At 38.1% G+C, this 66,752-nt stretch overlaps 1 protein-coding gene across 10 annotated transcripts; it reads left to right on the top strand.

The window, feature by feature from the left end:
* Positions 1-14,112: 14,112 nt before the first annotated feature.
* Positions 14,113-64,801, top strand: ADNP (activity dependent neuroprotector homeobox). Of its 10 annotated transcripts, none has more exons than XM_088128418.1 (5): positions 14,113-14,530; positions 43,930-44,031; positions 56,968-57,080; positions 59,279-59,371; positions 61,053-64,801. In XM_088128418.1, the coding sequence occupies exons 2-5, from the start codon at positions 43,962-43,964 to the stop codon at positions 64,185-64,187; spliced, it is 3,411 nt and encodes a 1,136-aa protein (XP_087984544.1). In that variant the 5' UTR covers positions 14,113-14,530; positions 43,930-43,961; the 3' UTR covers positions 64,188-64,801. The 10 variants fall into 10 exon arrangements, with proteins under 10 accessions (XP_087984544.1, XP_087984543.1, XP_087984549.1 ...); XM_088128417.1 differs by having other exon boundaries at positions 56,965-57,080; XM_088128423.1 differs by lacking the exon at positions 43,930-44,031 and adding an exon at positions 50,711-50,820 and having other exon boundaries at positions 14,117-14,530.
* Positions 64,802-66,752: the final 1,951 nt, after the last annotated feature.

The following is a 66,752-nucleotide window of genomic DNA, read 5'->3' as shown; positions in this document are numbered from 1 at the left end:
CGAGATGCCCACATGACTGCTTCGCTCAACGATTGCAATCCAGGCATTCCTGGTTGCAGTCGTTAAGCGATCTCCTGGGCAGGCAGCTTTTTGAGAGCGAAAGAGCTCCCTGCCAGACAGTTTCAGCTCTGCGTAGAGCTGAAATCCTCCTGGCAGGCAGCCCTTCTACTCTCAAATGTTCTTAAAGCCCACTGAAGGGTTTATCCTTCCTGGAGCTGGAGGAACAGAGCTCAGATCTTCAGGATTTGATCTCCATTCCTTCATACCGCTGAAACCTCTCAGTGGCAGGCAGTTACGGAGCTCAAATTGTGAAGATTTGATCTCCGTTCCTACCCACTATTGAGAAGAGAGGGGAAACCCTTTGGTGGTGTGAAGGAACGGAGATCAGATTTTCAGGATTTGAGCTCTGTAGCTGCCCACTGCTGAGAGGTTTCAGCAGTGTGAATCTTCAGGATTTGAGCTCAGTTCCTTCACACTGCCAAGAGGTTTCCCTCCCCTCTCAGCGATGTGAAGGAACTGAGCTCAAATCCTGAAGATTCACACTGCTGAAACCTCTCAGCAGTGGGCAGCTACAGAGCTCAAATCCTGAAAATCTGATCTCCGTTCCTTCACACCACCAAAGGGTTTCCCCTCCCCTCTCAATAGTGGGTAGGAATGGAGATCAAATCTTCACAATTTTGGCTTCAGGATTTGAGCTCCATTCCTGCACACTGTCTTGTCCCCTCCACTTGCAACCTTCCCTGCCACAGAGAAGATTGCAAATGGTGACCACATGATTGTGGGGTGCTTGGCAACCAGTTGTAAATGCGAGCCGGTTGGCAAGTGCCCAAAATGCGGCCACGTGGGGGGTGGGGTGGCGTGACATTTTATAACGGCCAGAAGTGCTTTATGGACTGTAAAGCACCCTTTTCAAGGCCATCGTAACTTCGAACCGTCATTAAACAAATGGTTGTTAAGCAAGGACTACCTATACAGGTAATTGTCTGAAAATATATATGCAGATTTCTGAAAGCTCTTTGATATGGATACATTTACATTACAGAATGGATGGATCTATACATAAGGGTTTGCCACTAAATGATAGAGCAGTAACATTGCAGGTGATGAAGTGACTAATATGATTAATACAATGATACCTTCCTGACTGTATACACTTGTACATTTAAAAAAATGGCTGATATTGATAGGTACCAACTGTGGACTGTTCAGAGAAAAAAATCAAAATGTACATTCTAATCTCTTGTTGTGATTACTGTGGAATATAGTTTTGGGCTTCAGGCATTGGGTTATTTACAATTCATGGTAAATATAAAAGGAATATGAAAATTCTAGAGTTCAGCTTTAGTTGAATCAAAAATTACCTATGAATAGTTTAGCTCTTTTTTTAAAAAATAGACACACATAAACACACTGTAAAGACACACGTGTATTGAGAAATGTTCTTCCTGCATGAAGAAGGAACAAGCCATATTCTAATCTTCATGCTTGCATATGCATAAGTATAAATATCATTAATGTGTCATATAAATCCTATTATCAATGTCAATTTCTTGGGGTGTTCAGTCATTTGTTTTGATATTTTTTTAATATTCTACTAAATCTCCAAAAATTGACTGGGTGGGAAAAATTCAAGTAAAAGGAATACCAAAATGATCAAAGGTAGCACATCTTTCGTATGTGAAAAAGATAGAATGATGGGATTTTTTATTTTATAAAAATGAAATGGACAATTAAGAAAGGACATCATCAAAGTTTATAAAATTATGCATAGTACAAAGAAGGAAATAACTCTCGCCTATTTTAATAGATTAGAATTTAGGATCATCAGTGAAATTAGATGACATGTCAGGACAAACAAAATTTGCTTCTTAAATCACATAATGGTAAAATTTATTAATGTAATGTGATCTTTAAAATTTTTCAAATTCATGGAGATGTATCTACTGATAATTATAAAATATGTAATCTAATTGGAGCCTTCAGATATTGAGGCAATATCTTTCTAAATGTTGGGGAACTACAGTTGATGTCCATATATGTGCAGAAAATCTATTGCAGTGTTTCTTAACCTTAGCAACTTTAAGATGGGCAGACTTCAGTTCCCAAAATTCCCCAGCCAGCATCTTAAAGTTGCTAAGGTTGAGAAACACGGATCTATTGCTTTCATACTGATTAAAATTGTCCAGGTAGTTACTATGATAAACTGGATTGTCTCATTCAGAAGAGCTGAACTTTAAACAATAACATTCTCATAGAAACAAATGATGTTCCTCAAATCTCTGCTTTTATCTCAGGTTGAACTCTCTCCCTTTTCCATTTATTCCTGGTTGTCTTTATGTTCCCAAATTACCTTGTACTGATTATATCCTCACATATCACAGTTGTTTTTCTTTTTTTAACTACAGGTAATTTATTGGGTGATATTAATTCTAAATAAATTAATTATGAAAGACAGTCTTTTGTCTCTTTTATCTTTATATGATAAAACATTGTGGCTAATATAGGTGTCAAGACCAAATTCATGCACAGCAACAATAGTATCAGCAGATGGCAGCATTCTGCTGACATCTGAGCTCAGAAGCTAAGCAAGGCCAGATCTGGTTAATAGTTGGATGGGAATCCACCATGGAACACTAAAGGTAGGGGTGTAGAAGAATATCTTGAAAAAACACTTCTGTATTAGCAAGAAAATTATGGTTGTATCTACAGAATCACAAGGAGTCAAACTCGAGGCCAGCTTTTACCTTTACAAAGAGATAACTGTAATAGAAATCATTCATTGTCCATCATAAGTCATCAGCAACATAGTGATCTCATCTATTTTATCATTTTGTCTACAGTTGTCAGTGAGTTGCACGAAACCATTTTAGCCTTTTCTGTTGAAACTTCTATTAGGCTAGGTAGCTAAAAAAAAACTCCAAAAAAACCCCTCAAAAACATTAGTATCAAGGGTCTCAAATATGGACATTGTGTGGCCCTTATCAAGCCTGTTAAGAGAGAATCCTTTAATAGCCTGTCAGTATTCTGTACAGGTAGTCCTCATTTAGTGACCACAATTGGGACTGAAAACTCAATCATTAAGCAAAGTGGTCACTAAGTGAAACCAACTGTGCTTATAGACCTGCAAAGGTTGTAAATATGAGGATTGGTTGTAAAATTACTTTTTCATCAACCTCATAATTATGGACAGTCACTAAATGAGGCAGTTGCTAAATGAGGACTACCTGTAATGGAATACTGGTGACAAAATGTACAGGAGGCAAACTTTATTTCAGAGACATTTATCTATCACTACTTATCCTTGTGAAAGGACTTAATAGATAAGCAATAAACCTTTCATGTCTTTTGAGCAATGCATAAACTGCTTTTAGTGGTGGGCATCTGATTTTATTGGAGGCTGCATTTTATTTTTTAACAAAGAAACAAAAACCTCAGAAGAGGTAGAACTGAAATGGTTGACTCTTACTTGACTGTGCAGGAAGGTTTTTAAAAATACTTTTAAAAAAAAGTCATGCTTTTTGCTCTTGCCTACTTTTTTTTTTTTAAAAGTGCTGCTAAAAATACATGATTTTTGCCACTAATATTTAGTGGTAGGGCTTTAGAGAGAGTATACAGTGGGGCAAAAAAGTATTTAGTCAGCCACCAATTGTGCAAGTTCTCCCACTTAAAAAGACGAGAGAGGCCTGTAATTTTCATCATAGGTATACCTCAACTATGAGAGACAAAATGGGGGGGGGAATCCAGAAAATCACATTGTCTGATTTTTAAAGAATTTATTTGCAAATCATGGTGGAAAATAAGTATTTGGTCAATATCAAAAGTTCATCTCAATACTTTGTTACATATCCTTTGTTGGCAATGACAGAGGTCAAACGTTTTCTGTAAGTCTTCACAAGGTTTTCACACACTGTTGCTGGTATTCTGGCCCATTCCTCCATGCAGATCTCCTCTAGAGCAGTGATGTTTTGGGGCTGTCACTGGGCAACACGGACTTTCAACTCCCTCCAAAGGTTTTCCATGGGGTTGAGATCTGGAGACTGGCTAGGCCACTCCAGGACCTTGAAATACTTCTTACGAAGCCACTCCTTCGTTGCCCGGGTGGTGTGTTTGGGATCATTGTCATGCTGAAAGACCCAGCCACGTTTCATCTTCAATGCCCTTGCTGATGGAAGGAGGTGTTCACTCAAAATCTCACAATACATGGCCCCATTCATTCTTTACACAGATCAGTCATCCTGGTCCCTTTGCAGAAAAACAGCCTCAAAGTATGATGTTTCCACCCCCATGCTTCATAGTAGGTATGGTGTTCTTTGGATGCAACTCAGCATTCTCTCTCCTCCAAACACAACAACTTGAGTTTAGACCAAAACATTCTACTTTGGTTTCATCTGACCATGACATTCTCCCAATCCTCTTCTGGATCATCCAAATGCTCTCTAGCAAACTTCAGACGGGCCCAGACATGTACTGGCTTAAGCAGGGGAACACGTCTGGCACTGCAGGATTTGAGTCCCTGGTGGCATAGTGTGTTACTGATGGTAGCCTTTGTTACTTTGGTCCCACTCTCTGCAGGTCATTCACTAGGTCCCCCCATCTGGTTCTGGGATTTTTGCTCACCATTTTTCTGATCATTTTGACCCCACAGGGTGAGATCTTGCATGGAGCCCCAGATCGAGGAAGATTATCAGTGGTCTTGTATGTCTTCCATTTTCTAATTATTGCTCCCACAGTTGATTTCTTCACACCAAGCTGCTTGCCTATTGCAGATTCAGTCTTCCCAGCCTGGTGCAGGTCTACAATTCTGTTTCTGGTGAACTTCGACAGCTCTTTGGTCTTGGCCATAGTGGAGTTTGGAGTGTGACTGTTTGAGGTTGTGGACAGGTGTCTTTTATACTGATAACAAGGTCAAACAGGTGCCATTACTACAGGTAACGAGTGGAGGACAGAGGAGCCTCTTAAAGAAGTAGTTACAGGTCTGTGAGAGCCAGACATCTTGCTTGTTTGTAGGTGACCAAATACTTATTTTCCACCATGATTTGCAAATAAATTCTTTAAAAATCAGACAATGTGATTTTCTGGATTTTTTCCCCCATTTTGTCTCTCATAGTTGAGGTATACCTATGATGAAAATTACAGGCCTCTCTCATCTTTTTAAGTGGGAGAACTTGCACAATTGGTGGCTGACTAAATACTTTTTTGCCCCACTGTAGATGCAGCTGGAGGGAGAGCAGACACCTGCAGTTCACCTTCCCCTGGTCTCTTCCATTCTTTCCAAGAATTAAGATAATTCATAGTAATGTGATCCTTTTCAAAAATGAATATGGCATCTTTTGCAGAATTCAATTATTTGAATATTAATGAAGTGGCATGGGATTCAGCCATTGATAAAACAGTTTCAGCTCTAATCTGATTCATGCTTAGCGGTAATATTGTTTGTTTGGAGTTGACTTTGCATGCTGTGTGAACTCACTGACTGCACCTGTTCGAAGTAAACACAGTGAAATAACTCTTCTGAGAATTCCCTGATTGCTGCTGCTGTTATGTGTGGAAGCTATCGCTTGTTATGGTGTTGTACAAAATTAACTGATTCCACTGGATGTAGTCACAATAGTATTTTATAATTGATACTAGTTTGTATATGTTTTTATTGTTTAAATAATGTAAGAAATACTGCTGTTTAATAGTAAGATTTGATTGTCCCCTATATTTCCCATAATTATGGGCCAGTAGAGTCAACAGATCTGGAACATAAAAAGTTGGGAAAGCTGCACTAGAGTTTTCCATTTTGTGATGTCATTCCATTTGTATGATTAGTGGAAGCCTCTTAGTGCATGACTAATTCTGAGCCCTACATATTAATTAAAATAAAATTACATGAGGAAGACTTTGGAGGAGCAGGGCACATTTTAGTGGGTACACAGAAATGATATGGACAAGTGTTAAAATGTGATAGGATCACAATTACTCAGCCTTTTTTGATTTGAGAGATTGGTTAGTTTATGACAGGAGGATGGGGATGATCTTAACCTGGATTTCTCTGTCAGCCTTCAGCCAGTCACCTTCCAGATGTGTGGGACCTCAACTCTCAGAATTCCTGATTCAGGGCAGTGGGTTAGGGAAAAACTGCTGTACGTATTCACGTGCCACTTTTGAGTAATGCATTACTCCAAAAGACATCTGAGATAACCAAACATAATACAATGACTGGTGTGGGTCTTCCGGGCTGTGTGGCCGTGTTCTGGAAGTTTTGTTTCCTAACGTTTCGCCAGCACCTGTGACCGGCATCTTCAGAGTGCAGGAGCACAGACAGGAGCAGTTCTCTCTGTGCCCAGGGTGATGTGACCCTTTTGTGGGTATTTATAATCATCGTATGCCGGCCGTGAAAGCCTTCGACAACAAACATGATACAATTTGTAATAGTTACATACTTAAATTATATAGGACTTATTTTAGCTATATTATGATGTGTTGTTATGAGTTACAACACTAAAATACATAGGGTTTTTGTTTTTGTTTTACATTAACACATGGACAATTCCATCAAAAGTAAGAGGAAAAATCTAGTTAGAAGTGATGGTAACCATGAAATCCACAAATTGAAAAAGAAAATATTCAGCATGCTAAGGGGCAGCAGACAAATAGGCTTAATTACTGCAGAAATTTGTTTCTGCAAAGGGCAACCAGAGAGCTAGGGGAAGCCTACAAGATGGACTGGATTGTAACAGGATCGTTCCTGTTTGTATATATTAGCAATAGATACAGTTGTGTGAAAAAGAAAGTACACCCTCTTTGAGTTCTATGGTTTTATGTACTAGGACATAAAAATCATCTGGTCCTTAGCAGTTCTCAAAAGTAGGCAAATACAACCTCAGATGAACAACAACACATGACATATTACACCATGTCATCATTTATTTTACAAAAATAAACATGTATACTATCTAATAATAAAAACATTAAAAATTCAGAGGGCTTAATATAGGCAATCTGAAGTACCTTCTAAAAGCAGAGGGAAAGGGTGCCCATCATAGTAAAAGAAATATGTTTCACAGAGAACAAAATGAGGTGTCCTTCAAAAAGCCAACTTCTGCAAGCTGGGTCACTTTTACAAAAATTTCTGGCAGATCTTAACATCTTGAAGGTTCAAAACAACACTCAACCTGTCTAATAAGGAGTTACATTTTTTGCACTTAAATGTTATATTTCTTTACACTGAACCCCTTTTGTAATTGTAATGCAAAACACTTCAGTCTGGATAGATCCTGCAATGTTCCACTTGTATTTGAATAAACCTAAATAAGTTTGTGCTGTCAATAAATATGGCATTCCCATTGTCCACACCTAACTTAAGATATCTTGTAAAAAAAATACTAATTCCATCCTTGCAAGTTTATCTCAGAGTGCATCTGCATCTGTCCATTTATTCTACTCTTAATTGGCCTTAATTTATTGGATCCTCTGCTGAAATTTGTTTTACAAATTATAATATTAATTACTCTGAGTCCTCATTACAGGGTCTGACCTTAAGGACGTATTTTTGTTGTTGAAAGGTCAGATATTTCAAGTTCATATGAACTTTGGGTGGATTAGGATGTTTGTTTTCAATTTGACAATAAAATGCAGAGTTTAATTTCTTCTCACCACTGTTGCATGTTCTTCAGGTTCCCATCTCTGAAGCTGAAAATAAGGGTTCTACCTTACATCTTTTGCACTAAAGATAGAAGATATTCATGTAGCTTCCACTGTAATTTGCTGGTTCAGTCATCTCCTTTTATTACTGGTTTACAGGAATGTAAAAGAACTTTGCCACAAATTTTACTGGAGTGAATTTTAATATTCCTGTCCCATTGGACTATTTATTTATTAAATTTATATACCTTCCAGTTCCCAACAAATCTGGGTGGTTCACAAGTAAAAAACAAAACAAAAAACAATAGATAATAAGGACTAAAAGATGACAAAGTTGACCAAAAAAACAAAACAAAAACCCAGGAATGAAAAAGAGACATACAGAAACGCAGGTCTTCAAGGCCCTTTGAAACACCAGCAGGAGGGTGGGGCAAGCACTAGTATCAAACAAAATATATTAGCGTTTGTCTTACCTCCCCCCCACATCAAAAATGTGCCTGTGTGCAGAAGAGGGATGCAACCAGACAAAAGCTACATGCAAACAGCGATAATTTTATTTTGAAAGAGAAATTACATCTGAGAAATTGGCTTTTTAAAACTTTTATCAGGGAAATTTACATATCAAAGCTGGAAGATTTCCATCAAAGCGTGTTCTCAGGCAATTTACATTAATTATTACATAACTTAGGGGAGATGCACTGAAAACTTCTGTACATTGCAAGACCAAACAGATGGAAATAGAAACTTTCATACATTTTTTAATCCATTGAAATATGATTGGTCTGAAAAGTGTCAAACTATTTTAGTTGCTATTGATAAATAGTTTAAAATAATTTTGCATTCCATATAGTTGTCTTTCCCTTCTGTGCAAGTTTATATCCCTTGTTTTCTTTTGGATACCACTTCAATGTTGTCACGAAAACTTTCTTTTCTCTAATGCTACTGGTAAATAATCCTGGTGTGGTAGTACAAATGTTGTTCTCCTAATCCACAAAAGGTTTTTTATATACACCAGTGAATGCTTTTACTTGGGCCTGAAAAGCATTCTGGTAATAGTACTATTGCTTCAGCATGAGGTGATTTGGTACCTCCTAGGAGCCCTACCCACCCTCTGTCCACTCAAGCCACATTCCGGGCCAGATGCAGAACATCTATACTGCAAGAAATGCATTGGCTGGCCAAATCAGGTTGCTGGACATTCCTTATAAAGCCTGTTATGACTCTCTAGTCCTGGTTACATTTGAGACCACTGGCTTGTAGAATCTGCACATCTAGTATGAATTAGCCAAGAGGGTGTGCAACAGAGATCCCTTTTCTTGAGATGTGAGGGGCGTGGAGGCTCAGAGGCATAACTCCTTAGACAGCCCCTCTCTTTTAACATTTAGAAAGACCATTCAGAGGGTTCCCTTTCATAGATCCCTTATGCCTTGGGGCACAAGGCACTACATAATTTGTAGGGAGTGGTCCATGAGTTATCTGAGTTTAAAATGGGTTTAGATTTAGATTTGTTATGTGACAATTAGAGTTACTGTTTTTATAATGTTGTGAGCACCTTAAGTCTTGGATTATAGATGGCTTATACATTAATGAAACAAATAATGATTTTCAAAGGCTGCATCTTGCGATTCTCAGTGTCTCCTATTGCTCTATATGGAAGAATCATTGCACATAGTTTATGGAGAGGACACAACTGATGCCACATTTGAAATAGACTCCACTCCAGCGGTGTCCTCAAGTATTTGCTAAGTACAGCCACCATGCACGAAGGAATGTATTTTATTTCAATGGAGGAACATAAAGTACAGATAGTCCCCAGTTTAAGAAGTTCCGTTCCGAGGTCTGTCCTTAAGTAGAATTTGTATGTAAGCCAGAACAGTTTTGTTATGTAATACTGTATAAATAGTATTGTATAATGAACTCGAACCATTGTGTATTTAACTCAAATCATTGTGTATTTAGCTCGAATTTTGCTATAATAGCCTCCGTTCTTAACTATGGTTTATCTGTAAACCGGGTGTTCTTAACCGGGGGACTACCTCTACTTCAGTCCTAATCCAGATAGTCTTTTTTCATTTATTCACTGGAAGGCATATCTACCATCCATGAGAGACAGAGTGTATGTGCATACACTATATTCTCATTTGAAGTAAATAAATGTTTCCAGGAAGAGCACCTTCACCTGCAATTGGTAGATCAGGCCATTTAAGACACAGCTTGAATTCCAAGTAGATGGCAACAAATGCGATGGCTAGGTTATTGCTATTGCTGAAAGAGCAGCGCCAGGTCCTAATTTGTACTTTGTAATTCAGCATGTTATTCTAACGTTCAAGGCTCTAAACAATTCGGAAGCAGGATAGCTGAGCAATCGATTTCTTTACTATATCTCTGTTGAACTGCAGTGATATTATCAATAGCTCTTCTGATAACAGTAAGTGAATGCTGCCTGGAGATGTACATCATGAAACATTTTAAATAAATAATAGGTACCTGTTACTTTACAGTTTTAAAGAACATCCTGGATTAAGGGAAAGGCACACTTGACAGCATTTGAGCCATGTGTGAGTTTGCAGCTGGCCTATTCATAATACAAATTGTGCTTCAGAAGATGATGGTTCATTTAAATGCTGTCATCATGTGAGTTTGTGCCATCTGCAGCCCAGGATTTTCGTGATACTCATGCTGCACTTCATGCAGTGCATGCAACAGGTTTTTCACTTAAAATATCAGCCACAAACACAACAGGAGGCTTTAGACCATTCATTGTATCTCTGCATGTCAGCTCTTTCACATCTCCAAGATAGAGCAGGAGGTTAGATATGATGGTGTAAATAGTTCCTTCAGATTTAATAATTTTAATTTTGCAATCAAATTATACTCACATAAATGTGTTAATAACATAATGTAACATTAACATTAAAGAAAAAAAAATAGGAAAATAAGACCTGGAAATATGTAACATGAACAAAAACATTGATTAAATTGTTTCAGTGTCCTCTTCTTTCCCTCTGCTGAAAAAAAAGACATTCAAATGTTGACAAATAACATATATCAACAATCCATTACTACAAATCAAATGTCAATTTATCTTTCTAGTATTGTATAATAAATCTTCAGGCCATGTCCTGTGTATAGTAAGTCCGTAATTCTTAATATTATAAAAGATTCCAAATACTGGGGATATAGCCAAGAAGAACAGATGTATTCTTGACGTGCATCAACAATCAGTCTAAAGTCATGTTAATAATCCTAACTAATTGTACAGTCATAAAATTCAGAGCTGTTGTAATAGTTATTAATATTTGTGAAGCACTTTGAACAATTGAAATGCACTATAATATTAGATTATTAGATCAAAATTAATATTGCTAGTAAAATATCCATTATTATTAGGGGGTGTTTATGTTGAGGGAAGGCCTCCATGTTATGGAGGCTTGTGGAGGGGGCAATGTGCCCTCTCAGTAGAGATGCATAGGACATTCCTAGCACATTCATTGGCAGCAGAGACTAGGCCACCCAAAATCAAGGCACTGAGCATGTTTTGGCCCAACTGAAACATTCTTCCTAAGTACAGGTAAACCTCAGTTACCAAGGGTAACTAGGACCAGGAACTCTGTTGCTAAGCAGCGCAGTCGTAAAGTGTAACATCATGTGACCATTCTGATTTATGACAGCAGTTCCAGTAGCCATTGTTAGCCGAATCCCGCATTGTTGTTAGGCACAACATCAAGTGATCACCATTTGCAACCTCCTGCCAGCTTCCCCATTGACTCTGCTTGTCAGAAGCCAGCAGTGAAGGTTGCAAATGGTGATCATGTAACTGCAGGATGCTGCAACATTGTAATTGCAAGCTGGTTGCCAAATGCCATGTGACTGTGGGGATGGTGCGATGGCTGCAGCTATGAGGACTGGTCATAAGTCTCCTCATTCAGCACCGTCATAACTTTGGTCGCTGAACAAGTGGTTGCTGAATGAGGACTACCTGTATAACCTTTTAATTTTTTCCATTAAAAGAGGGGCAATCATTTCACTTAACATTCCTTGCTCCCTTTTTTTTTTTTTTGCTATCCAAATTAAAATAAACCCTCTAAATGTTACTGAACTACAACTTTCTCCAACAAATATAGCCAATGACAAGGGTTGCCAGGAGTTATACTTCAGGGCTATTTGGCCAAAGTTTCCCTATGTTTCTCCAAGTTGTCATGCCTTTATCATGTTATAAGCTTGTGGGCAGTTTAAGTGTTGCATTTTTCTCTAACATCACTGAAAAATGTTATACAGAATCATAATAATTCTAAACAATAAATGGGAATAAATAAGGCATCCTCAGCAGTGCTTTGGTTGCATTGTTGTGGTGGCCAACTTGACTTTCTTGACCCCTTGCATCCTTAGAAACAAGACTTGCTTCAAATTTGAGTAGAATCTTTGCCAAAATTCTTCCTGTTAGAGGGACGTCTGCCAGAGGATTTACTCACTAGTCACAGCAGCCACAAGCAACTGTTTTAAATTTCTCAAACTATCGTGAACTATATAAAAATGTGCTGTTCAGGACACTGAGTAAAACAAAAATGGTGGCCCCCAATGCCTTGGATTGGATGTCAAGCCTGTTTCAGGATGCGATTTAGGGAATAGAGGATTTAGCCATTAGTACCATTTATATCCTTTACATAGTTTCCATTACATATTTGGTTCTTGATCCCCCTGGCTAGTGTGTGGTGGTTTGTTGGGATAGTGAAATGAATATTATGAACTTACTTTCAGATATATAGGTGGATGGATACTCAATTAAACCTGATTAACAATTATAATGCTGGTAAACAGAACATAACGGTTTGCTGGATGTTATGGTGGTTTTGCTGCTGCACATATAGCATTGCTGTGGCTAGATACGTGTATTTCAGTAACTGTACTTTGATTTGCATTTCTGTGTATGCTGTGGGATATTTGCATGCACAGTGAAATCACATGTTCTGTTAGTTACAAGTCCCAGTGATCAGACTATGCCATTGCTATATATGGTTGCTAGTGTTTAGTCTTCTTTCCCTTTTGTTATGTATTACCAGGGGTGTAATCGTTAGGATTTGCAAACAAGTGCTAATACAGTAATTATTTATCCAACCTGTATTAGAGTCATGTTGAACTTTCTACCATTTTTCATTGGGACAGCTCAACTTTGTAACAAAGATTTACTTTGTGGAGGGGAAGTTGAGCTTTCCTTTCTCTTACTTGATGCCATCCAGATACAGTGAACTGTAACTTTCACAACTTGAATTCTGGTTGGAAATCATGGGTGTTGTCGCCTAACACATTTAGAAGCCAGACCTGCATTATCCATTGGTTGCAACAGGCAGTGTTCAAGGCCTACCTCCTGATCGCCCAAGAACTTGAGAAAGTTTCAGCTTCCTTCCAATCTCAGATGATTAAGAAGTGAGGCAAGAAATAGAGAGTCAAATCTAACTCCTTGCTTTAAGTATTTTATTAAATGTTTTATTACACTAAATAAATAAATATTGGAGCAGGCTTCTATTTTTGAGCATTTCCAGGGCTTGTGAAAATTGTAATCGAGTCCTGTTGAGGAGGCACTGAGGGAAAGCCACCGTTACGGTCTCCGATTCAGCTCGGTGAGCGTACATAATGATTGTTGGCCTCAAGCAGCTACCTGCTTTCACACCCTAACACAACGCTGACCCAACGGAGCACTCAAGGTGTTTCTGCAGCTATGTCTAATACATCGTATCTATGCAAAGGGCATCTGCACTACCCTGACCCAACGGTTGCTGTTCATCGCTCAGGGTACCATGGCTTCAAAGTTGCAACTGGTCCATCCGTGGTGCAACAGAGATGGGCCTGAAGCCAGGTGGCCCACTGATAATGCACAGTGAAAGAATCCCCTTCTGGGGGTCAAGAGATATCCTCTGGCCAAGGCTGGGGCGCAGGGATGCTTGGCTTGACCTGCTCTGCTGATGCCACTCACTCCATGCACGAGTGCAAGCCGTGTGATCATCAGCTTAACAGCACGAGGTATTCTGATGCTCACTCAGGTGAAGCTTGGGTCACGTGGTGTGCTCCATGCCGGGTCACGTGGAGTAGGCTCACCCCCCCCGCGGTTCCCCCCTTCCCCAGTGGCCCCTTCTCCTCCCCTCAGGGAAAGTTGTAGTCCCGGCTGGGGCGGCGGAGGGATAACCGCTCCGCGCTCTTCTCTCCGGCCCCATCCGCAGGGCGCGGCGCCTCCTAGCGGAGCCGGGGCAGATCCCGCCGCCGGTTCCCCTTCTCGCGAGAATCCCCCCATTCTGACGGGGTTATGTAACCCGCTCCCCTCCACCTCCTTTTAAAGAGCCCGCTTCCTGTCAGGACAGGATAAGAGGAGGAGCGACGACGGAAAATCAAGTTCCATTCTTGGGGTTCAGTCACCCCTTTTTTCCCTCCACCCCGGGGGGCTCGTCCCCCTCCTCTCCGGCCGGACAATGAGTCCCATATGCTAATGAGGACCCCGCGTCACTTCCGCTCTTTCTCGGCCGCCATCTTGGCCAGGGCAGGTTCTGGGCAGGAGGGACCCGGCTGTATTGTCTGCAGGGCGCCTAGGGAGCCCCCCCCTCCCCTTCCCCGCGGCCCGGCGCTCGACACCCCTCGCCCCGGTAGCTGAGCCCCGCGGAGCCGCCGCGCCCCCCTCCGCCCCAGCGCAGGCCGAGCCCCCGCCTTGCCCCTCGCAGCCTGGCCCCCCCTCCCGCCATCCAGGCCCCTTTGTCTCCCCCGCACCGCCGGCTCCGCTCCCCGCGCCCGCCCAGCCCAGCCGCCAGCCTCCAGCCGGGAGTCGCAAGCCAGCAGCGCCGCCGCCGCCGCCGGGGGAGGGAGCGCCCGCCGCTGAGGAGGAGGAGGAGGAGGAGGGAGCGCGAAACCCAGCTAGGTAGGTGCCTGAGCGCGCGCGGGAGCCCGGCGCAACCCTTTTCCTCCCACTCCTCGTTGCCGCCACCGTCGTCTTTCTCCTGCTGCTCCAGCGTTGCCGGGCCCGGCGGCTGCTCCCGTGCCCTCTTCACACATGCTGTTAAAAAAGCGTCTCTCCCGTTCTTCCCTCCCGGCGTCTGAGGCCGGCTCTCCCGGCGCCAGCGGCGGTCTCCCTGCCGGCTTTTTTGCCTCTCTCCCCTCCACCCCCCGGCCCCATTTTTTAAAAGAAAAGCTTCTCTGACCGCGTTCCGGCTAAATGCCGCCTCTGCCTCCGTTGCATCTCTTTTTCTCCCTCCTTCCGTTCCTTGCAGGGAGGTGGCACATGGATGTTGCGCCCTCGAGTGTGGCTGTGATTGCACGGTCTGCGTCGTGGAAGGAGGGAAGCGTTGGAGGTGGTGGGGGGAGACAGGATTGCGAATGCTGCCATCCTCTTCGACATGCTTGAGGCTCCCTTTTTTTTTCCCCCAGCATGTGCGGCGGGGGTGGGGGGAAGGAAGGAAGGGTGTAAGCGAGGGAGGAAAGCCCCGTTATGACTGCAGAGTTGGCGCTGGAAATGTGGAACAGGCTGCGGTACAATCAATGGAGAACAGCCTCCTCCTGTACGCCCCCCCCACCCTTTCTATAGCTAGAGGTATCGGGTGTGTTGGAAAAGGCGGGATTCGTGACTCAATCAGAGTAACCAGGTCTCCGAGAGAAGCAGGCACCCTTCTACCTCTGCAACTCTTTGCTGCATCCATCCCGGGCAATAGTTGCATTTAACCTATTTCTCAAACAAAGAAGAGGAAAAAAGAGGATTGCTTCTGCTTCTATCGCAGGAAAAAAAGGTCTTTTCCTCCTAGGATGTCTGTGTATTCTTAGTTATGGCTTTGTGTGTCTGTGTGTTGTCTTTTTTTTTTTCCTGCAGCCCAGTTCAGTTTTACATAGACATATACCTAATGAGCGTGTGGCTTCACGTTAAAGCTGCGGTTGCTTGGGTTTATGACCATCGAAGGAAAAAATACCAGCCCCCACCCAAAATGCACCGCAGCCAAGTCGGTGGAATGAAGAAATGAGTGTAGCGAGTCAGTAGGGGGCGCATTCTCAACATTGGGTAAGGCTGCTGCAGAGGGGGGGAGGGGCCCCAGATGCACAGATAGGAGTTGCTACACAGCGCCTTCTATAGGCCTGGGAAAATGGGCCTATCGCTGCAGGCTGAGTTGCTCTTAGGAGCTGACAGCAGCATAGGCAAAAGGTTTAGTGAGCAGAGCAATGATTTCAAAAATCTGGCCCTCTCCTGGAAACCCGTGACCAAAGGTGTGTTCCTAATATGGTACCTAAAATCTGTGTCATCCTTGAGCCACGTTACCTGTCTGAAGGTTTTGCTAAAATTCAGTGAAGCTGATCTTCAGTATTTCACTGAAGCTGTCTGATACTAGTTTAGAAATTGGTGTTATACCTGGTTCCCTAAATCAAAGGTATTGATTCAAGTAGAAGAATGTAAGAGAGCTACAAGGCACAGAGAGTGCTTATCCGTTTTGTAAACCATGATGAGTAAGGACTGCACTTAAACTTGTTACTGGGGATAAACATTTAACTTACTTGTATGGTTGAGGCTGATCATGACAATAAAGATAATTAAGGTTTCTATCAATTTAGTGCTTTTCAATAGGCACTGATTTTGTTGACAGCTACATGCTGCTTGAATAACTGGATAGCTTAGTAGGTGGTGGTTACTAGTCTTTGTGATTACTGTCTGATAGAGATGAGTTTATAGAAAATAAGGAAAAAGCTTTTAAAATATGTCTTGTGACCCATGGTGATTTTATTCTCTAAGTGTCAATGTTTAGTAGAGAGAATATGTGAAATGGAAAAAATGCCACATGTGCTACATGTCATCAATTTATATGGAAGCAGCTCCTGTCATAAAACTGTTAAATTCAGTTTCTTGCTTCAGGAGCTCAACCACCACTTCCTCCATCTGGACAGAAGTGGCCATTTAAATACATGGCTGCAGTCATTTAATTGCTAAAATGAACAGTGAGAAATGTGGAGGGTTATTTTACTCAGTTCTTTTTAAAAAACTACCAAAAATAATACTTTTATAGGAAATACAAATAGTTGCGTTACAACCAATCAGCAACTTCTTTGTCATGAGCAATGACATCAGAGTATTTTAAAGAAATCAAAGAACTTTGGCTTCAAAGTATGTCTGGTTGATGTTGCTTTTTTGAGTATCACTGACTTGTGTGATTTTGAGGGAGATTGTGGAGTGCCTTGCTAAACTAATTTTTTTTAGCCATGATTCATAGAACAAGTAGTGGTCTGGTTTGTGCATAAGAGTTTATACAGGTCTGTTCACACAACAATCTAGGCCAGAAAAAAACAAGCTGTATAGCTTAGCAATATGTGTGAATCAGGCCATTGAATCTTGTGACTGAATAGTTATGGTGATTTTTTTTTTAATGTCAGGAAACATTTCTCCTTTGCTGTTTGGTTTATTAATATTTGAAAGCATCAATCATGATAAAATTATTTCAACATTTTAATATTTGCTTGCAGAAATATTTTTGATAATTTCATTCTATGCTAGTGTTCAGTGAGTAGTCAGAATTACTTTGATATGTCAGAAAAAGTATTTTGAATTAATATTTCCTCAGACAATATTATACAATGAAGTTCTGTGCTATTATGTTTAAGAAAGCAAACAGAAACAGTTTGATTCAGTGCATATATCTTGAATCCAACTATAAATATGGAAGATTACTGAGCTGCAATTTATTTAAGATTTTTAAACCAATGTTGAAAATGTGTGTGATAACAAATCATCTGAAAGATATTGCTGGATTTGTTATGTGTGAGAGGTACCTGTCCAGCTATTAAAGTATTACTTTAATACTTTTAATTACTTTAAAGTATTATGCATATGTGTGTATTTTGGGGAAAGAAGTGTTGGAAGCATACATCTATTTCAACAAACAGCTTCAAAATCATATCAAGAAAGCTGTAAAGGAGTGTGGAGCAGTATTTGCTACAATAAACTTGTCTGTTAAAAACAAATATTTAGAATTTCCCTAAAAATAATAAAGACACAACAAAAGACGAATTGTCTGGCAGAGTTCTTACGCCAGGAACAAAGCTTTGTAATCATTGGGAAAGGCAGGAACATAGAATATGTTTCCCAGGGAAACATTTGGGGCAGAAGCAAAACTTGCAGTATGCTTATATGAGTTGAGGTAAGTTTTTGTTACAGTCTTATCATCTCATGGATAGAGAGAGCTCAGAGCTGATTACATGTTTTGCATTTGGAGGGTAGAAAATTCAATTCTTAGCTTCTCCAACTGAAGGATTTCCTGTACCAGTTCTGAGAAATATCTCTGTCTAGAAAGTCCTGCATGTTGGAAAGGATATCAACTAGATCGACAAGTAGTCTGATGTACTTTATTTTTCACATTTAGGTGTAGATAGACTAAACACATTCCATTGTCATGCTGAGCCAGAGTTCTGCAGCAAAATTTAATGATGTGTTGGTGTACCACTGCTCCATCATTTTTCCTTGGCAATGCAACCAAAAAAAAAGTGATAAAAACAAACCTTGGAAGTTCCTTGTATGAATTATTTAGCAAGATGTCTGCACCAATAATTGTGGTTGTTCCCATCTTCACAAGACAAGAGTTGATAGCAATGGCTTGTTTTTGTTTTCCAACTCTGCTTTGCTAGGGGAAAGCAGGTTCTTGGTTTAGATACTACACTACTACTAAAGAAACTTTGATTTCAAAAGAAGTCTAATGAGCATTATCAACCAGCAATGAACCAGCATGCAGCTTGGTTAAGCCAAATCAACTTCTGAAAAATCATCACTAGTAGTGGTCATCAGAGGTGTAGCTCTGTCTCATTTATGTGAGAGATTCAGGCTTGCTTTTAAAGCACATAATTGTGTTGCAATTAACTTAGAAAAATGAAAATAGAATTAGTAGTAAATATTATAGTCGAGCTGTATAAATAGGTATCCAGTCTACCCTGCTGCAAGGGCAGCATAGTTGGGGTTTCTGGCAAGCTGGACAGCATCAGGAGTTTGCAATATATCTCTGTCTGGTTCTTCTGTTTTGTATTAGTGATTCTCTGACTTAGTGAACAAAGAGCCAGAATAATTCTAAATTTTATGTGCTTCAATAGTGCACTCTCATTGTAAGCATGTGATTCATTTTTCAAAACAAGTTCACTATAGCTGATGGAAATGTTTCTTTACATATATTTCATTGATGGCATTTTGGATATTTAAGAGAATTTAAACATACGCTGGGATTCAGGGACCAGTATAACATGGCCTATTCCCCCTTAATGTATATAAAACAGGGAATGTATGTTGAAAGCATTTAGTGGCTGCTCTCCCAATTTTACTAAGTGTAGGCCAGACTTTGATGAATCAATTTTTGAGATTTAAGTAAATTGATTACAATCTTTTATTTTCTTTCAGTAGATTTAGTTTTTATGTGCTCAGCTGGTGCTTTTATGATTGATTCTCAAGTTCAAATCTGTCTTTATCTCCTATTTATATTAATATGCCAAACTGCTGCAAAATGTATTAAATGGCTGGGTTCATACTCTAGACGGCTAGAATGAATTTTGATGGCTATAGTTCAACATATTATGGGGACTTGACCAGTGGTTGAACCTGTTCTATGACCATCATATTAAACTCTCTGTTTGGGTGCCAATGGTTATGTGAACACAGCAGTGTAATTTTGCATATAGTGCAGCCCTTGATTCGGAAGAGTTGAACAAATATCAAAAAAATTGTATGCATGCATGCAATAATTAGTGTTGCTAAATTTATTGGGATTTGTCTGCATACATAAAATAATATGCTTGGTGATTTACATTGTATGTGAGAAAGGACAGTTGATATTAAAGGTCATCAGTTTATGTGCCTTTATAAAATTTGTTTATTGTTCTTGTATCTCTTCATTTTAGCTATTTAAACTGTTTAAATCCTAATGTAATGTTTCTTACTGTTGTCATCACAGAGCATAAAACATTAACAAAAAAACCCTTTCTGTCTGATCTGGTCACTTAGCTCTGTGTGCTCTTTTGGATGCTTTATAGAAAATTGTTTTCTGCAAGATGGGAGTATAACATTGCATGATTGTTATTAGGGATAATGTTTATGATTATGATTCTTTTGGATATGGTTGGAATAGAAGTGCCCTATGAGCTTGGTTTTTACCCATTCTTATTCTCATAAGCAAAGATAGATGAAGCCACATCTTTCCCTGTTATATTCAAACCTGGAAAATTCTTAAACTTTGAGTGAGGATTTGCAACTCTTGTTTACATGGAATGTTAAACAGTAGTTCCATTTGTGGATGGATGGGGAAACTGACTTAATAAAGTAGGAAGCATTTGCTGTGTAAGGTTCGACATCACTGTTGATTTTTATTCTATAATGTCCAAGTTTGGCCAACATGTTTGATTGCAGAAAGTTGTAGGGATACTTTGAAGAATGTATACCATTTTCCTGTGAACTTTTCTGGTTGGGTTTATTTCTTCCCCATCAAGCAGTAGCTTTGAATTACATTTAATCTTGAGGTGCTTTCTTAGGATTGCTACTATATTTCAGTAGATAACTTCTAGTTCTAGTGCAGCTTTTGCAGCTGAGTATGTTGGACTACAGTATCTTCATTTCCTAAATCCCATGCTGGCTTGAATTATATTAGATTTAATCTTGTGCAGGAGAACATTAGGATAGCAGAGACTGTTCTTTTGAAATGCTTCGTTCATTCTAATGCTTATAATTCAGAAGCACGGTAGACAGTTCACATGCTATTTAGGAATTGTTAGTCTTTCTGCTTTGTATATATAAAATATTGAAAGTAACTTGCACCTGCACATAACTTTTGCTAAATACAAATGAAGGAAAGCACATTCATCTTTAGTGAAGGCTGGAGTAAAACATTTTGAAGAAAAAGTAGCACTGAAATATGAATGTACATAAAATAAACTGTATTTTAAATTTTAATAAAGTGTCAAGATTCATCTTAATAAATGAGTGTTGGACTATAATATGCAAATAGTTGGATGTTTAATATATTTGATTTTATTATTTTTGAGTGAAGCACATACTGAAATTACTGTGAATAGAAAAGAATTGCAACATCATTATTGTCAGTCTTACGAGGTAGATCAGACACGAAACACAACCAGATAAGCTAATTCTACTTTATTGTAAAGCTGCATTAACAGAATCTTGCAAGTCTGAAAGTACAATTCTCCCTTCATCTCCTTTACAGCCTGAGAAACTAGCCCCACCCACTGTCCAGCTGAGGGCTGTGGTGTTCCTTATCTGACCATTCTCTAGGCAACATCTCTTCACCCTGTCTCCAAAGGTCTTTCCCAAATACCATTACATCATTTAGGATGCAGTTGTCAGGTTCAGCCCAAGAACCACAGCAAGACAAATCCAGGAACAGTTCAGTTACTTTATTAGCTTACACCTAGTAGACAGAACCTCGCCAGACTAACTCTAACCCCCAATGACAGCAACTAAACACTCCAAATTCCTTGGGGTGGTATCAATCTCCTTCTCTTCACTTTCACACGCTCTGGCTGAGGGCTGAGGAGATGCTTGGGATTCCTCTTCCCCTCCCTATGACCTTGGAACTCCTCGCTCATGTCTTCCATCACATCAGTCCAATCAAAGATAAGCTCTTTGAAATTATTTGAATAGGAGAATTAAGCATATATTTAAAACTTTGCAAAAAGTGGGTGATCACACACAATTCTGAACCATTTTCTGGTTGGTTGGTTGGTTGGTTTGGATTTGGTTTAACATGTCTAAACTAAACCATGGTTTATCCAGCATGTTGTATAATTCCATCCAGTTATATTTTGCATTGCAATTCTATTCAAACTTTTTTTAGAGATAGAAGTGATTAGAAATATCAATTTTCCAGTTCAGATGACAAGTTCAGAATGCTTGCCTGATGCTTGAAGTTTGTGCCACAAGTATCTTATTTTTTGAGATTAATATTGTGCTCTTCAGTCCTAAATGGGTTTCCAGATTGACAATTTTAACAACTGTATAAAACAAACATTTATTTGTCGCATCTCATAAATGCCCAAATCAGTTGATGTAATTAAGTGCGACCACAGCTAACAAAGCAGCAGCTTCAATCATGCATATGTATGCCATTTTGTTGGCCAGATTTGCATTACAGTAAGCTAAATCATGAGCAGATCAAAATGTAAGCTATGCCATTGGTATGTCATAAGAAAGTTAGGAGAATAAGAGTGACAGTGACTTTTGAGGTAACTCAAAAGTTAATAGGATGAACTTTATTTGCCGTTGTTAAAAAACATGTTATAGGCTCATTGCCTTATAATCTACATATTCCCTACAGTGCCGTTCTTTCCCCTAATTAATATTCTATGAGACCACTAGCCTTGATGGATTTTTTGAGTGTAGAATCTTACATTTTAGGTAATTTAGGTAGTTGATAAATCAGAAAATCTTTGCTCTTTGTTTACAGCTGATTCAGATATTATATTGGATTTATTTAAATTAGCCTAAAAAGACAGTTATTTCTGAGATCTATCTGCTTGGGATTAGTATATGCACAATCATGGTTGACAGGTATTAGTGCTTCATAGTGGCATTTTTCAGTTGTTTGTACTCATATATTTATTAAAACAAGTTTATACGTAGACAAAAAAAGGTTGGTTACATGGATGAAAATTAATGTTCTATTAATTAATCCAAAACCTGGTTAGATTTTGAATTTTTGCATGTTTTATCATTGAATAATCATATTTTTTCATTAATTTTGCAAACAATACTGCATTAAAAGTTACATATGTGTAACTTCATAAGGAAATGGTTAATTCGTTTTCTTTTAAGATGTTAGGCTACATGTCCACTAGATGGCATTTTAGCTGCTAATGGAAAATTCCAGAACTTGCCATGAGTGAAGAATATGAGAGTCAGGAAGAAAGAACTGTTTGCTAGGCTCCAGAGCAAATGGGAGAGCTTATATTAAAAAAAAAAGAATGTGGTTTATATCTTATGTCTTTCTAGCAGCTTTTGCCCATATGAAGTGGGAAGAACTTTTGATGGTCAGGTGATCCATCAGTAATTGCATCTAACCTGAGGTGAAAAAACAAATATTAACATACATTTACCTGAGCAAGGGTGGGGAAGGTCATTTAAGTAAGCATCAGTTCAGCCCTTGATGAGAGCAAGCCTTTCTTTCTGTGTTTTGCTACTGTTTTTAATAGAAAGGTTTCCTGATCATTAATGAAAACTTCAAGTTTTAGAAATTAAAGTATTCAAACTATAATTTCTTCAAATTAAATCTACAAATCAATGCATTTAATCTGCTGGGGGAAAAAAAGTCAAATAATATTGCCTGAGCTGCTGATGAGCTACCGTGTAGTAATCCTGGGACATACAGTGAATGGCAGTGACCGAGTAATAAACATGATCAAACTCATTGAAAATCATTTTGAGAGATCATGCTATTAGAGTTTATCTACTGATAAAAGACTATACATTTGAATCAGTGTTTATAAGACAGGTAGTCTCCAATTTAAGAACGAGTTCCATTCCCAAGGTCTGTCCTTAAGTCAAATTTGTATGTAAGCTGGAACAATATTATTGTATAAGTAGTATTGTATAATTAACTTGAACCATTGTGTATTTAACTTGAATAATTGGGCATTTAACTCAAATTTTGCTATAGTAGGCTCTGTTCTTAACTATGGGTTGTCTGTAACCCAGGTGTTCTTAACCTGGGGACTCCCTGTGAAAGCTTTTTTTAGGATTACTGCTACTTTTGCTCTAAAATATCTTAGATAACTTTCTAAATAGTAGTTTAATATTATAAGTAAAGGTGCAAATTATTCTTTCACTACTCAAACTAAATGCAAGCTGTTGAAGCTTACACCTGAAAATGAGCTCAATAAGTGGATTATCATTTGTGTTTAATTTTTCTCTGAATAAACATGTGGATTGGGACAAAAAAAATCTGCATGATAGCATTGTGGCAAAAATAACTACCATTTCTAGTTTCAGTTTGTTTTTTCCTGATGTTCAAATACTTAATTGTCGCAGCGCAGAATTAATGAGTTTCAAGGTAACTGTAACTTTGGACAACAAATCTATTTGCTGAATAAAGTCAATCATACTCAGATTTGAAACTGGGCTGATTTTTTATTATTATTATTATTATTTAGGTCATAGCTTCTTGTACAGATTCATGCACAAAAATTGGGTGGCTTTATGATGAAAGAAAATTAAATTTGTACAATCCAATTTGAGCTGAAATTCATATAATGTTCCAGTTTCCCGGAGCCCAAAAGCAAGACTGGATATGTCATACAGTACTGTTGAATTGTGTTCAGAATTGGAAAATGTATAGTGATAAGAGGGTTCTCTTATTGGAAAGGGAGAAATCTAGAAATACTCAGAAGATGGAATCAGAGATTTGGGAGATATTGTTTGAATCTTGAAGGAAGAGTATATTATGGAGTATTTACTTCTTCAGAGCACTTCTAAAGATATTTTTTCCCTGTTCAGTCTTGCCTTTTGTATCATAACATGAGGCAGCAACTAGCTGATCTTGAATAAGCTAAGTGGGATAGACCTATCTAGTCTTAGGATGGGAAACCACCAGAAATACTGAAGTGTGCCACACCACTTGAATATTGCTGCCAAGGAAACAACATGAATTACTACATATATCATTAGGATTTGAGCTTGAGTTTCTTTTATGTTGTGTTTTATGAAATCCAGGTCAACCTGCATTTCTCTTGGTTTTCTTTCTAATAATGAGTATCTTGCCTGAGCTACTTTCTGTGAGCAACTGTAGCTTCATATGTTTGAGGGCCTGCGAACCACTTCTCATGGAACTGCCAAGTTCTAATCTGAACTTATTTTACCTGATGTTTTTTGTGTTGTGAACTTGCTGGTGAAAAAAATAGTGAATGAACAATTTTCAAACTATAAGAGGTTCTTTATTGATGGAAGAATATTTAGATGTCTTTTGCTCTTAGATCAACATCCATATAATCTTGAATAATTTCATGAGTCCAAAGGAATTTTGAATCTTTTCCAGTAGCAATCCCTTGCAGTATAACTGAGTTGTAATATGTGAAAAGTTCTCCAGATCCTTGTCTGTTTGTTTAATTTCACAATTCCTTTTACATATTTTGCAGGTTAATTATGCTATATAAGCGCATTGTAAATTAAACCGTTTGTATAAGTGAAGATTTTTAATTTATTTAATCACACGAAAGGTCCTGGTATGCTCATATGATTTTGTCATCAGCTGTTGTGCTCTACCTGATACCCCTCACAGAGATTTGCTGTATGTAGGCAGAGAATTATCTCAATTCAGGAAAGGCCATTGAACAGGCAGTGGAAGGTGGTCCATTTTCATAAAGTTATTGGAACAACCTCTTAATGTGATATCCTGCTGGATGTTTTGCGTACAGAATGCTCTAGGTTTAATTCCTGGCTATTACAGGTAGGACTGGAAAATTGCCAGCCAGGATTTTCAGCAATTCTTGGTCAGATGGACCATTGATCTGACTCAATGTAAGATAGTTCTTGTGTTTCTAAGTTTGTGTAATGAAGATTGTAAATTAATGTTTTCCGTTCTCTCTGTATTCATCTTTTATTTGCTTTTAGATCATAAGTCTCTTCTGTGGACAGAGAACCCCCCCACCGTTGATTAAAAGAATCAAGAAAAGTGGTAGAAAGGGTAGAGTGTTGATTTTGTCTATTCATCCCTATGATCACTTTCAACATTGTCCTAGAGGGTTTCCAAGTGCCAAGTAATGTTTTATTCAGCTTTTGGTCTACAGAAGGAAGGGAGACATGACTAAAACAATACCTTTTCATCTTCTGCCCAAGGGATGATCTAGTTAATGCAGTTTTGCTCTGCATTACTTTTGATAAAATTCTTTATGTAGAAATAAACAGTTCTGTGAAAGAACTAGTGCAGATTGCCCTGAAAAGATTGGCATAGCCAAGATTATCAATGTATTCCTTTATAGGAAAAATAATAATAATAATAATAATAATAATAATAATAATACAGTAAAGGAATCCTAAATTAGTACATTTGTTTATCTAGATATTACCTGGTTATGTTGATTGTATTTTTTTCAAAAGTAGTGAAAATTTTCACTTTTTTTTTTTTTTTTTTTTGCATATTTTGTGAGTCACTATAGATCAAGTATTTGCTGAATCTTTTATGGGACCTGGGAAGCATGCTTTCTCTGTTGTGACATCTGCCCTGTGGAACATCTTGCCTACCCCCCCAATGATTTGGATACCCCAACCTTGTTGGCCTTTTGTAAAGCTGTGAAGATTTGACTGTTCCCATGGGCATTGGGCTAGAGTGTTGAATGGGTCTGTTTTTAAGGGGTGTTGTAGTATATTGATTGGTGTCTTGTTTATAAGCTGACCAGAGTTGTTTGTGAGTTGGCCTACCATACCAATTAACCACCATCTCTTTATTTTCAAATTAACAGAATGTATGTCCTACTTGAAATGTGAATTGGCCAAATCTAAATTATTTTCCCTTTTTAGTGCATATTGTAGTATATTTGTGATTTTTTTTGTAAGTAATGTAATCTTTTTTTTTTTAACTCTTAAATAATCACATAGAATGTGGTGATGTAGGACTTACTAGAGTGGGATAGTATATTTACCTAAGCCTCTTTTAGGAATTCTGAGAAGCCCTGTTCCTCAGGGCTCACCAGAGAAATTTTAGTGACCAGTCTTGTCCCTACTGTTGTATCTGTTATATCTATTAAAAGGCAAGCATCTGCCTATATAGCACACTGGATGTCTTTGTATGTACCTTGGAGGCATTTGTATAGACCGATGCCTTTCTTTTCTCTCTGCTCATTGATGCTTGTATGGTGAATTTTTTCAACTTGAATAGGGAATGAGTAGAGGGTGGAAAGATCCTTGTTTTTTCCACCCTTGATTTCCTTGCATTAATGACTGATTCTTTGCAGACCTCTGTATATTGTGTGGGATGGACATGTAGTGGTTGGATGATTGTCTTCATCCTTATCTGCTATTAATGTATTTGTATTTGGAATTCCTGAATAATTACTTACCTCTTCCAGTTGGGTGTTTTCCCAAAATAATCAGAGGCAATGTGCTATTAAGCCACCATAGAATTTCATGATTATATAGTATGGTATGAATTCATGGTATGGATGCTGAAGACTTGCTAATGTGTTAGAAGTGAGTAGAAATGCACTGTTCAGTGACAACCTACCAAGATTTTTTTACAAAAGGAGAAATTAGAAATACTTTAATATTTTGCCTAAAATACAAGGCAGTAATGGATGTATTGATACTGTGGGGGAGAGGAATGGCAGCCTACCATTTAATAGCATAGTGAACTGTTCAACACATTAAATAGTCATTAAAGATGAACTTCTATAATGTTTTTTTTCCCTGTTTTGTCAGTATGGACTAGTTGCAATGCTATGTTTATTTTCCAAGCAGCTATTTCTAATAGTTCCTATTTGATGCAATAATTGCCTAGAATTGTGCTACAATCATAACCTTAAGGCATAATTGTCTTTTTATTTAACACTTTGCTTTGTTCAGGAAGAATGTATTTTCTCCTTGACCTCAAATCATCATCACTGTTATTGATTTGGGGGGCATTTTATATAAAATGTCCTTAGCAAATCTGAAATTCCAAAGCACCGTTAGTTTGGATATCAAGTATCTGTGCTTTGTGCATCAAATAATTAAGAGGCTTGTAAATGCGCAAGTGGATAATATTTCTGGAGTTTTTAGGTATGTAAAAAAAATATATCACAATTGATGTCGGAAGCTATAAAGGGGTCTATAAAGACATACTCCTATAAACTGGTACCCTTTATTAAAAGGTAAGTCATTTAATTACCTGGAGACAATTATATGGCCTAGATATGTTTAAAAAGTCTGCACCTCATTATTAGTCCAATTTTTAGTTTTCAGGCAGTATCCAGCTGTGTAGGGGTGTGCAACAATCAAAAGATATGTTTTGTTGCATAAACCCGGAAAAAAAATTGTTCTGTGGAAATTCTGCTGACCTGTTTTGGATTAATATTAGTTCTGTAGAAATAACCCTCAGAACCTCTTGGTTTCAGCCAAAACAAAATCTGGAGAGATCCCAGAATGGTCTTACTTGAAGAGTAGGCCAGGCTAGCGCACTTCACCCCTTCCCCCTTCAGCAGTTCCCAGCATGACATTTACCCATCCCCCAGTTTTCCTGACACCTTTCCTTTTTCCTCCCCACTTTCCTTCAGCTGTTAGCAGTATACTGGCCTTTGTGCCTAAACATTACTCTGATGGTCTCAGTGTTAAGGACCAGGTTTCCAGCATAGAATGTCTCAGCAACAGACTTCTACTTGATTTTCCCAGCATTTTTCCTCCCCTCACTCCCCATGGCTGCTACTAATATGCTTATCTTTTTTCCTGCTCTTAACTCCTACACCAAATTACTTCTGCCCAGAACAGCTGTATTTCAGCCTACATGCAAAGCAACAGCCCTGTTTCATTCCCTATATGGATTAAAACATCCATAATGACTTTTAGTTCAGGCAGGGACCATCTGAACCCAGCTGTTCATGCATGGAACAGTTCATACATGGAATATTTTGCACATCTCTACCTTTGTGTTATTCTGCCAGTGAAATGAACACTGCTGGTAGAACTGACCACCAAAATTTCCATCTGGTGACTGATGGAGGGATAGTTCTATTGCGCAAGTGGAAATCTATTCCTATGAGTTTCACACTGGACACATATGCTGATTCTGTAATTAGACTTCAAGGAAAAGAGAGTTCGTCACATGATGTAAGGATTTAAGGGCATGCTTTATGAAGTAAATTCATTTTCATTGGTTGAGAACCACATTTGCTAGACTCAGGACCATCGTACATTGGCATTCTCATGAATGGGTAGGATGGGTTTTCACTTGATTTTGCCTAGTAGTAGTAGTAGTAGTGTGTGATTTGGTAGCTTGCTGCTGAATTTCTGTAGCATAATCTCCAGGGGGCCTGCTAATTTAAAAGGATTTAGAAGCCTCTTATGCCTCTGAGTTGCCCTCCCTCCCTCCCCCATATATGAAGAAAATAAGAATTGCTGAAGCAACTCAGCAAATTTTAAAATGTGCTTTAGTAGAATAATACTTGGAAGTGACTGTTGCAAGTAACCCAGATGCTTGAAGTTTGGAATGTTGATTGTGCTTTAGTGAAGTTATCTTTAGAAAAGTTGCCAGGTTAACACTGATGTAATTGCACCTATTTGGAAACACAGTTGATATGTTCCTTAGCTTGATTTCCATCATATTTGTGAATGAAAGTTCTACATACCTCTGCACTTTAAAAAAAAAAAAAAATCTCAAAGTATTTCTTTTGAAAAGAAGTTTTCACATAATAATGCCATTGTCTTTAATCTAAAATAAGTTAGAAGGAAGCATTGTGGCAAAAATATTCCAGATGGATGTGAAGACTTGTACCTCTCTAGATGTTGCAGGCTCGGCTAATATGTCCAATAGGCTTGTGTGAATCAGCTCTGATTTTATTTGAATAGAGGTTTCAAAGAGGACTTGGTTCAATTCATGTTTTCAAATTTAAATTTGATGGCAACCTGATTTGATCTGCTTTGAAATTAAAGCCTTCTTATAAAAGGAGATCTCTCCATAGGCAGTAAAGGGAAATCTTTAAAATGTCTGAAACTGCTTCAGTTTTATATTTTTATTCCATTTCATTTAACTGTAAGAGATCTGTCAAAAACTAAACAGATGTTTAAAACTTTCTCACAGCATGTCATCTTCCTGCACTAGATGAAACAACCAGGTTTTAACTGTTCTCTTTAACTGCAGGCTGGATCTCTGTGGAGAGGGAGTTCCAAAGGATAAAAGCGACGATCAAAATGACCACTTCTAGGTCCTGTCAGGTGGCATTCTCATATGGAGGAAAGGATGTCCCTATTCATCCTGGCTGGATGGGCAGAGGAATATGGGAGTAGGTGGTCTTGCAGCTAAGACCACCTACTAAGCTGCCTTACTTCCAGCTAAGACAGTGTGGAACCATATAGGGTTTTAAAGGTGCCTCCTCTGTCGCTGCCCCTGTCATGTGGAATAGCATTTCTTCCCAAGATCCAGAGGACCTTGATCCTTTTATAAGACTGGGAATACCTGTGTTTTCCCTTAGGCATTTGGTCAGGAGGATTTGTGAACCTGTACGGAATTATTATTTTAATTGTTGGATTGCCTTTTTGTTTCATGCTCTGTTACATGTCATGATTGTTTATTTTCTAATGTTTTTAATTTTTAAAATTTACACTGCCCTGGGTCATTTTTGAGAGGGCAACTATTTAAATTGCCAAATAAAATAAACCAGCACCTTAATTTGCACCTGGAATCCCACTGGCAACCAGGGTAGCACCCAAATCAGTGGAATCATCCACATTCAAGTGGGAGGTGACTGCAGTGTGAATGACTGTGAGCAGGGCCTCCTGGTGCAGGAAAGGCCACAATTGGTGCACAAGATGTAACTGCAGAAGACCTCCTGGTTGCATCTGCCACCTGTTCTTCAAGCAGAAGCTGAGAATCTGGGAGGACTCCCAAACTGCAAATCACCTGTGAGTGAGGAAGTATATCCCCATCCAGAGTCAAAATTGGAACTGCCCTAGTATCAGTTGATATACAAGTCCAAAGCCACTCCAAACTTGGAGGGAGTTTGGAGGGAGTTTGTTCATCCTCACCCAGGCCCTGACAGCCTCCAGGCACTGGGTCAGCACCTCTACTGCATCATTTGTTTGGCCTGGGGCTAAGTTGTATAACTGGGTATCATCAATATAATGAATGATCTCCCCTAGCAGTTTCATGTAGATGTTAAAGAGGAGTGGGAAGAGTACAAAGCCCTGTTGTACTCCATAAAGTAGAGGTTTCCAGGCATGTCTCTTCTCCATCACCAACACTGACTGGGCCACTCTCCCCCCCCCCCCCCATTCCAGTCCAGTGGAGGCAGTTCAGAAAGATACCATGGAATCAAAAGTCACTGAGAAGTCAGAGGTGACCAGGAGGATGGCACTCTGCCAGTCCCCATAACTCCAAAGGTTATCAACAAGTGTGACCAATGCAGATTCCGAGATATACCTGGCTTGAAATTTGACTGCCAGGGATCCAGCTAATCTGCTTCCTCAGGGTCCTCTGAAATTGCAGTGTCACCACTTTCTCTACAGCCTTCTCTAGAAAAGGGTGGGGCAGGGTTCCAGACAAGAAATGGTGGAGCTGACACTACCTTATGGCAGAATAGGATGAAAATAGCAGGGATGGCAGAATCTTTAAAAGACATTAATTGCGAAGTTTCACCCACATTGCTTCAAGGACTTTACCACAATATATATTTGAAATATTTCCCCAAACCTTTGGGGAAGAAAAAACAGAGCTGAGGAAAAGGCAATATAACAAATTAACTATTGTTTAGCAAAGAATGTATAGAGAAGTTGACTGACCCAGTGTAGTGCCCAACTCCAAGTACAAAATGCAAAATCCAAAGATTCAAAACTCTTTTAAAATAAGTTATCTTTTCACTTGCTTTTGTGAGATTCCACAGGTATATTCATTGCTTTTGTTGGTTCTGGGTCTTGGGGGCTGGCAACAGGGTTGGCATAGCTGCTTGGCAAGCTTGTTCCCAAAAATTATCTCAACATTAACGTGTGTGTGTGTGAGAGAGAGAGAGACAGAATGGACAGGGCATGTTGGCAAAGCATCTTCTTGACAGGACTTGGAGGAATGAAAATGTACTGTCTTTATCCTTTGGGGATGATATTATGTACTTACCTTGGATTCTTGTTTTTTGGGGTGCCAGGGGGACTGGCGTAGTTGCTTGGAAGGACTTCCTCAGTATTGATTGGACTTTGTTATATGAGTTGTGTTATGGAGGCAACTTTGGGTTGTGTGCCAGTTGTGCCCCTTCCTGGACTGGGAGGCTCTGCTCATGGTCACTATGCCCTCGTGACCTCCTGTTTGGACTACTGCAACACACACTACATGGGGCTGCCCTTGAAGAGCATTTGGAAGCTTCAGCTGATACAGAATGCAGCTGCACAGGTTGTAAATGGTGTCGGCTGTTTGGTACATGTAACCCCACTGCTTTGGGGGCTGCATTGATTGCTAGTGTTCCGGGTGCAATTCAAAGTGCTGGTTGTCACCTTTAAAGCCCTTCATGGCTTGGGACCAGATTACCTGAGGGACCATTTCTCCCAGTTGTTTCTACCTGTCCAATCCAGTCAGGCAGGATGGGCATGCTCCGGTCCTGTCAGCCAAAGAATGTCGGCTGGCGGGGATCCGGGGACATGCCCTTTCTGCCATAGCGCCTGCCCTCTGGAACACCCTCCCTCCTGAGATTAGGATGTCCCTGTCTCTGCTGGCCTTTTGAAAGGCCTTGAGGACCTGGCTATAGGCCTGGGCCTGGGGTCCCGAATGTGTGAAGGGCCCCGTTTCCTGGTTATGTTGACACTGATGGTCTAAAATATCTCTTGACTGCTGCTTGTATTTAATTTATTTTTTGTATTGTGTTTTATCTGTTTAATTGTTAAACACTTAAATTCTTGTTTTTTGGGGTGCCAGGGGGACTGGTGTACTGCGAGTCAGAGTCACTGGTTTGAGATGGGTGGCATGAATGAATGAATGAATGAATGAATGAATGAATGAATGAATGAATGAATGATCGATCGATCCAGAGGCATCAAAAGGAGGCTGACAGAGTGAAATACAGTGCCATGAAGATAAGCAGAATACAGAGAAAAGGGCTGACAATGGCATTCGGAGTTTTCCTGCATAACCATTCTTAAAAGCAGTAAATATTTGGACCAGCCTCTGCACAAATTCACCCACTGTAATGTGGAGAGACTATAACCTGCTCTAATCATGCAAAATATAAAAGTACAGCTTGACCCATAGTACATGTGGTAACTCTTGACCCCATATTCAAGTGCTGAGAGTCAGATTTAATTTCTGCTTATGTTAAGACCAGTGTAGGGGAAAAAAAGGAGAGAGAGAGGTATATCATCATAGTAAAATGAAGGCCAAAGCAGTATTAGCCTTACTAGCAGCAAAGTGCCTGTGGAGAGACCTATAGGCAGGTAGCAAATCACAGTCCTTACTCAAGTTCTCATTCTAGGAACACGCTTGCTTTAGGCTTCTTTGCCTATCCATTCAGATTGTGTAGACTTCAGATTTAAGCCTGCCTCAGGCCAATCCAGGGTAGACTAGGCATCTTGAAATTAGTGGCTTGTGCAGGCAAGCAGCTTTTGCATATTGCTTTGAAAGATGCAAGCCCAAGGTTTCCAAAACCTTTTATTCAACTCTCATATCCTCTGGCCACTTACTGAGCTGGGAGGAGTTAGCTTCTCCCACTTGTGCCTACCTTGGTAATTTGTTGATCACCAGTATAGATTTGAAGGTTGTGGAGGGGGAGTTGCCGCGGTCTAGGGATTCCATTTCCCACTCTGTGCTTCCTGTCTAGTTTGGTTGAGTACCAGTCTTGAAAGTCTGTACCTTGTGTTAGGCAATCAGGACAGATTGAGGATTCTGTTGATGTACTGCCCACCCCACTGCCCATCAGTCTCTCTGCCTGGGCTGACAGACTAGATCTTGGACCTGGTCTTGGGGATTTATAGATGGATTGCTTTATAGATGGATTGCATTTATAGATGTATGGGACTTGAACATACATGCCAGGGGTGTTTGTTCTGGACTGTCCCAGGTCTTCATGGCAACCAACATATCATAAACCCAAAAAATATTGCAGGGCATACTCTGAATGTAGTTTTCTCAGCCGGCTAGGAGAAAAGTGATCTGACCATGGGAGACCTAATGGTCAGATCATTTCCTGATGAAGTTTAGAGCATCAGCAACATTTCCCCTTGTGAGGGGGTGGTGTCTATTAAGGTGATCTGCCCCTATCAACTAATTATTCTTCTAGATTCCAAAGGGCTCTGGGGGATTTCCGTGCTAGTATTGCTAACTCTCCTCTTGATGCCCTGGTTGCTTTGTGGAATACAAAGTTGTCCCGTGTGGTTGACACTATCATTTCTAGTACCCTCTCTGTACTTGCAGAGCCTCAGCAGCAGCTCAGTATACATCTAAGCTAAGGGCTGTGGAGCAAGTGGAGGAAAACCTGTGCCAAATGCAGTCAGTTACAGCTTAGAACCCATTATCAGGCCTACTCGGTGGTGGTGAGGGTGGCAAAGAAACTTTTCTTCTTTACCTCTTTTTTGTTCTCTCAGTGTTGCCTAATGGAGCTTATTGGAACGATGTGGGGTCTGCTACAGTCTGGCCCAAAGAAACAGGCTGTTGTACCCTTGGTAGCCTGCTATGAGAAATTTGCAAGACACTTTGAAGATAAGTTGCTGGCATTCACCATGACTTAGTCTCCACAGTTAATGTAGCTCCAGCAGTGGAAGTGTTCAGAGCACCGGTCTGTCCTGTATTATTGGATGAGATTCAGTTGTTAAGGCCCAAGGAGACAGACAAAGTACTTGGACTTGTTCAGTCTACCACTTATGCGTTTGACCTTTGCCCTTGGGTTATTAAATCTAGAAGGGAGGAACTGTTTGACTGGGCCCAGGAAGTGATAAATGCCTTCTTGAAAGAAAGAGCAGTTCCAGCCTCTCTGGAAGAGGCAGTGATCAGACTGCTTTTAAAGAAACCAAATCTGGATCCAGAGGATGAAAACAACTATAGGCCAGTAGCCAAGATTCACTTCCTAGTGCTGGAGTGGGTAATGTAGTGGCTGATCAATTCTGGGTTCTCTTGGATGAAAGTGTTTTTCTACATCCATTTCAATCCAGTTTCAGGCCTGGTTGTGGAACAGAAATTGCTTTGGTTGCCCTGAAGGGTGACCTGTGTTGGGAAAAGGGGGGAGCGCAACCCTGTTAGTCCTCTGGATCTCTCAGCAGTTTTCAGTCCCATCAATCATGATATCCTCCTGATACACTGTCAGAGTTAGGATGTAGAGATGCTCTTTATGGTGGTTACACTCAGAAGATGGCCGATTTTAGAAGGTGGTGCTGGGGGATTACTTTTCTGCCTCATGGCAGTTGGGTTATGGAGTTTCTCAGGGTTCCATTTTATCCCCCCTGCTTTTTAACATCTACATGAAATGAAATAGGTCATCTGGGGATGCGGGCTGAGATGCCATCAATATGTGGATGACAGCCAGCTCTCCTTCCCCTTTTCGTCTAAGATGGTTGAGGTGGTTGGCATTCTGAACTAGTGCTTGAGCAAGGTAATGGACTGGATGAGAGCCAGTAAACTGAGACTCAGTCCAAACAAAACAGAGTTGCTGTTTTTGGGTGCTGCATCTGTCCAGCTGAGTGGTGCCCTGCTGGTCCTGGAGTGGTCTGCACTTGCCCTAAAAGAACAGGTTTGAAGTTGGGGGGGGGGGGGTACTCCCAGATCATTGCCACTAGAGGCCCAAGTGGCCTTAGTGGCAGAGAGTACTTTTTATCAGCTTCAGCTGATTACCAGCTGCAACCATACCTGGACAAAGACAGCCTCACAACTGTTTTTCATGCTCTGGTAACTTCCCAGTTGGATTATTGCAATGCTTTGTTCATAGTGCTGCCTTTGAAAATGGTCCAGAAACTTCAGTTAGTTCAGAATAGAGTGGTTAGCCTGCTCACTGGGACTGGCTGATGCAAACATAATATGCCAGTTCTTTATCATCTACCCTGGCTACCAGGCTGTTTCCAGACCCCATCCATAGTTCCGCTTTTGATCTTTAACCTAAACAACTTAGGACTAGATTACCTGAAGAAGCACCTTCTCCTGTATGTACCTACCCAGACCTTAAGATCATCTAATGAGGCCCTTCCTCCAGGTCCCCTTACCAGAGAAAGCGAGGTGGGTCTCTATAGTATAAGAGGAAGAGCTTAAGAGCTTTTTCTGTGGTGGCACCTGTTTATGGAATTCCCTCCCCAGGGAGGCTTGACTGGCCCCCACATTAGCATCATTTTGATCCCAGGTGACCACTTTCCTATTTTCCCAGTCTTTTTAACTTTCTTTTAATTGTTTCTTAATTGTATTTAAATTTATATTGTTTAGTTTTTGAATAACTGCCTAGTTTATATGATGTTTTTATCTTGCATTTTATTGTATATGTTTTTATTCAAGTGTTTTATTGTAAACTACCCAGAGAGCTTCAGCTATTGAGTGGGTTAATTTTTTAAAATAAATAAATATTTAAAAAATAATACATTATCTTTGCTGCCACACTTCTTTATGCTTGGCAAATATAGTTCTTGAAGGATGTCCAGTTACAAGTCTCAGTGTAACAGACTCTAAAATTGTAGCTTAATGGCATATTCTATGTTAGTATTTTGAAGGACTCATTCTGCAGGACAGAGCCTTTCCTTATTTATAGGAAGAGTAAAACAAATAGGTCTGGCCATTATTTACAGAAAATGTAAAATCAGCTCCTGGAGCTTGGCTTAAAGTTAGGCAATAGGCAGAAGCTCCCTTATTTCTAGAAGGAAAAAAAAAATAGCCAGGATGAAGCAGCAGTTTTTCTCTTTTAAAAAACAACAGTTTTCCCTGCCCTAACTTTAGTAGATTTAGAGAGGCAAGAGCCAGTATGCCCTGTCCCTCCATGAAATAAATACCCATTAGCTTTCACAGCTCACATCTTACTCCCTCTGCTTTACAGCAGCAACGCATATTTAAGGCATTTCTCAAGGCCTTCACTCAGTGGTGAGGATTTTTTACTGTCCAGGTGAACAAAAGAAATGTCTTTTCTAATTTTATCCTTAATTTTTAGGATAGAAGGACTGAATTGGGGGCAGGGGGCAAGCCCATCTCTCTGAATCTATAAATTTGGTGATTATTTGTTGAAGTCTTAGGTAAACTATGTGGCTTAGAAATAATATACAGGAATGAAACTGTATAATTGGAGTTAGGAGATGTATGAACAAATGCAAAGCAAGCGAGATCTTCATCATCTTAAAAAAGCAGCAGCATTGCCCTTGTAAAGCTGTAGAGAATAAAACTATTGGGGGGGGAGGAAGTATATGCCACATTCATTTTTAATATCTAAAATGAATCTAAATTTTCTTCTCTATTTTAGGAATGTACAATGCAAAATGTAGAATTTGGTCTACTTATACAATTATCATGTTCTGTATGTTTATTCGATATAAAAGTAAAAAAATTATAGAACTATATACAAATAGACCCTTGTGACTCAGATTTATGTTATCTTCAAGACTGGCTTATTCAGGTAGACTCTGCCCACTTAACTTCATTCTGATTAAGACACCAGGCTGAAAATCCTCCCTTGAAATGTGAAGGGAGTGGGGGTTCAGCAACAGGCCTTCTCAATAGCAGCTCCTCAATTTGGAATAGGTTGTTCCCTTCCTTAAGGTTAAGAGGCCCCTTTCCTGCCAATTTTCCAAAAGCCAGCAAAGACTTCAGGGCCGGTGGTGCTACTTAACTGAAGGCAGCTCCTCATGAGGGATATGCTTTGTTTGATTGTTTGATGCTTAGTATTTCTGTCCTTTGATTGGTTTTTGTTGTTTTTATTGCGTGAATATAAGTTATGTGCAATCCTTGGACTGGTGGCATACAAGGGCATCTAAATAAATTTATTCAGATAGTAATTATACTTACACATTTAATTTATTTCAAAATGATTTAAACTTTGTTATGAGTGGAGGTATAAACTGTGGAACTCTAACTGACCTAGGATCTCTTAATTTTGTCAGTTTAACAGGTTGAGAGGAAAAATAAGTTGAAGAAAGAAGGATCCATCAACTTGATAATAAAACAAGTTATATTATTTGAGATTTAGCAAGAGCAGGGCCACTGACTGTAGGGAAAAAAAAACAGGAATAGACAACCACGCAAGCAAAAAAGTCAGTGAATCCTCCATCCATTTTTGGTAAAAATGGCAGTGCTGTTTACTGCTTGATCTCTGGGTACAGGAAGTGTAGTGCTACTGAATATCAACATCTGCAGTGGGTGAAAAGGTTAGAATTATTTCTTTTATAAAATGTATATGGTTCCCCTACTTAAATAAACATCTCTGGGCAGCTAACAAGAATACAGAAACCAAGCTAAAAACAGAACAGAAAAATAAAGTATAAAGCAATCACAATAGAATACAAGACCTGAGACATCTCACAAACAGCTCACAACCCCCAAAATATGCTGGGCCCCGTTAGCACCCTACCTCTGATTCCTAAGGGAAAAGCCAATTTTCACAGCCTTCAGGTGGTGTTACATCAGTGAACCTAAGTGGACCCTGTACTGTGTCTGCTGCTGCATTCTGAACCAGTTGAAGCTTCCAAAGGGTAGAGTACCTTGCAGTAATCCAGATGAGAAGTAACCAGTGCACGAGTGACTGTGAGCAGAGCCTCTTGATCCAGGAATGGATGCAACTGGGACACAAGATGGATTTATGCAAAGAACACCCCCCACCCACTCTCACCCCCACCCAAGCTATGGCTGTCACCTAATCTCAAGCAAGAGTAAATCCAGGAGGATCCCCGATTGCACACCAAATCTATCTGGGGAGTGCTATCCCATCTAAAGGTACACATGGAAAAGCTCCAGAATCAGGGGGCACAAAACCCCAGAGTAACTCAGTTTTGCTAGGTTGAGCCACAGCCTGTTCCCATCCAGACCTCCACTATCTCCAGGCACGAAGTAAGAACTTTGATGACAGCATCACTTGTACAGCCTGAGGTGAAGATGTATACCATCAGTATACTGGTGATACCTCATCCCCTGCTGGCAGATGACCTGCTCCAGCAGCTTCATGTAGTTGCTGAATAAAAAAAGAGAGTCAAGCTCAGAGGCACATTACATATCAGGAATCTAGGGTTAGATTCCCCCCACTAACCCTGACTGGAATCAGACTCAGAAGGAGGAAGAGGACCGCCATAGAACTGTGCCTGTCACTCTTAATATCCTAAACTGTTTCAAAAGGATACCATGATTGTTGGTATCAAAAGCTGCTGAGAGATCCAGGAGGGTGAGGGCAAGGACAAATGTACCACTCCTATCCTGAGCCCTCCAGAGGTTATTGTTAAGTGTGATCGGTGCTGTTTGGTACTGTCCTGAAACCCAACTGGAAAGGGTCCAGATAATCATCATCTTCTGGGGCCCATTGAATTTATGAGCCAACCACCCTGTCAACAACCTTCCTTAAAAAGGAAAGTTGGAGACAGGATGGAATTTGCCCAGAACTGTTGGATCTAAGCATGGCCTCTTGAGAAAGGGATAGACCACACCTCATTCAAAGCAGATAGGACTGTCCCTTTCTTCAGAGAAGCGTTCACCACAGCTTGGATTCAACCACACATCATCTCGCAGGAGGTCTTGACCAGCCAGGAGGGACATGGATCTAAAGCACAGATGATAGAACTCCCCAAGGATTCTCTCCACTTTCTCAGGACCAGCTGGCTGAAACTCTTCCCACATAACAAGACCATCCCTCAGTCAGTTTCATAGGATCTGCTGAGCCAAAATCCAGTTAGATTGTGTAGTGGATGCAGGTTTATGGGAGAAATGCATTCCTTCAATGGAAGGTGCTTCTAAGAGTGTCTTTGAATTGCACCCTAAATTATTTCATTGTTACATTTGAGGTAATGGCATTGCTCTGAAGGATTAAAGTGCAATATAAGTAGTGATATACAGAAGGGGTTTTCAAAGTTTACAATAACACAATCCCCTATAATGATATGTGAATTTGCCCAATCCACCTCATGAATGAAATGTATCTGGACTACACAAATCTGGATGCAGAAAGATCCAATGCTTCAGTGCCATCTACTGGCTGTCCAGATTTCTGCAGCCCGAGTATAGTATCCCTCCAAAAACTAAATAATAACTGCTGTGATTGCTGGATGGTTTTGACTTCTATTTCCCAAAACTTGTTTTGGCCTTGCTTCCTGTTTTGTCTACATAATCCCACTGTGGTCATACTGAAGCAAAGTCGAGTGATTTTTTACAACATTCCCACTTTGACTGTGTAAGTCTGATCAATTTAAAAAAAAAAAGTGTCCCCGCTCCCAATCACCCATAGCTTGTGGATCCATAATTTATGGGTTTCTATTCATAATTTTTATCTGAAAGATTACAGCTAGTGCTTTCTTACCAACTGCCTTGTTTACTGACTGTTTAAATTTATGATGGTGTTAAAAAAAAGCTTTGTGATCAATCCTTGCATTTATCACCATTGTAGCATCCCATGATCACGATTGCCATTTGTGTGCTTCGGACTGGCTTGCAACAAGCAGAGTTATTAGAGAAGGTGGAATTAAAATCATAAGTCGCAGTCACATGATGTTTCGCTTAATGACCACCACACTTGCACTTAATGAGTAAAAGGGAAGGGAGTTCATAAATTTATTGCAGTCATCTGATTCAGTTTCTGAAGATTATTGGTCGATCTTTTACGTGTTTGAGGGAATAAAAATAATTTTAATAATTTTATTTATAAAATTTTAAAATGCATATAATCAGGTAGTAACATAGGAAAACACAGTCCTCCTTATAGCAAAGGATGGAAGGATGTTGTTAGTGTGTTTATGAATGAAACATAGTTGGGACAAGTAAAATTATTCAGAGTAAAATTTGATGTAGTAGTGAATTGCTGCAGTAAGCAGGGGGTTGGACAAAGTGATCTCCAAAGTCCTTTCAACTCTTACATTGTACAAATCCATGTTATGAATTATAAAGTCATTTTCTAGCTAGTTCTTTCAATATATAGTACAAACAAATCCATAATGTTAGAGGGAAGATTCTGGAATCTTGGACCAAAAAACTTAATTTAAATTCTAAAAAGCATGGAAAAGAATTGGAGTACTTAAAGGAGGACTCTAGCTATGAAACTTCAGAGCTTGTGGAGACTCTTTTCCCCCACACATTTCAAACCTTCAATTACTATGAGTTCAGACCTACAAGTAGATAATGCAGATGAAGCCTTATGACCAGTTCCCCAATCTCATACACATACATACACACATGAATCTGTGAAAGTAAACATCTCATCAAACTATTCTTCAGGCTTTACTTTGTGGTGCATAAGCAATAATATTTTTAAGGATAAAAATCCATTTACTATGCCATTTTATCAAGTGATGAAATAAATACTTAACTTTGCTCACTGAAGCAAAGATAAATAGGTCAGATGGAATTGTACTGCAGAAAATACTCTGTCAACTACATTATACAATAACTGATAATCATTTTAACACTGCTAATTTGATTCTTAGTGGAATAGATGAGTTAGATCAGATGTAATAGAATTGGTTTCTAGTTAAATTGTAATTCACTGTTTCATGCCAAAATATTTAAAACTTCTTCATTTATTACCATCCTGAAATTAGCAGAGTATCTGGAAAGTTGAAATCCTTTCCCATTGATTTCTGAATATTAACTGTTTTAGCATATTTATTGCATAACAATTGTAACAGCATATTGGTATACTATTTGCAAATATTGTAGATTATAATATTGTAGATTTTTTTTGCATTTTGTGTTCTTCTGGTATTGATTGATTGATTGCATTGCATTTATATGAATGCTTGACTCAGCCAGTGTGACTCTGGGCAGCATACCAAAGAAAATGAAAAAAAAAATTAAAATGAAGAAATACAAAAAAAACATGTATTGTTAAAAGGAAGTAGGTAATAAATGCTGAACACAGCTAAAGTTTACAATACAGCCACTTCTCGTTTAGCAACCAAGTTCTGTTCCAACAACCAGGTCATTAAGCAAAATGGTCACTAAGTAAACATGTGACGAAGAGAGACACTACTACAAAGATCACTGATTGCTGCCATCTCATTCAGATAAAGTTCTCTTGTACAACTACACCAGTGTCACTCTCACTCTGGTGTGCATTGTCAAGTGCACAAAATTTGGTTGTAAATGCATGCATTAGTCAGAAAATGGATTTTTTATTACTGTAGTATTTGCAAATAGTCTCTAACCAAGGTAGTGGGTATAACTCCTAAAAATGAGGGTTCTACTTTTTGTGGCCCAAAGGCCTGGGGAAGCACCAGATCTTAACTACCTTCCTAAAGGACCATCTGCTGTGTTTTTGTTTTCTTAACACCCCGAATATGTACATATTTTTGTGAATTAGCTGTAGTAGACTCTAGTATGTGAGTATTTATGATGTAATAAATTTTCTTAGTACCACAAGACTCTTAAAGACTATGGTGATGCAAACATTAAAACAAAAAGACTACTTGTTTTCAAGTGTTTTTCCCTTCCATTAAATAAGTTATGTATCATTTTATAATGATAGCTTTAGCTTTATTACATTTGTGTTTTATTTATTTTTGCAATTTATATCCCATTCCTATTTGCTTGTTTACATGTACTCAGGTGTTGTCAGAATTTTTTTTTTAAATGATCACTGTACTTATTGGCCCTTTGCATTATTGAACTGAATTGTCATTTAGGCTACTTTTCTGTAGAACAGTGTTAATAAAATTTGTTTTCAGATAAACAGGAAATTGTATAAGGAAAACCGTTGCTGTGATAAATTGTTTTTAACCTGCCAGCATAGTTTGTAACTATGAACTTCAGTTTTTCATATTCTATCACAACCTTAGCAGGTTTCTGCCAGCAGGAAATATAGTCATTATCTCAAAACAGTTAATACAGTGGAGTCTTTGGGGTTCTCTGAGCTTGGTTCTTTTCTTGCAAGAAAACCCCAAGGACTCCACAGTTCAACCCTGAGCTACACATGTTCGTCTCCATTGCTACAGTTAATACTATTAACATAAAGCTCCATACTTTCTAGCATTTATTTTTTGTGGCCGTTGATTCTTTCAGCCATACAACTTTTCACTAGTTTGTTAATTTGAAAGACTTTTATAGCTGCCCATCTCATACACTGTAACCCTTGGCAGCTTATAAACAGCAATAAAAACAGTAAAAAAACATGTCTGTGTAATAGTGAAATGCACATACAGCGCACCCCTACAGATCATCTTCAACTCTTTTTGTCAATGTTAATGATGCTGAGAAATTCAGACACAATGCTGGTGGAAACAACAACAATGGAAGGTGGAGGATAGTTTTCTTCACATCCCTTGTTAATTTTATGTTTGCAGCAGTAAAATAGGAACTAGTGTCCCAGAGTTTAAACTGTTAAAACCTCCAGAGCTCTGTCTGCAAAAATGAAATGTCCCGTGAACTTTAAGGCTGTTTATATAATAACCTAATAAATACGATTTGTTACTGGATTTCTACTGTAGGTACTGTTACTGTCAGATACCAGCTTCTTGAGTCAGAATCAGCAAATCTGATTAGCCCTTGGTGTTTATAGCTCTTGTTAATATTGGGGGTTCACTGAATTTGAGACTTGGGTCCATTTAGATGAGGTATGGCAATTTTTGTAAGGGAGATTTTAAACTTTAGTGAAACTATTGCATTAGTTTCCAGGTGGTTCTTACTGCTTTGTTGGAAAAAAAGATCAATACCCTGAAGCAAAAAAAAATATCTTTCACTTTTAGTGCACAGCTTCACTAGTGAACCTATTCAGAGATGATGTACAAAGTAGTTTTCTTGCTACCTTGTTTAAATTATTGTTTGGGTTACCAACTGACATTTGATAACTGAGTTTACAAGCTTATATGGTTATGTTTAGTTGCTGAGTTAAAAGCTTAACCCATTTTGATGGCTAGCTAACATTTTTCTTCTGCAGTAACATTTGTGTGTCCTATATCAATTGATTCAATTATAAATAAGTTTTGCTCACACTATAATTGAAGGGGTAGTGAAGCCCTTTAACCAGTCAGTAATTGTTGAGATCTAGTAAAAGTGTGCACTACTGTGCATCAATTTTGAAACTTAAGAACATGAGAAAGCTTAAAATTAAAGACAGATAAAGCAGCCTGATTCAATTAACTGTTTAAATCGGAATACTTTATTTGTTTGGCCAGTTGTAACAACATTACAGGTTAAATAATTTAGATCCAGCTTATCGTTCCTTTTATATTTCTACATGTATGCAATAAAGGCAATTTGAGAATAGGAATATATTAGCTAATTATTATTTTATAGTTTACTCAGCCAGGAGTGTTAGGTCTGAATTAGCCCATTTGTTTTCTCAGGTTTAAATTCAGAAAACTGTAGGAAGAATACCATTCAAAACAGAACTTTTTCTTATTACAGCTCCTTGTGCTCCTAGAATATCTGTTCTTAACTGAATGTGATGTGGCATGGGAGCATAAATTAGCAGAAATCACTGATCACCAGTTCATGCAAGGGCTTTTTTGACTGAAGCTTATGAATGAACTTTGATTCCCATTTTTTTATATTCGTTCTGCTGTAGCATGGGTGCACAGTCTGTGGCCCAGGGGCCTCATGCGGCCCCTCAAGGCTTTTTGTGCGGCCACGAGATCTCTCCTCAGTCCTCAGTTGCTGCCAGCTTTCGGTAAGTAAGTATAAGTTCAACTTAATAGTTTTCAGAATGAATAAGGTGGGAGAGGGTGGCTGGGAGGACATAAATGTATAAAAAAAGGAGTTGAGGCTTAAGAAAATGTGGCCTTTACTCTGGATACAGCTATTTTCTGTTTTGAATGCACACTTTCTCTATTGCCCTGCCCATATGTAACCCCCAAATATATAACCCATGTGTGGGTTTTTTTGTTTCTTTTTTGTTTTTTGCCAAAAAGGTGTGCACCCATATGCTATAGCAAACCTGTGAAACTTTACATATTTAAATCTTTTTTCTCTTTAAATTATTAATAATTCTCTACCAATAATGTGCTCATTATTGCCAGCAATAATATGGCTAGCTTGGAGTGCTTCATATAGGATGTTGTTCAGCTTGTAAGACATATTGTGAACTGATAGCTAGCAAAATGCAATTACATTTAAGATGGATAGGGAACCTTTGACTTTCCCAATTATCTTAATTTCCACTGGTGTTAGTTCTGGCTGGGTTTGCCCCCAGTCTTGGCTGATGGAAATTGCAGTTCATCACTCTGGAGGGTCAAGGATTCTTACCCAGATTTAATAATACAGATAGGGTCAGTTCACGTGAACAATTGCTTTACTTTTGACTGTGATACATTCATTGTGACTGTTTTTATTTCAACTGATACTTAATTTGGCAAAGATTCTAATCTTTGTAAGGTTCCCAAACAGTTACTGTGTACACAGGTTGTCATCAAGTATTTTGATAAAAAAGCACATTTAAAAGATGACTTCTTTGGAATTTTCAGTGTTAATGCAGGACTTCTATTAGTGCTGTTGGACTTCCCCTCCCCTCCCCAGTTTGATTGTGGAAGGTCTCAAAACTCCAGGGCAGATTTAAAAATTGGAACTAAATAAGCTGTTCTACAAGCAGTATCCATTTGGCCAACAGAAGGATATTATTCGTATAAATGTACAACTTCTTGAAATTCAATATTATTGTATAATAACCACAAAAATATATAAACAAAACACCTTCTGTAATAGGCAGAAAATATTTTGAATGTCTATGTACTTTGCATCCTTGAACATGTTTACTCAGGAAATGACTCTGTGCAATAGGTCAATCCCTAGTATTAAGGAGTACAGGTAGTCCTTGAGTTACAACCATTCAGCAACCATTCAAAGTTACAACAGTGCTGAACAAATGGTACTTACGATGGGTCCTTGTTTCAACCATGGCAGCATCCCCATGGTCACGTGATCATGCTTTGGGCACCTGGCTCGTAATTACAACACCGCAGTGAGCCACAGTCACATGATTGCAATTTCCAACATACCCTGTTGGCTTCCCATAAGCAAAATCAATGGGGCAGCTGGCAGGAAGTCAGAGTCATGTGAAGTCCTCATTTAACTATGGCAACCAGGATTGCTGGAATTGCCATTGCTAAGTGACATGGTAATGTGACGCTGTGCTTTATGATTGCATCACAATTCTGGTCCCAGTTGCTGTCGTAAGTCAAGGACTGCCTGTACATCCTCAAAGTAATGCGCAAACTAAATTACAATTAAAACTGCTACAAAGAAAAAACAACATAGCAAAAAGCGTTGATTTCCATTTGATAATAGAAACTAGATATCAGTATGCTATTGAAGGAGGACCCTGAAGTATGTTACGTGTTAGCAGCACCTTGTTAGTGTTCATTCAGATTTTGTCTCTTTCACATGACACACTGTGCACATTCAGACACCATTTTCTTTCTACCGAGCCCCCCCAATCTAAAACCAGCTGCCTTTTTTTTTTTTTTTTACTGTTGCCTTTTCCTCTGAGCCATTTTCTGCTAACAAGGCATGCTAAAGTCATATTGTGTGTGCTTTCTGGTGCTTCTGTCTCACATAGCTTAAGAAGGAATGCTGAATGTCCATTATCAGAGGCTGAGAAAGAAGATGACTACTATTATTTAGCCCAGATAAATGGCAAGAGAAGGGAAGAATGCTGTACCTTTTGGATGGCTGCCTGTCTGCTCTGTGCCTGTAGAAAACAGCTTCCTTGCAGGATCAAGCATTTGACTGTGGGGTTTCAAAGGCTGTCTATCCAGATGTATGCTAAATGCCTGAGCCCAGGACTTAAAAAGAATACTGCCCTGAAGCAGAGAGTAGAGAGACGTTTGGCCAACAGTGTGCCCCATTTCTTTCTTTCTTTCTTTCTTTCTTTCTTTCTTTCTTCCTTTCTTCCTTTCTTTCTTTCTTTCTTTCTTTCTTTCTTTCTTTCTTTCTTTCTTTCTTTCTTTCTTTCTTTCTTTCTTTCTTTCTTTCTTTCTTTCTTTCTTTCTTTCTTTCTTTCTTTCTTTCTTTCTTTCTTTCTTTTTTTCTTTCTTTCTTTCTTTCTTTCTTTCTTTCTTTCTTTCTTTCTTTCTTTCTTTCTTTCTTTCTTTCTTTCTTTCTTTCTTTTGGTGTTTTTGTGGATACCTGGAGAGGAGGGGGGTGAGGAAAGGAATCTGGACTGCTTGTTAATTATTTAAGAGATGAAGAGTGGGGAATGAAAAACAGCTGGAGAGTGAACACTGAACTAATAACAAAGGAGATATGATGTTCATTTGAACTCCTAAGCAGCAAAGAATGCTTCTTTATCTTCACTGCATCCACGGAGCAGCATGGCATTGCATTATTCTTTGTGGGAAAAGTTAATCAGATCCATCCTCATTTTAACACTGTTGTTAAGACAGGTCATGGTTTTCTTGTTACTTTGGATACTTTTTGGCTTTTAGATTTTGAGGATATGGTTAGAGTGAAGGACTCCTAGTTGCTTACTTGACCCTTGCCCTTCCTGGCTTATTGAAGCCCCACTTAAGAGAGAGAATGCATGCCTCTTTGCTGGAGGGAAATACATTGCCGGAAGTGCTAATAGGGCTTCTACTGAAGAAGCCTTCCTTTGACCCAGGAAATTTCTACAATTTTGACGAGTCTCAAATATTCAATTTCTGGAAAAAAAAAGTTACTGAGAAGGTGGTAGCCTCCAAATACATCTAAATGATGCTGATTAATTGGTAGTATTTCAAATAGAATTTTAGCCAAGATACATATGTAACTGAAACTGTTTTGGTTATCTTAGTAGATGACCTCTACGTGCAGAACTGGAAAGAGTGGGCTGTGGATATATTATTTCTCCTGGGCCTTTCAACAACTTTCTGTACCACCAACCATGATAATGAGTACAAGTCATGAATGAGTGGATGGGTGGCCATAGAAATAAAATAAATAAATAAACAATCTTTTGGATTTCCTTGTGGAATTGGACTTTGCCATTGTTTTACAGGTTTGTATTATTCTGTGAAGCTCCACAGGATTCTCTCATGCTGCTCATGATCTACATGAAACTGCTGTGATATTGGAGATTTTGAGTAGGATATTGCTTCTTAACCACTGAATTTTGAATAATGGGCTGGATGTGGTAGAACAATCTAAAACTAAATCCAGATAGAATGGAGATACTGTTGTTAAATAAGGAAATTAGAACCCAGGGGTGGAAGTTCATCCTCTTTTGGGTTGGGTTGCACTCCCCCAAAACAGTCTGGGGCTGCTCTTTGATTCTTTGCTGTGGAGGATTTGCAGTAAGGTGCTATGGAAAGAAGCACCTTCATATAATTATGCCCATTGCATACTACACCTCTTCCTGAACTGGTTAGATTTTACTCTAGTTATCCATGGCTTGATTACCATATTGATTATTAAAACACACTTTATGCTTGAAGAGCATGTGGAAGCTGCGTGTAGTGCTAAATGTGACATCTAGACAGCTAACTGCTATAAGATGCAGGGATCTTGCTTACAAAGCAGAAAGATCCTGACCACTTTTAAGTCCTGAGATCTCCTATCCCATTGCAAACCTGATAGGCCATTAAGATTTGCAGGAGGTTCTTTTAAAGCTTCTCTTGTTCCTGTCTGCCTGGCACATAGGAGAAGACCTTCTTCTGTGTTTTCTCATGTCTATAGAACACACTCCTTTGTTAATGGTATTTGGTTTCTACATTCTAAGAGTCTGCAAACTCTTAGAAAAGATACATCTCTTTTGTTAGGCCCTTAATTGTTAATTGATTTTAATACCAATTTCAGTATCAGTTTAATTTGTTCTTAACCCTGACTTGAGTAATCACCGAGTGAGAAAGTTGGGCATAAATAGTCAAATAACGAAATACATTACTGCATGTAACGTCAATTTGGAAACTATATTTTGGCCAAAATATGCCTGCTTGAGCACTAATAGTGGCCATTTGGATTATGTGATATGTATTGTTCCATGCCTTTTGTGTTGACTGTTTTCAAACTCTTGAGTAATTGGAATGTTTCATAAAGCATCCCATAAAATCTAAGAAACCAGAGCAGTGACTAAAGAGACCTTACTTCATTCAAACTAGAATTATCTATACTAAATATAGAAGTTTCAAATAGCCTACATTTTGTCTTTGAATTCAGACACTTTTTTCTGCAGTTTGAAGTTTGTTTGTTTACTGCAGTTTGTTTTTGCACACAATCACATTTTTTATTTATTTAATTCAATTTATATAGCCTTCCATCTCACATACGTGACTATGGGTGACTCACAAGTTACAAAAAACAAAACTCATATAAATAAAAAGTTTAAACAAATTAACCTAAAATATTTTTTAAATGTGCTTAAATGCCATCTTTCATTTTTGTAAAAACAACATTGCTATAAACCCTTCCATTATCCAAAGTGGCTTTTAAAATACACTAGAAATCTATCTCCAAAAAATGATATTAGTTCATAAAACACCTACCAAATGGCCATAGGGAGCTTCTTTGTATTACGATACTGTTGGTCCACTAGCTCAAGAACGGGGGAACATTTTGTAGTTATTGGCTGTCCTCATTTTTTTATTACAGCTTTCTGGGAGGCCCTGAGGGTGAGTTCTGTGGGAGGGGTTGAACGCTTATTTATTTAATTTATTTATAAATCAAATTTTGTGCCGCCCATCTCAGTATATAAGTGACTCTAGGCAGCTCACAAATAAGAAGCATAAAAGCAGTTTAAAAACTACAAAATGAAGTTAAAAGACGGAGAGAGCATCCTCAAGTCACCAGCTACCCCAAGTGCTGGGAGCCCCCATTGGAGCCCCAAGTCAGTCGGCAGAGCCATGTCTTTACGCTCTTCCAGAAAGCAAGAAGAGTGGGGGCCAGTGTCTCAACCAATCAATCTTAAGGTACATCCAATTCTTTGAAGGAAGTTCTGTTATAACTTTGTTTGCTGATTGGGAATATGCAGGAAATTGTACTGCCAATGTTCTGTTATTTGGTGCTGGATTACAGAGATACGGTGTTGGAGGGATCTGGAGGCCAGAAAATCATAGATTGAAGATCATAGTTTGTCTACTCCAAACCTTGTCCAGTATCATTCCTTCTGACTGACAGCTTTTCTTTATTATTCCAGTCACTACTCCCAGAGAGCCTATAATTAGGGATGCTTTAGGGTTAAAGTAGAACTTTATGTAAATTACATGCTCTGTCATTGAGCATAGGGAGTACAGATGACCTAAAGAAAAATTGCCACTTCTTTTCCTGAAAGAGGTAATGAATATAGTTTCGATGGCTGGTGTGGGTCTTCCAGGCTGTGTGGCCGTGTTCTGAAAACTTCCAGAACACGGCCACACAGCCCAAAAGACCCACACCAGCCATCGTATTCCGGCCGTGAAAGCCTTCGACAATACATTGAATATAGTTTCGTTTTAATGAATCAGAACTGTTTTCTTAATCATGTTACTGGAGCTCTTTTTTCTGTATGCTACAGAGAGCTGTGAGGCAGTTGTAAGAGAAAGTATTTGTCGGCTTGTTGAATATTTTTGGGTCTAGGAAATTTGTCTTGATGCAACATTTTGGTGCCTCAAGAATAATACTTCAACTTAATATTCTTATATTATTTTCTGTAGTCTTTCTTTATGTGGTACCTGAATGTGAGCCAGTTATACTACATTGTGCTAGAGAACATAAGTAAGAAATGACATGAATGTACAAAATAGGTATGTTCTTAGACCTGCCTAATGTGTTGCCCCGTTCGCACACTATTGCCACAATTATTTCATTTGTTTTATGTTAGCATTTACAAAATTTACTACTCCCAGACACAAAATATGGGTCATTCCTATTCTACCCTCTACTTGTTCTTCCTTTTTATCATTTCTCATCTATTCCCGGCCCATTTTATGCATGTTTCTGTATCTTCTTTTTTTCCTCTATCTGTTGAAAAACTACCATCAAATTGCTTACTTTAGCTGCTGCCAATAAGCTGTTGATAAGGATATTCCAAATACACTTAAATGACCAACATTTTGAGTAAACTTTATAGTAAAATTTTACTTTCATAATTAAAAGCCATTCAACATGACTTAGTAATAAAGTAAAATACAACCATTATGTAATGTTTCCCAAGTATTAGTAATTAATGGCACTGATTTTTCCCCCCTCATGTTGGCTGTTGTTTAAGCTTTTTTTATTTCTAGTTGAAGAGAGTTCTTTTCAGTGTATATCTGCTCAGTTTTTCCTTGGGTAAAATGGACTTATTTCTAGGTTTTTCCATTTTCTGTTGAGATCATCCTCTTTTTTGCTTAATGTCATCCCACATTGTCATGCACAGTCCTTTTGATGGCAGACCAATGTTTCATTCTGATTCATTACTGCAGGCATTAATGCTACTTGCTACCAGAAGTCATAAGATTAAGAAACTAGAGAAGAGGAAGTTGCAGGAATAGAAAGGCTCCAGGAATTCATTGCCTTCAACAGCTACAAAGGGGTATGTGTCTGGTTGTTTATGTATCTGGGTCTGAATGATGGTTCTTATTGAGATAGATACTTGATAAGGTAGAGATCACTGATCCAGGATGATAGATTATGATACTCAATTTCCAAAAGAGAATTGTGAATATCATTGAGTCTGTGATCCATGAACTGAAACCTGGTACATTTTGCACATTATCAAATGAACATCCTTGTAGTATAATTACTTATTGATTCTACTCATGGTACCAGTCATTTTTTTCTCTCCACTTCCAGCATTAATTGGTCACCGAGCCATCAAAATATTTCTTTCAGAAATGTGAAAAAGAAAATGATGTCACTTTGCTGCTTTTTTTAAGGGAAAAAAGTGGTCTACATTACAAAGGTAAACTACAATACCTCTCTCCTCTCATTTTCTCAACTATAACTTTTTGTCATAATCATTTGAGGTTTTGTAGTTTCACAATTTTTGTTGGGGATACAGTGCATGAGATTTAGCCAAACCCTCCTTTGCTTGATCCTTCCCCCCCAGAGCTGACAGATTGGATTTCAAGAGAGTAAGCTTTTTGCTCTTCTGCACATTGAGAGCAATGCGATTGCGCTGGCAGCAGGAAAGGGTCAGGCAAAGGAGAGATTGCCTATAGAAATTGCTTGCTTTTTCTCTCTCCCCCGCCTCACAGAGCAGAGATTGGAGAGAAAAAGATTTCAAGAGAGTACTGTAAACTGTTTGCATATACTCCCATGGCTCCCAGTGCTGGACTGCTGGGATGATTGCATTGCTTTCGATGTGCATAAGAGCAAATAGCTTACTCTCCTGCAATCCCTTTCTCTCCAGTCTTTCTGCTCTGCAAGGGGATGGGAGAAAAAAAAAAGTCAGGCACAGAACAACACGTACTAACTGTAATAGTGATCACGTGACTGAGGGACGCTGCGGAGGTCGTAAATAGGCCATAAAGTTATTTTTTCATTACCATCGTAACTTCAATGGTTGCTGAATGAGTGGTTGGTGCGGACTACTTGTATTTGAAACTCAAATGTGAGCTTTCAGTATTCCAAATGTTTATGTGCTGTGGTTTGGGAGAAACCAATTCACACTTGTCAAAAGAGAAGATGAGGAGAAGGTTTCTAGAAGGATATATTAAAAGGATGAGATCAAACAAAAGGGCAGTCCTTCTCACTTCATTTATCAGGATAAAAGTGCATGCAGTGTAGAGCCCTAGCTATATCATTAAAGAATGAGAGAATCATACAGTTGGAAAAGGATTCAGAAACACAAAAATTGTGTAATGAAAGAAAGCTTCCTAGAAAATAGGTAAGAATCTGGCTCATGAGAAAGGGAAAGTCAACAAATAAAACTGGGCACAAATCCACAATTTACCTATCTGACATGTATAATAATTAGGGCTCACTGTCACTGCAGTTTTGTGCTGATTTATGTTCATTTTGCCACTTAAATATTTTCAGAGTGATCTGTACCAGATTGTGATATTTCTGAAGCTCTGAACTGGGTCTCCAAATCAGATTGGGTGATTTCTGCATACCTTTAGCTTTGTTTTTATTTTTATATATGAAAAACATGCTGGAATGAATGGAACACACACACACACACACACACACACACACATATATATATATATATATATATATATATATATAAATAAACATTGTAACAATTTAGTTGTCAAAATTGTTGACAGTTACAACAATGTTTTTGTATTATATAATTTCTTAAGCTTTACATTTTTGTGTCAAAATACTACCTAAATATTTGTAGTGAATGTGATATTGTAGCCTTAAAATCTTCTTCAGGCTTTTCATAATATATGAAATTAAGTCATTTGTGTTCTTGCATCACTTAGGATGAACCTCATTGTAGCTAAGTCCATATTCTAAATACTTCATTTATTTATGCTGAGTATAATTACAGACCTGATAACCAGATGAATGTTGATGATTGATACTTACTGAGGTTCTGTATTATTATTAACCACTGAGGATATTTTTAAACTGCAAAGTTATATCGAAATGTATTAATTAAAATATTGGAGTTAATAAGAGTTAGAGACTAATAGTGTAATTGCTCCAGCTTTTCAAGGTATATTTTAAAGTCATTAGGATTTTAAGCAGAAAAACATTACTACTTTTAGAGAAGAATGGTTCCAATAACTTCCAGGCATTTATTTTATTTACAATTATTTATTTATAACCATATTTAAATAACTGTATATAAAAGCTGCCATTTTCATTGTAGACTTTATGGTATTCATTTCAACAACAAAAGAAAAATATTAAGTTGTAGATGGGAATAATAAGAGATTTGGTGAGGACGTGGCCACGCTACAGGGATTTTTAATTTTATGCTTCTGAGACTGCTCATAATTTGCCCTTCAGATGTCTGTCTGTCTGTCTGTCTAATTAATATTGGACTATACTAGTGAAAGAAGACATGTTTCTCACAGGTAAACTAATTGTTAAGCATAATGACTGCTATGTTTCTAACATCAGCATCACTGATCACACAGATCTTAATTTCAGCTCATTCTGTTGGTGCCACTAACAGTTACGCATTATATACATACATCAAGAAGATTAGGAATCTTCTTTATAGTAGAATTATATGTTGGGACTGTTCAGGGTAAGGGAGACAACTTGTAGTCCATGAAAATCTTCTGATTTAGAAGTAGCCTGAGTGTGTGTGTGTGTGTCTGTGTGTGTATGGCAGTTGATTATGTAAACATCTGATGGCAGTGCTTGGGAATTTCAGATAATCATCATGACATTGAGGGCTCCCCCCTCCCCCGTTTTGTAAATCCAGAATCTCAAGTCCCCTCCTAAACTGGGGATTTGCTACTTTCAGTAAGAGGAAAAGTGTAAGTACAAAATCTGCTTGGTCAGAATTCCCCCCCTCTCCAAAAGTAAGTTGAGTATGCAGAAGCCCATATTTTAAAATTCATCTATATATGGATGTTGTGTTTCATAACCATTTTGGCTTCTGAGCTTTCTTGCTTAATGTAGTATTTTTATTTTGAATATCTATTTCTATTTTGTCCAGACTTGATTTTAGAATCAAGGTTTGTGCCATCAAGTCCCAACCCTTCCTTAGTTCAGTATTGTAAATAAAATACAGCAAGGGGGAATTCACCAACTCTCTAGGTAATTTGTTCCACTATTTAATACTACTACTCTTACTGTTGAAGTCTTTTCAAACATTCCATTGCTTTCATGTAGCTTAGATACTTTATTCTATGCCCTGCCTATTTTTCTGTCCTGTATCACCTTCTGAGGTTATAGAGAACAGATCTTTGCTGCCTTGTGTGTGAGATCCTTTCAGATGTTTGAAGAGTGTTCTCCTTATCTTCCTTCAGTTTATCCCCATAGGACTTGATCATCCATGTTATTCTTCTCTAAATCAGTTCCAGTTTTGTCAGAATCCTTCTTAAAGTTTGGAGGTCACAGTACTCAAGGTGGGGGTCTAACCAATAGAAGTAGAGCAATTACTTCCTGTGATTGATAAACCAGACTTCTCTTGATGCAGCCTAAAATTACGTTTGCCTTTTTTGAAAACACAGTGCAACTCACCTTGGCAGTGATTAGGTTTTTAATGGAGATGCCTTATTACTGCTTACACATGAATGTTCTTGCATTATTTATATATTTGTTTGTTAGATTTATAGACTAACCCAATCTGTTGACTATACTTTGAAAAATCCATCCTTTGCATATCATTTGTGCTATTCTTGACTCCATGTTCTGCCTATTTTTTATTACAAAGTAAATAAGAGTTTTCTTACTGCAGCTGCCTGTTTCACAGTCAGTTCAAGTGTTAATAAGTTTGACTTCATGGCAGTATGAATGATGTTGTACTTCATAAGATTCAGGTGTTCTTTGCATTTATTTTGTTTTGCACATAGTGGAAAATACTTAATGTGATTTGACAGTTTTCTCTCACAGTGCTACATTGTTTGTCAGATTTGCACTGTGAATGAATTTTTCCCATATTAAAAATTGTTGGACACTAAGGTATGACCATTCAATATTAACAGAGATTAAGAAATAAATTTGCTGTGATTTGTGAATAAATAGCTCAGTTTGTTAAGTTGGTTGAAAAAGAGAGAAGAGTATTAATAGTTATGGCAAAGATCCATATATTATATCTATTCAGTAAACTATTCTGGTTTGAGACAAGTTACTTTTTATTAAAAACATTTCTTCCTGGTTTGAATCAAACTAATTCTATTGGTGCAGTGGGAGAGTTATTGTTTTCAACTTGTAATAGACTTTCTCTTACTTGTATCTCTCAAAATCTTTGATCTGCAGCTATAAGCATAAAAGATTGCCTATATGGTTTAACCTTTTCTTTTGCAATCAGAATCTTTCTGCTTCATCTATATTTTTATATTTATTATATTTAGAAACCGTCACATTTTTGACTATATGGAGATTTGATAAGGAAATACGACCATTTTTTAAAAAATCTTTTTATCTCACCTTTATTATTTTATAAATAACGCAAAGTGGTGAACTACCTAATATTCCTTCCTTCTCCTATTTTCCCCACAACAACAACCCTGTGAGGTGTGTTGAGCTGAGAGAGAGTGACTGGCCCAGTCACCCAGCCAGCATTCATGCCTAAGGCAGGACTAGAACTCACAGTCTCCCGCTCTCTAGCCTGGTGCCCTAGCCACTAGACCAAACTGGCCACATGTTCTAATGTAAAATCAGGTAATACACTAAAAGAATAGTGCATTTGCTACCTCTGAGGATACAAATTTTTTAGAATGATTTTTAAATTGCAGTTATGAATTAAGAGCATGAATGCAGAATCCTTGGTACATTTGTAATAATATTCTAGCTAAAGTAACAGTGGTAAGCCATGGACTATAACATTAGAAGTCTGCAGTGTCGTCTAATCCATTTCTGAAATGGGTCAGAATTCTTCTACATGTCCTTATAGTCATGTACATTTAAAAAAATATACGTCAACGTGGGTGTTGTATATTTTTATTTATTCGTTATATACCACCTTTCATACAGGAGCTCAAGGCAGCAGTACATAACACTCTTTCCCCGTGTTTTCCCTCTTTGAGGTAGATTGTGCTGAAAGAATGACTAGCTCAAAGTCACTCAGTGAGCTTCCATGGCTGAGGGCGGGCTAAAATATGGGTCTTCCTATGCCAGTCCAACTTAACCACTACACCACATGTTTCTAAAAATTCTTACTTGCCATATATAATCCTAGGTACCTGTGAAATATTTATCACATTTAGGTGTAATCTGTCTGGGACTACCAATGTGGCTATGGGATCAAGCCCAGATTTAAAGGTTCATAAGACTATCAAAGGACTTGGAAAGGTAGAATTGTTTTATTATTATGGAGGTGGACTATGTAAAGAAGGTTGGATCAGAAGAATTTTCAGTTGGTTTCAATTTTAAAAGTTTTAATAGTTGCTGTTTGGTTAGAAATTCTTATGTATATCTTCTAGAGAAGGTGAATGCTGCTGTTTAATGATTCTGAGGGTGTTCTCAAGATAGAATCCAGTGAACTTTCTCACTGATGTTTCCCTCTGAAGAAACCAAGGGGTGTTGCATGCCAGAAAGCACTTTTAAGTATCTTCCTGTAGCAATACTTAGCTGATACGTTTTATTTCTATCACTAAGTCTCTTAGGCCAAGTCAAGGTAGCATACTGCTTTTGCAGGGGAGAAAGAAACATATTGGGAGGAAGATTGGCAAGTACAATTCTCAGTTTTTTAAAATTTAAATTAGTATTTAATTATTCATATTCATTGCAAATACTTTTATTAGAACTGTAAAATTCTACTTTCATTACGGGATTGGCTTATGATTTGAGAAAATTTTGTGTGAAAAATTATTCTCATTACAAAAATACATTGGCTCAAATCTAGGCATCATGATCTCTGTTCTTGTAATTATGTTTTTATATTTAAAGGAAACCAGCTTCCAGGGTCATCTTTACAAAATAAAACATGGCGAACAATCTATTTTCTTTTGATTTGTGAAATTACCTAGAAAATAGAAGAATGCAACATATATAATGAAAAAATAAAGATTACAGTGATATCAAATGTTTCTTGTTACTTTGAGTTAAACTACTTTGAATAAAACATTTTAATTAAATTAGTTTTTTGTTTCCCTCCTAGTAGAAACTATGTTCCAGCTTCCTGTCAACAATCTTGGCAGTTTAAGAAAAGCCCGGAAAACTGTGAAAAAGATACTAAGTGACATCGGTTTGGAATACTGTAAAGAACATATAGAAGTAAGTATAATTTTCTATTGAGTATTAGTTAAACTGAGGGGTTCTCTCTAATGTTAGTAATATATTCAGTTGAAAAGTGGGGGGGGTTAGAACAAAGAGAGGTTATTGTTAGAATCTAAATGATTGTAACCATCACCACCACTGTTTCACTGAGCTGGATTTACAATTTTTAGTTGACCTAATTGCTAACCAAAAACTGTAGTGTTCTGAGTGGCAGTCAGGGATTTTTCTTGATGCCATGATGGAACAGGAACATGGGGAGCAGTTCTCTGGTTCTTTTTCTGAAGGAAAGAGATTTGGAGTTACTTAGGTAACTGCTTGCTTGGGACACTGGTGGGGCCACTTAATCACTGTTGCCTGGATACTGCTCCAGAGATTATTCCTGGCTTGAGACTTGCTGTTTGATTTTATGCAGACCACTCAGTGCTGTCCTCCTTATCTAGAAGCTGGGAGGCAGTGGGAATCACCACATGTTTGTTTGTGCCTTTCCAACTTCTCTGACTCCAACATTGTGAGGAAATCTAGGTTTGGAATTCTCACCAAGCAGCACTAGCACACTTACATATGCATACATTGTGAGTGTGTGTGTATGTGTATCTGTCATGGGAATCTTTCATAGAAAGCTTTTTGGGGTAAACATACGAACAGACCCACAAAATTTTAATATAAATATTTGATGTTATGTTCTTAATTCAGTCTACTTTTGGTAGATAATTAGCATCCACTATAATGGAAGAGCAATGCACACTATTCTTGTCAAACAGTCCCTTAAACAGCTTCTCTACTTGCCTTGAAAATCCATTTGTTGCCTACTGGAGTGTGGCTTTGCAGAATTCTCTTTTTCAGAAATATGTGAATCATACTTTCCTTGCATTTACAGTATTTTGTTGAAGATTATAATTACATGACTGAATTGAATATTCCATAAAACTAGCAAGATGGATTTAAGTAAATAAAATAATTATCAAATATAAATATGGACATTATGTCTTCATACAAGTTTCAGGATTGCAGTATGATTGATGTTACAGCAAATGCTTCAAGTGCTAAATCTTTCAAAAACGGAGCATATGAAATAGTGGAGTCTAATCCTGATTGTATATTGGGCAGAAAAATGTATTTCATTTTTATGTTTGTTTTTTATCTATTTGCTGTTTTATTTAATTGTTGTACACTGCCAGTCACTTTGTATGAGATGGGCAGCTATATAAATGTGACTAATAAATAAATAAATGAAATAAATAATTTATCTTTAAGTGAAACATTCATATGTGATTTTTTTTTCACTTAGTATATATATAGTCACTTTTCCTTCCTCTTTGTTAGTTTTATGCAGACAAGACACTGGGATTTTTTAGTTGTAAAGTGGAAAACCAGACATTGGAGGTATTGGTAGTTCCCAGTTTAAGAATGAGTTCCGTTCCCAAGGTCTGCCCTTAAGTTGAATTTGTATGTAAGCCAGAACAGTATTATTGTATAATACTGTATAAGTAGTATTGTGTAATTAACTTGAACCATTGTGTATTTAACTCAAATCATTGTGTGTTTAACTCAAATTTTGCCACAGTAGGCCCCATTTTTAACTGCAGGTCATCTGTAAACTGGGCGTTCTTAATCCAGGGACTACCTCCACTTATGCTTTCTCTGTTCAAGATGGAAGCTTTATTCTGCTACGCATGCTTCAAATGAATAGCACAAGCACCTTTCCTGCTCATTTCTCCTCTTACATCTATGGGTGCAATACTACCGCATTTTCTGTGAGATTCCTACTTAGCCTAGTATTTTAGAAATGTGTTTTCCCTTTTTCTATGTATGAAAACAGTTCTCAGTTATTAACACTGTAACAAAACAGCAGATCTCACAGTCCAGAAAATAATCAGTGTTTTTGCAAGTAAAGGACTTTCATGCCCTGATAGCTTCCAGAGTATACTGGGACTGTAGAGGGAAAAAAGTGGGTGATAAACCAACTGAAATAAGTCCTGATTCATTTCAGAAGGATTGTTAAGTATGTTTCTTTCATTAATGGTTGAATCCTGCATTAATTTAATAAAATTAGTTCATTTTTTTGTATTCTCTTGGATGTGGTCCCTGAGCACTATTTTGTTTTTGCTTATGAACTTAATGTACAAAATTTATAACCAATCAACTATTAGTAGCATATTATTTCTATTTATGCTTTTTTGCCATTTTCTTCGTAGGATTTTAAGCAGTTTGAACCCAATGACTTCTATTTGAAAAACACTACATGGGAAGATGTTGGATTGTGGGACCCTTCACTTACAAAAAATCAGGTTAGTACATTAATGTATGAAAGATACCTAATTAGAAACCAGTAAGTTTAAAATTCCTTATAGTGAATGTTAGTTGTTTTACAGCCCAAAGTAAATTTGTAATTCTATAAACTTGTTAGAAACTCAAACTTTCAGTAATTTGAATCTGCTCTGTAGCAGAATTGAGAATGTGTTAATTAACAAATCATAGTTACAGCCATTGCTCCCCATCCAGAAGCTGTCATTTCATGGAAACAACATGTGAAGCTTTGAACACACAAAACAAAAATTGTCAAGTGGTTCTAAATGATTTGACTGCTAAATTTGGAAACTGAAATACTAGTTTAGCATTCTAAAACTACAGTTACTGCAAACCATGATTTAATGTTTAATATTTGAATTGTCCAGTTCTATTTCGTTGATCAGTCTGAGTGGATATAATTATATAGCCTATTAGATACAAATGGTATGGTTTGAAAGCTTTCATTAATTTGTAATCAGACATTTTTTGGAGTTCCCATTGAAGGCTATATCTTGTATCACAAATTTGTGTGTCTCTTATCTCTTCTGGAGAACTATGATTTGTTAATCTCTATTAAATAATTGCTTGATCTTGTCTGGTTAAGGTAATGCTAGTTTGTTTTGTTTGGGCCATATTGAGAAAGTGTAGTTACTGTTAGAATGAAAGTAGAACTGTTGTTTTACTCCTCTCACAGAAAAGCGAGATAATACATCTGAAGCAATCTTTGCTTTGCTTCAGACATAATTAGAGATTTTTTTAAAAAAAGTGTTTTCTGTAGACTACTTTGCAGGATGAATAACTCAGTCTTTAAAAAAATGAACTTTATTAGTGTCAATAAAATAAACTGAGGGGTACATAGGATAGTATAAGAGGAAAGAAGTTTGTTTGCTTGCTTGCCTTTTCAGAACATCGTGATCTTAGATGAACTGTTTTGAAACATTTTAAAGTTCGTTTGAATTATAAAAGATAAAGTAGTCACATCGGCATGTTAGAGCTTGAAATGTGTACATGCATTTATTTTTTATATGTATGTATGTATGTATGTATGTATGTATGTATGTATGTTAATATATATAGTAAATTGTCCCTTCACTCAGTAGATTCTTGAACTGATAAACATATATGTAAGTTAAACATAGCACAGTGCTTGGGTTACAGACTTGTTAAGCCAAAATTTGGTTGGTTTGTGAACGCAATCAGTAAGTTTGTTAAGAAAGTCTTTTTGTATAAATATAACAGTTTAGTCAATGTATCATGATAAAAAATAATTACTGCTGGCTAGAGACCCAAACTTCAAGAAATACTATTTATTATATATTTTGATGCATATTTCCATGAAGTATTAGAACCGTGAGTTCATTTTTTTAAAATAATAATGTCCATTAGACTGTTTCAGCATTATCTTGAGATGCTATGAAAGAACTCTGAATGATTTATTTGTTTGTCTAACAATAATTATTATCTTCCCTAATCCCAAAAGACTCTGGGAGGCATATAATATCAAAACATTACCCTAACCTGATTTTGCCAGCTTAAAGAAAGACTGCTAAATGGATGATAGCTCTACTAATTTAACTTATAATTGTGGTTCACTAGTCCACAATGCTTAGGAGGAGATATTTTTAAAGTATGTTAAATGCAATTTGTATGATACTCATTTTTTTCTTTTTCTTTTTCAAGGACTATCGGACAAAACCGTTTTGCTGCAGTGCATGTCCATTTTCCTCAAAGTTCTTTTCTGCTTACAAAAGTCATTTCCGAAATGTTCATAGTGAAGACTTCGAAAACAGGATTCTTCTTAATTGCCCCTACTGTACTTTCAATGCAGACAAAAAGACTTTGGAAACGCACATTAAAATATTTCATGCTCCCAATGCCAACACACCAAGTGGAGGCATCAGCACTTTTAAAGATAAAAACAAGCATGATAGCCTTAAACCTAAGCAGGCTGACAGTATAGAACAAGCTGTTTATTACTGTAAGAAGTGCACTTACCGAGATCCTCTCTACGAAATAGTTAGAAAGCACATTTACAGGGAACATTTTCAGCATGTTGCTGCACCTTATATAGCAAAAGCAAGTGAAAAATCACTCAATGGGGCTGTATCCTTGAGTTCTGGTTCCCGAGAAGAGAGCATGATTCACTGCAAACGATGCCTTTTTATGCCGAAATCATACGAAGCTTTAGTACAGCATGTTATTGAAGACCATGAGCGTATAGGATATCAGGTGACAGCAATGATAGGGCACACTAATGTGGTTGTCCCAAGATCCAAACCATTGATGTTAATTGCTCCAAAACCACAAGACAAAAAGCCTATGGGACTTCCTCAGAGATTGGGACCCCTATCTCCTGGAAATGTTCGTTCTCTTCCATCACAGCAAATGATAAATCGACTAAATATACCAAAGCCTACATTAAATTCAGGAGTTAATATGATGTCCAGCGTTCACTTACAGCAGAATAACTATGGAGTGAAATCTGTACCACCAAGTTATGTTAGTCACACAGGAGGACGGCTAAGTTTAACTGGTAGCTCCCCGGTTTCTCTATCCCAGCAGTCTCAATCCATGAAACAATATCCTCCCAGTGGAAATGGGAGACCGTACCCTCTTGGAGGAGAACCAAGACCACAGACCTCTGCAAGGTACTCTCTTCAGTCTGCCAACTCATCTGCACTTTCATCGGGTGCATTGAAATCAACACCATTAGCTCAGTCTCAGGCAGCATCCAGAGCATTAGCCCAGTCCACACCCAAACCTCTTGGAGCAAGTGCTACAGCTGCTGCTGCTGTTAATACTTCATCAACACAAAAATGGAAAATTTGTACAATCTGTAACGAGCTGTTTCCAGAAAATGTGTATAGTGTTCATTTTGAGAAAGAACACAAAGCTGAAAAGGTGCCTGCGGTTGCTAACTACATAATGAAAATACACAATTTTACTAGCAAATGTTTATACTGTAATCGCTACTTGCCCACTGACACATTGCTTAACCATATGCTGATCCATGGCCTATCTTGTCCCTACTGTCGTTCAACTTTTAATGATGTTGAAAAGATGGCTGCTCATATGCGAATGGTTCATATTGATGAAGAAATGGGACCTAAAACAGATTCCACTTTAACCTTTGATTTGACATTACAGCAGGGTAGTCACACCAATATACACTTACTTGTAACTACCTACAATTTGAGAGATGCCCCTGCTGAATCTGTTGCTTATCATGCTCAAAATACTCCTCCAGTTCCTCCAAAACCACAGCCAAAAATTCAAGAGAAGGCAGATTTACCTGTCAAAAGTTCTCCTCAAGCAGCAGTTCCATATAAGAAAGATGTGGGAAAAACACTTTGCCCTTTGTGTTTTTCCATCCTCAAAGGACCCATCTCTGATGCACTGGCACATCACTTAAGGGAGAGACATCAAGTTATTCAAACAGTTCATCCAGTAGAGAAAAAGCTCACATATAAATGTATTCATTGCCTTGGAGTGTACACCAGTAACATGACTGCCTCAACTATAACTCTGCACCTTGTCCATTGTAGGGGTGTGGGGAAGACACAAAATGGTCAAGACAAATCTAGTGTTCCCTCTCGGCTAAATCAGTCTCCAGGTACAGGACCTGTGAAACGTACTTATGAACACATGGAATTTTCTCTTTTGAAGAAAAGAAAAATAGATGATGATGATTCTCCCTCAGTTTTTGAGGAAAAGCCTGAAGAACCTGTAGTACTGGCTTTAGATCCCAAAGGTCATGAAGATGATTCTTATGAAGCCCGAAAAACATTTCTCACCAAGTATTTCAATAAACAACCATATCCCAGTCGAAGAGAGATTGAAAAGTTAGCAGCCAGTCTTTGGCTATGGAAATCTGATATTGCTTCACACTTTAGTAACAAAAGGAAGAAATGTGTTAGAGATTGTGAAAAGTATAAAATAGGTGTTTTGCTAGGATTCAACATGAAAGAATTAAATAAGGTGAAACATGAAATGGATTTTGATGCTGAGTGGCTGTTTGAAAACCATGATGAAGAGAATTCTAGAGTCAATGCTAGTAAAACAGTTGATAAAAAAATAAACTTAGATAAAGATAATGAAAGTTCCTCAGACAGTTACGAAAATATAGAAGAGGAATTCAATGAAAGCAATAGTCCTTTTGTAGAAGCTGTTTCTGATCATAAAACATCTATAAATAGTATAAATGAGAACACAGATGAAAACATATCTAAGGAGACACCTTTGGAAGCCATGTTGGAGACTCCAGAAAAAACAGACCAAAAAGAGAAGGGGAGAGATTCAAAAACCCAGGAGAGTTGCTCTGCAGCAGAACCAAGAAAGCAGGCAGCTAATGGCTCAGACAGTGAAGGTGACCAAGAAGATCAAGATGATGCTATTGAATGGAAAGATGCAGCATCACCCTCTGAAAGTGGACCTGGTTCTCAGCAGGCATCTGACTTTGAAGATAATACATCTGAAGTGAAGCCAGAAACTTGGACTGATGAATCATCCCAAAGTGAAGATGCTAATAGTAAACCAGGTGCAGAAACTAAATGTGTTGTTTCTGAGAGTGATGAAGACCATTCAAAATGGAAGAATAGTTCCTATGGAAAAGTGGGTGAGTTTTGGTCCAAGGACCAGTCACAGTGGAAAAATGCAACAGAAATTGACGAGAACTTGTCAAATCAACAGATGGAGTGGCAAAATAGCACAATTGACAGTGAGGATGGAGACCAGTTTGACAGTGTGACTGATGGGGTTACAGAATCAATGCATAGCAGCCTAACAGGGGTAGAGCTGAGTAGCCAGCAAGCATAAAAGTTGTTCAGCTCCGTGGCCTCAGTATCTTCCACTTGACAACTGTCTAAATACTTTCATTTTAGAATGAATGCTAAAGTTCATTGTAACTGGTACTGCCTTTTGAGTGCAAGGTCATCTGGCTAGTGGCTGTGAAGCCACGATTTCTAGTACTTATTTCAAAGTATGCTGTTGGCAGATCTCACTTGAGAGTATGTGCTGTGATGAGCACAGTAACTTAATGTGAAAACTGATATGCTGGTGGCTCCCAGTTGTTCACTGAAGAAAAGGTTTATTTTATCGGCATTTTCAACATTTATTTCACTGTATATGTTCAGCTGTATGTCTTTTTAAACATTACCTTTTCCACATGGTAGTTATAGGGCCAACATAAGAGCTACCAGTTCAATGTGTATAGTAGACTCTGGGAAAATTGTTTTTTCATGTATCATTCTGAATAGTTGAAATGTATATTTGTACAGTCTTTTAGACCTACTCAAGTGATGCTTATGCTATTGTTCTTGTGTATCCATCATAGATTTGGTTCTTTCCCTTTTTTTTTTTAGTGTTGCCCTGCTGTGTAATAAATGCTGTATCTAGTTTACCTAGCAAAAAAGCTTGAAACTGCTATAGTATGACTTTTGACAGACTTAGTTTTTGCACATAACCTTGTACAATCTCAAAGAGGCCAGCAACATAAAATATATCTGGACTCTTATTGTATTATAGAATTTTCTTGTTCTTGAATATCCTTGACATTACAACTGATGACTATGTATTTCAGAGACATTTTCTGAAATCTTTTAAGCTAAAAAAAAATCACATGCAAGAAACAAGTTTGCAGCTACTAATTTTGACACCTTTTAGATCTGTATAAAAGTGTACTGTGTTAAAGCAGCATACGGAAATGAGTGCTGCATTTTTTGGATATTTAGTTTTATCTTTAGTTAACACCTCATGGTGTTATATTCATTTATACCATCTAATATATGACACATTGTTGTAGTATGGATAATTTTGTGATCTTTATTTCCCCTTTGTATTCATTTAAACATCTAAATAAATTGCTGTATTGTGCTTAATGTAAACATTTGCTTTATTACAAATTCTGAATACCTGTTTCTCAAATCATTGTCATGACTTTTGTTGAAAGAAAACAAAATTTGGATGCTAGAGTTTATGCCTTGAGAAAATGAATTTATCTATAGAATTACTTTTGTATTAACAAACATAAGCTGTCTATGTGGAAACTAGAGCTATATATAACCTACTGAACCAAACAGATAAATAGAAATGTGTTAAAAACTACCGTACTGTATATAGATTAACAGATCTGCAAATCTTCAGCATAATACATCCAAACATTTTAAAATTCTGTTGTTTTCAATGGCAAGTTAAGCATGTGCTTAACACTCCTATCGAAATCATATTTAAAAATATTGGAGTATGTTCTTGTCTTTGCCATTTTTTGTAAGTTGACAATCCTTAAGATTTGCTCTTTGTAGCAAATCGGTGAACAGATTGAAGTGTTTCTCATATACATTGCTTGCAGATACGCTATTTGAGTGTTCACACAGAATCAGTGTATAGGATTGAGGGGTGGTGAGTTGGGGCAAGTCCATTGCCTGAAAACAGGTCAGTTGTGAACTTAACAATATTTGAAGGTGTTAGAGTGCCTTGCATGTCTTGCTGAAAATTTTAATAGTATTGTTAATGTGTATTTTTGCCATAATGAGGTTTCTTCTGTAGCAGAGTTAATTTTGGAACAATTTTTTCATGAGACCATCTTTTTTTACTAATTTGTCTAATTCTTGAAACATGTAGACTGTTTTTTTCATAAGATTTTGCTTATATTTAAATGCCTAGTTTTATTCCATTGTGATGCAGTCTGCTGGAGTCAAGGATGTATTTATTGTATGTTCTAGCAGAGTGAAAAGGAAAAATTGGTAAATTTGCACTGGGGTAAACTTGATAGTATCTACATTAATTTCCAGTAAAAAATATTTAACAAAGATTTGTTAAAAACTTAAAATCTCACTAATGCTGTAACTTTACATTTGAATTCTTGTGGAAAAAAATTACAGATCATAGGTGAAGTAACAACCTGCACCTTACAGTTTCTGGGAGTTCATAAATTGGATACCAAAAGATCATGAAGTCCAATTCATCTGCTGTGTATGTTTGGCGTGTCGAAAGTATGTCATGGATATTCTCTCCAAATAGCTGTCATGGTGGCTCTGGCCCATTAGAAAACACTAAAAATGGTGAATTCCTGCCTTCCCATTTGCTTTAGGCTACACCTATTCACCCCTGGCTATATAGCAACACTTAGTCAATTTTGGCCAATTTAAAAAAAAAAAAAGCTGAGCAAACAGAACTGGTTAGCATTTGAACAGGAGATTCAGAAAATCCCAGAGCTGCAGATTAGATTAGAAAATTGAAAGTAAGTCCTGGCAGAAGATAATGGCAACTCATTTATGTATTGTTGCTTAGAAAGCAACATAGCTTGTCCATGAAATTCCAAGGTATCTTAAACGTTGGCTTAAAGGAGACTTCACTTTTACCGCCTCCCATATTTTTTCCCCT

Source organism: Python bivittatus, unplaced genomic scaffold (assembly GCF_059951505.1).
Source record: "Python bivittatus isolate LINGU-HERP-01145 unplaced genomic scaffold, Pbiv_v1 ctg000700_np1212, whole genome shotgun sequence".
Classification (NCBI taxonomy): Eukaryota; Metazoa; Chordata; class Lepidosauria; order Squamata; family Pythonidae; genus Python; species Python bivittatus.
Note: the sequence above shows the minus strand (reverse complement) of the source record. Positions and strands in the feature narration are given on the sequence as shown.

Excerpts from the sequence above, each read along its gene's own strand:
- ADNP (XM_088128417.1), top strand. The coding sequence starts at position 43,962 with ATGCGGCCCCTCAAGGCTTTTTGTGCGGCCACGAGATCTCTCCTCAGT. Across the intron at positions 44,032-56,964 it reads TCAGTTGCTGCCAGCTTTCG|TAGAAACTATGTTCCAGCTT; the intron begins GTAAGTAAGTAT and ends TTTCCCTCCTAG. Across the intron at positions 57,081-59,278 it reads ACTGTAAAGAACATATAGAA|GATTTTAAGCAGTTTGAACC; the intron begins GTAAGTATAATT and ends TTTTCTTCGTAG.